The sequence below is a fragment of the Bison bison genome, unplaced genomic scaffold, assembly GCF_000754665.1.
Source record: "Bison bison bison isolate TAMUID 2011002044 unplaced genomic scaffold, Bison_UMD1.0 scf7180017864238, whole genome shotgun sequence".
NCBI lineage: Eukaryota > Metazoa > Chordata > Mammalia > Artiodactyla > Bovidae > Bison > Bison bison.
The window spans coordinates 4,849,083-4,921,171 of NW_011494810.1; positions in this window are offsets into that span (position 1 = coordinate 4,849,083).

Sequence of the window (72,089 nt, forward strand, 5' to 3'; positions counted from 1 at the left end):
TTCCTATTAGAAACATTGCATTGTTTTTACTAGAGGCAATGTTCCTCTCTAGTAGGAGCAGTTATTCCTATTTGGAACATTGCATAAAGAAAGCCTTTCTGTGAATCTGCACTCTTGATCCCATGTGGATTGTTCCTAAAAGTACTTCTGCTTCACCCTGTTACAGAGAAGGTCTTTCCCCTCCCTTTATCTTCTTATTTTAAGCTCGGCTAACCCTCTCTTTCATCATAGTTTGGTACTGTATTGAAACCTGCTATTTTCTCATGGAAGTCTCTGAACTAAGACACTAAACAAATGAAACAAGTTTTACTTTACATTTTTATCCATAGACTGTGATCATCCAATGTCAGGTTCAAATCTAGGAACTGCTTAGCTTTCTGGGTACATTTATACACTTAATATTAAAAATGACCCTGAAGCTAAATCAACCACATTTTACAAGGGGTCAGTATGGCATAAGGGTTACTTTGTGGTCTCTGGAGTTAGAGTCTTTGGCTCACCTCTGACTGTGACACTTTGAGAAAATTACTTAATCAGTTTAAACCTCAATTACCTCATCTATAAAATGGGAATCATAATAGTGACTACCTCAGAGTGTTGTGAGAATTGAATGAGTTGTTAAGCACTTACTGGTGGCCTAGGTCCATGCCATGCATTCAAGAAATGTTAATTACTATTTGTTTGATGGTTTGAGGGATACAGGCATGGTATGGTGTGGTATTGACTGTATTCATGCCCTCAGTACTTGGTTAGTCATTCATTCATTGCTACTAAATCACCAGAACACATTCACACTACACGGCTCTCCTACTGACAGATGAACTAGGGATACTTTTACACACCAGAGAGATGAATAACCAGGAATAAATGATGTTGTGCAATTAAGACAGCAAATTCCATGCAAATAAGTTCCTTCCAAAAAAATTCAAAAGCCTAATCATTTTGATTATTTTTTAATAGCAACGTGAAGTTCAGCATTTATCGCCTGATAGAACTCCTGAAATGCATTGTGCAACTCAAAAGGAGCCTAGGTTTCTCAATAGGACACTATAAACCTGATTTCAACAGATTGAAAACAAGATGTGACAAGCAGTTTGACACTGGCCCTCCAGTAATTTCCGCTGTTTATAAAGAGGCACATCTGAATGGAAATAGCTCTGTAGAATGGCTTGGTATGGTTGGGGCCATGTCAGTCCGCACAGAAAACCACAGTAGAGGGGAAAATAAGCAGCCATTGATTTCCTGTGAAAGCCCCCCTGAGTCTGGGGAAAGCAGCCAATACAGGGCACCAGCTGCTCTCTGCTGGAAATCCTTTGTGGATTTGAGGAGGGGTGTGAGTAGCCCCTGGAGAAAGCTAGAGAAATGGTGGATCTAAAAAGAAAACACACACACACACACACACACACACACACACATCTCCCAGAACTCAGGATAGAAGAGGTGGGGATGACTGCCTGAGCCATACTTCATTCCTCAAACTAAGCAGGCTTTTTTTTTTTTTCCCCTCAGAAAATGGAGGGGGTGGGAGGGAATCTTCAACAAACCCTACCTTTATTTATGCAACACGTTGGGAACAGTTCCAATGGGAATTTCTCATGCTCTTTCACATTCCCTGAATTCTGTTGGTGGTTGAGTCCTTGTTTTCTTTAAACTGCTCTGATCTAATAAGTATTTGCCTCAAAACCGGAACAAATACTCAGTGTAATTGCAAGTCCTCATTTACATAATTGCATTATGACAATAATTTCAGGAGGATAATAAATAAGGAATATTTGATGTTTGCTGGCTACGATGCAAAAAAAAAAAAATTCCCAGATTCCCTTCTGAGCACCTCCATGACAGTGTTGCTGAGTTAATGAGTATAAAAATCTTCTCTTTCAAGATGGGGCAGTGGGCAGTCATCCTTTGTTTACAGTTCAGACACTGCAGGCAGCGTGTTTTATAGCGGAATCAAACGTTCATGAAGGTGTTTCAAGAAAGCACTGAACAATAAGTTTCAGATGTCTGAAGTTTGAAATACTTGGCAGTGTTACTCCTTTACGAATGTTAGTGGTGAGCACTGCTACAGCGCTAAGTTGGCCAGAATCAAAGAGCAGTTTTTTCCAAAGAAGCTTGGTCACCTGCCTAGAAAGTCATTGGGAAAACATGCCAACATTCCAGAAGATGGCATTGTCCTATGATAAATAGCAAGCCACTAGAGAATAATAGATCTTCTAAAATACAAAAAAAGGCATCTTATACAAGAATATCTGAGCCCTGTTAAATTTTGTTGTATTTCTATTTTTAAGAGAATGCAAATAACTTAAGTAACTTGATTACTAAATTTAAGGAGGTTATTGATCTGTAGCTTAAACATAGAGCCTATTAGATAGAGACAAAGCAATTTTTCACTTTTAGTATAAATTCATTTATCTTTATTTAACTGACAGTTAATATTATTTATATTGGGAGAGAGAGGGCCAAAACTTAAAAATGTTACTTAAAACAAAAACAATTTGCTAGTCTACTTGCTAGTATAAACAGATTTCCAGGAAAATATACAATATACAGCGTTTCCAGGACTCAGGATTAATGAACCATCTATATCCACATATCAGTGATGAGTTATTTTCTTCAAGAGAACTGCCACATACCTATAGGACAGCTTTTTAAAAATTGTATATTTATTGAACAGTAATGCCATTTTTGGAGAAGGCAATGGCACCCCACTCCAGTACTCTTGCCTGGAAAATCCCATGGGCGGAGGAGCCTGCTAGGCTGCAGTCCATGGGGTCGCAAAGAGTAGGACACGACTGAGCGACTTCACTTTTACTTTTCACTTTCATGCATTGGAGAAGGAAATGGCAACCCACTCCAGTGTTCTTGCCTGGAGAATCCCAGAGATGGTGGAGCCTGGTAGGCTGCCGTCTATGGGGTCTCACAGAGTCGGACACAACTGAAGTGACTTAGCAGCAGCAGCAGCAGCAGCAATGCCATTTTACTATTTTGTGATTTAAATGTTCTACTACATCATTTTGGTTTTAATTCTTGCAAATAGATGAAATTTGTGCTGAAACCTCATAGTTACTTTCACATGCTTCTCTCTATTTCATGTGGCTTGTATCCTCTTTCTGAAATTCCCCTCTCTAATTCTTATTATCCTTAGTACAGACATGACATGAATGCAGGTGATCGAGAGCCAGGACTGGTCTTTTAATAAACCTGCAGAGATGAGGCAAAGCCAGCTATATCATTGATGCAGAGAAACATAGATAACCTTATGTGTTATGCATAAATACAGCCTACTTGTAGGTCCTGGACCCAGGATATGGATATTGACCAAAAGAAGAAGAAGAAGGAAAAAAAAAAAAAGATTTCAGAGGTCAGGTGGTAACTCTGAATCCTAGAGAACACAAGCATTGGCTTATAACCAGAGACCTTCCTCAAATCAATTATACTTCAGCCTTTAAATAAAATTAAGTCACTGTTTTTTATAGTCTCTGGATCAGGAAAAAGGGTAGGGATAAGAATAGATGCTAATTCTTTTCATTCTCATGTTTCAGATTCTCTTAGTTTGCAATTATTCTGTTAGTTTTCAATTAAGGAAGCTTTTATTCTATGGATTATGCAGGCTATTTGGAAATTCTGATTCCAAGATGGTTAGGGACCTCCTATGCATTGCAGAGAGGTGAACTCTATGAGGTTCCTGCATGCACAACCCCAAATTGAGTAATTCCTATGCTCAATTTCTGTGTGACACAAAAGTCACACAGGCAATGAGGAAAGGTCAAATGGCACCCCACTCCAGCACTCTTGCCTGGAAAATCCCATGGGCGGAGGAGCCTGGAAGGCTGCAGTCCATGGGGTCACTAAGAGTTGGACACGACCGAGTGACTTCACTTTCACTTTTCACTTTCATGCATTGGAGAAGGAAATGGCAACCCTCTCCAGTGTTCTTGCCTGGAGAATCCCATGTACGGGGGAGGCTGGTGGGCTGCCGTCTATGGGGTCACACAGAGTCGGACACGACTGAAGTGACTTAGCAGCAGCAGCAGCAGCAAAAGTGTGACAGTGACTAACCAAGAGCCAGCATCATAAAAAAAAAAAAAAAAAAAAACCAAAAAACTATACACTTACTTAGGAATGATTATTAATCCAAAAGTAGAATTTTTTTAACCAAATAACTCATATTACTCATTGCAAAATCCATTTTTACCACTTTTTATTTATTTCTTTAATGCATCTCTAACATTCCATGTGTGATTATTTACATTCTACTTGATTAATATCTCAAATTTCCTTAAATGCATGACTGCTAGTCATGAATTGTTTCAGACAATCTGGTCTGAAAATAATTATTGCAGCTTCATTGTCAAAGGGTATTTTTTTTGGGTAAAGTAAAATTTAGCTTAGCAGTTATCTTTAAATTGCTATAACAAAATATCATTCCATTGTCTCTGCTTTTTTTTTTTTTTGAGAAATAGGCTATTTGTTGCCCCATTAAAAATGTTTAAAAAATACCTTTCTACTGTGGGTATTTTAAGGATTTTATATAGTGTGCTTGGATGTTTGGAGTTCATAGGGCCTCTTAAATGGATGGAGTAATATCTAATCTCCAGTTTTGCAAAGTTTCATTAAGTTCTCAGCCATTATCTCCTAAAGGAGAACTTTTACCCCCTTATTGCCTCTTTTTTTTTTTTCCAAGAGTTAAGTTATAAAGTTTAAATGCTCCCACTGTATTCTTTATGTGTATCACTTTCTCATGAAGTTTCTATCATCTTAGCTTTTCATCTTCATTCTAGATACTTTTTTTTTGGTCAGTTTTCCAGTAGACCAGTTCTCTCTTAGCTGAGTTGAATCCACTGTTAAACTCATCTACTGAATTCTTAGTTTGGGTTACTGCACTTTTTGTTTCTATGCATGTGTTAGTTGCTTAGCTGTGTCTGACTCTTTGCGACCCCATGGACTAGCCCATCAGAAACCCTGTGTCCATGGGATTCTCCAGGCAAGAATGCTGGAAGGGGTTGCCATTTCCTTCTCCATTTGGTTTCGAGTATATCTGTTAAAGAAGTTTTTGTTGTAAATAATTTTTAATAATGTCTTTTCTCTTTATGCATATTAAATTCTATCATGTAGTTGCTGTATCTGTCTTCTCCAGTGGGACTGCTTATATTGCCTCTCATGCTGAATTTTATTTTTTCCTTTCACGGTGTATCATATCATTTGGGGTGTGATATTTTATTTTCAAAATTGATTGTGGAATCAATCTAAAGCTCAGGACAATGTTATCTTCCACCACATTTTTTTTTTTTTGCTAATGCCATTTAACTGGGAATTCTAACATGCTGGGAGTTATATGAATAAAATTTAGAAATTGAAATTGAGCTGAACTACAGTGCTTGCAAGTGTCTGTCTTCATCTGGTTTATTCTTACTCTGGGGAATAGCAGTTTTGGTTCCCCACTTAGAGAGAAAAAGGTTAAATAGCTCCTTATCCCTCTCTGACCCTGGATTCAAATGCCTTTCCTCTTAGCAGTCTGTAGCTGTGACTCACAAGTGACATTCAGCCTCTCAGTATCTCAGAAGCAAAAGTCACTTAAAGTGTGGATCAAGTTCTTCAGCACAAATCCTTTCCCAGAGCAGGGCCAGTGTGTGTTTTTTTTTTTTTTAATTTAGTATATTTCTGAAGTCTTAAAAAAATCTATTTTAGATGGTGCCCAACTTTTAGAGTTGTCCTTAGTACACAGGTCATCCCTGTTTCCCGGTTTAATGTTAATAGAAGATGTGGTTCCAAGATAAACTGTTCTCTATTTTATGAATCAAAATCAGAGCATAAATATGGAAAGCATGGGTTTCCTCCCTGGGTTAAGAAGATCCCCTGGAGAAGGGAAAGGCTACCCACTCCAGTATTCTGTCCTAGAGAATTCCAGGTACCGTGTAGTCCTTGGGGTTGCAAAGAGTCGGACACAACTGAGAGACTTTCATTTCCTCACTTCTTCACATATTCAATCATTATTACTGTTCAGCTTTGTAAGAAAATGGTGTCTCCAGTTATTGAATTTCCTTTGAAATTTTGAACACAATATTGTATCTTTCAATTGATAGATATTGATATCTATCAATATCAATATGATCTCTTTTTAATATTTCTTCTGATTTCTGGCTTCTCAATTATAATCACTGTTTTTACTATCTTCAGTTCAGTTCAGTTGCTCAGTTGTGTCTGACCCTTTGCAACCCCATGAATTGCAGCACACCAGGCCTCCCTGTGCATCACCCGGAGTTCACTCAAACTCACGTCCTTCAAGTTGGTGATGCCATCCAGCCATCTCATCCTCTGTCATCCCCTTCTTCTCCTGCCCCCAACCCCTCCCAGCATCAGAGTCTTTTCCAATGAGTCAACTCTTTGCATGAGGTGGCCAAAGTATTGGAGTTTCAGCTTTAGCATCATTCCTTCCAATGAACACCCAGGGCTGATCTCCTTCAGAATGGACTGGTTGGATTTCCTTGCAGTCCAAGGGACTCTCAAGAGTCTTATCCAACACCACAGTTCAAAAGCATCAATTCTTCGGTGCTCAGTTTTCTTCACAGTCCAACTCTCACATCCATACATGACCACTGGAAAAAATATAGCCTTGACTAGACCGACCTTGGTTGGCAAAGTAAAGTCTCTGCTTTTGAATATGCTATCTAGGTTGGTCATAACTTTCCTTCCAAGGAGTAAGCGTCTTTTAATTTCATGGCTGCAGTCACCATCTGCAGTGATTTTGGAACCCCCAAAAATAAAGTCTGACACTGTTTCCACTGTTTCCCCATCTATTTCCCATGAAGTGATGGGACCAGATGCCATGATCTTCGTTTTCTGAAGGTTGAGCTTTAAGCCAACTTTTTCACTTTCCTCTTTCACTTTCATCAAGAGGCTTTTTAGTTCCTCTTCACTTTCTGCCATAAGGGTGCTGCTATCTGCATATCTGAGGTTATTGATATTTCTCCAAGCAATCTTGATTTCAACTTGTGCTTCTTGCAGCCCAGCCTTTTTCATGATGTACTCTGCATGAAAGTTAAATAAGCAGGGTGACAATATATAGCCTTGACGTACTCCTTTTCCTATTTGGAAGCAGTCTGTTGTTCCATGTCCAGTTCTAACTGTTGCTTCCTCACCTGCATATAGGTTTCTCAAGAGGCAGGTCAGGTGGTCTGGTATTCCCATGTCTTTCAGAATTCTCCACAGTTTATTGTGATCCACACAGTCAAAGGCTTTGGCATAGTCAATAAAGCAGAAATAGATGTTTTTCTGGAACTCTCTTGCTTTTTCCATGATCCAGCGGATGTTGGGAATTTGATCTCTGGTTCCTCGGCCTTTTCTCAAACCAGCTTGAACATCTGGAAGTTCACGGTTCACGTATTGCTGAAGCCTGGCTTGGAGAATTTTGAGCATTACTTTACTAGCGTGTGAGATGAGTGCAATTGTGTGGTAGTTTGAGCATTCTTTGGCATTGCCTTTCTTTGGGATTGGAGTGAAACTGACCTTTTCCAGTCCTGTGGCCACTGCTGAGTTTTCTAAATTTGCTGGCATATTGAGTGCAGCACTTTCACAGCATCATCTTTCAGGATTTGAAATAGCTCAACTGGAATTCCATCACCTCCACTAGCTTTGTTCGTAGTGATGCTTTCTCAGGCCCACTTATACTATCTAGTATTCCTTAAATCTGCCTTCAGTTTATTACGTGAGCTGTACTGTTCATTATAAGGAGAATGTTGTCAGAACCACCAAGTCATAATGTCAGTTGAGGCATGAGCACTTTATCATCAAACAATAAAAATAAAGGAGGAGCTTAATGAAAGAGACATCAGAAATGCAGGAGATAGAATCAATATGGCAAAAGTTTTTTTTTTTTTTTTTTAAGCTCATTAAACAGACAGAGCCCTGGAATGATGAATCAAAGAAAAAGAGGTGTAATATATAAAAAATAGTAAGAATGACAAATAAGCAGGTTGGAAACCTGTATAAAATGGATACATTGTTTAAAACTTCCCATAAAGAAATGAAGAATCCAGTGATCTTACAGATAAATTATTGATATTCTCAAGAAAGAACCTTTTCAATCATATAGCAACCTGAAGTATAAACAGAGGGAATGCCCCATATGCATTCTATGAAGGCAGTATGAGTGAGTGAGTGAAGTCGCTCAGTCATGTCCGACTCTTTGTGACCCCATGGACTGTAGTCTAACCAGGCTCCTCCGTCCATGGGATGTTCCAGGTAAGAATACTGGAGTGGGTTGCCATTTCCTTCTCCAGGAGATCTTCCTGACCCAGGGATTGAACCCAGGTCTCCCGCATTGTAGGCAGACACTTTACCGTCTGAGCCACCAGGGAAGATCCATGAAGGCAGTATACATCCTCTTAATAGCAAAATTTGCATTGACAGGTATTGGTGAAGATGTTGAGAAGTGGGAATTATTATACAGGAAGTATATACCAGTGCATTAATTTTCCTGAAGCTGAACATGTACAGTTACCTTCCTAGCTGTATAGTAGATGTAGAACTTCTTCAACTCTTTTTATGAGCTTTACATTGTAACCATGTACAGAACATACATGGAGATAAAATGTCATAAAACAATCATTATTCCTACAGTGTCTAGTGTTTTAGTATTTTTAATTCTATCATGTAACATTTTCATATGGTTTTTGTTATGTATTACTAATTTGATTTCATCTTCCATTAATGGTTCTCTAATCTCAGTTTGAATAACTGCACTATAGAAATTTTTACTAAGAAACACTGTATATGCAAATGACTTCCAATTGTTAATAATTAGATGTATAAATAAATCAGATATCTATACAATAGAATATTATCAATCAAAATGATGCAAATACTATTATGCACATCAATAAGAATGACTCATAAATATGTAATACTGAGCCAGAAAATAAGAGAATTATAAGAGAATATATACTATATAATGCTATTAAGTGCAAATCCAGATTAAGTTGCATCACAAATTGTATAAGAATCTTTTATGAATTCCCTGGAAAAGCCTTTTTCCTCTTTGTATGTTGAAGATTTAAGAAAATCACAACACAAAGTCTGATACTGCAGGTGTCTGAATCACAATCTAAATTGAATTCCTACCCTTTCAGTATATCTTATTTTAAAATGAGAATAATGTAAGAAAGTGGGATCCAAAAAATTGGGATAGAGATAGCTGAGCAGATTTCATGAAGATGAAATAGTTATTTTAGTTGTAGTAACTTTTATACCTTGATGTTGAGCTAACTAAAGTATTCAGGTATTTCCTATGATAATGTCATCAGTATAAGATAACTTAGAAAATGTGAAGAGAGTATAATACTATGATAATGAGAAAAAGACAACAGAATCTTCTGTGGACTAAAATGAATATGAAATTGCCTTGTCAACGTTATGTCCTCATTAGCTACCCACAGAAAATTTAACTAGTGTTAAACTTGAACAATAAACTCCATCAGAACTAGCTTTACACTAACCTGGCCATTTATTTAACACACAGTTAAATACACACTGTGCTGCTGCTGCTGCTGCTGCTAAGTCGCTTCAGTCGTGTCCGACTCTGTGCGACCCCATAGACGGCAGCCCACCAGGCTCCCCCGTCCCTAGGATTCTCCAGGCAAGAACACTGGAGTGGGTTGCCATTTCCTTCTCCAATGCATGAAAGTGAAAAGTGAAAGTGAAGTCGCTCAGTTGTGTTCGACTCTTAGTGACCCTATGGACTGTAGCCCTCCAGGCTCCTCCAGCCATGAGATTTTCCAGGCAAGAGTATTGGAGTGGGTGCCATTGCCTTCTCCGCCCACTGTGCTAGACACTGTATTATTAACTCAATCACAAACCTATGTTATTCTAAAATAATTAAAAATAACTTTTGCATTATAGAAACTACATCTCTTCATTAAATCTGAAATTACATTTCCATGGTTTCCCTCTGATGCATTTACTCGCTAATGTGTAACTAATTTGTTTACTAATTTTGCAATCATTGGCTATCTCCTGCTCTTCCATATTACTTGTGAATCCTTGCTTTTAGGCTTCCATTAATATTTGCAGACATCTTGTAGCCAAGTTTTTATGATACATCACTTGACATAACTTCTAGAAGCGGGTACAACAGAGTTATAATCAAAATGTTATTATTTAATGGTTGTTATTAACACCAAATTACTTATACCTATTTGGACAATAGACTTGACCTCTCAAAAGTTTTTCCTGAAAACTCTGTTGAATACCTGAATGAGTCATGATTTAAAGAAATAAAAACCAGAACACACACAGACATGCACACAAAACACAAAAACAGTCTTATTAAGACCAAAAAATTTAAGTTCACCTATGTTTTGGAAATTGAAGTTTTTTACAGTGTAGAAGATGATGATTCCATGGTCAGAAGAAAACCCATCCTTCTAATACTTTGGAGGTCAAAAAAAATGAGGACAGTTGTTTGTGCATTGCTTCTTAGACACATTAATACTATTTATGTGTATTTCAGATTTATGTTTCTAAAACTATACTGTTACACATAGCTTAATTGTTTTGTATTTTTATATCTGTGAACATCAAAGTCAAGGTTCAAAGTGGGTTAGGTCAGACTAGTTACAAGATGGGTGGCTTACTGTCATAGAGAGTAGTTAACTGGAAATAACCACATAATCATTGTTTCAAAGAAACAAAATACAAATAAATTGTACATAAACGTTGACAATGTCATCCACATCTCTGTGTTTAACCTTCACAGTGCAAAGAAAAATTGGGTATTCTGGTTTACCACTGTAAAAGAAAGATATAAAATAATTTTCAGGTAGAACAAAAGCCTTAGAGAATCACATAAAAAATTGATTTTTTTTTCTCTCCTTGGTCAGATATCACTTTGAAATATAATCCCTGGTGGAATATTGATAGATAGTTTCTCCAATCATGTGGTCCTTGAAGACAATAAGAGCAGGAGTCATAAGAACTAAAAGAGTAGTTAAAGTTTTGAGCCTTTCTTCTTCTGCTCAGGAATACATAATAGGTTCACTTAATATTTTTATTATGGAGAATGCCTTCCTTTTCTGATCTTACACTGTCACTCTGAGTACTTTATATAACGTGTCCTTAGTCTTCCTACTCATATTTTCTGCTACCAAATATACAAGACTCTAATTATGAACTTTTATTACAGCTATATTCTCAGTGTCCAGTACCATGTTTAGTATAAAACAGTATTCAGTAAATATCTATTTAATATCAGGTTGGGAAACTAATTTTTAAAGGCCATCTTGTGAATGTTTTAGGCTTTATGTGATCTCTGTCACAACCACTCAACTCTGTAGTGAGAAAGCAGCTAGAGAAAATACATAAATGAGTAGGAGTGAATATATCCTGGTAAAAATTCATTTGTAGATACAGGACGTGGGCTGGATTGACCCATGAGCTCTAGTTTGCCAACTGCTGGTCTAATACTGGGTTGGCCAAGAAATTCATTTGGTTTTTCTTCAAGATGGTATGTAAAAAATCAAATGAATGTTTTGGCTAAACCAATAAATGTCTGAATTAATAAATTCTTAGTAACCAAAAAGTAGCTCCTTAACTTTGACAAAGAGGAGGAGATCATACTAATGGCATTAAAAGGATCGTTTATAGCCAATTGAGGTTTAGTTAAGGAAAATATAAAGGTGAGAGGTGGTTATATTAAAAATGTTAGTTTTCTGGAGTGATTGCCTCAAAATTCGGTGAGGTGTATTTCTTACTCAGAGACAATCTGCCTAGATCAATGATAACTGGAAACTGAGCAGACTGACAGCCATTGAGAGTGGACACTAATCCATTTCTTGAGAATAGAGCAACTATATACTCTTCAAGATTGAAAAAAAAAAAAGAAAAACTCCTGCTCTAAAACTGACAGAGAATGAACTAAGTGAACAATGAGAGAACAAGAAGTTATTTTTAATTTAACTTTCATTGTGTTTGTTTGTGGCCTACTCATTTTAGAGTTGGTCATAAAGAAGGTTGCCAAATTATTTCAACTATGCTGAGAAGACTTGTTCCATAACACTCCAGAATACAGGCTTATAGCATCCATGGTGAATACAGTCACTAATTATCCCATATATCACATTCCTGGCAGTAATGACATTTTAACAGGGTTTGAAGGCCACACATTCTCTTCTAAGTTTTTTTATGGGGCATTAACATGCCCAGTTTTAAAATGGCCTTGGCCAAGTAGTCCATATTTTAGCAAAATATCTGCATGCTTTGGGAAAGAACTGTAGATGACTCTTTTGGAAATGAGAAGCTATGCCAACAAAGAAAGTATATCTTCTTGTTCTGTATCTCATTACTAACAACAGATTGTACATAATATAAGACATAACTGAGATGGCAGCATGAGAGTGCTCTGGGGTGTTGGACTTACCACATCAGAAAGGCTTCAACCTTGTTACATGTCATAATCAGGACACGTTTTGTTTTTATTATTTCCCAAGTTGTTGTAAGTAGACTAGAAATTTGGTCACTTGTAGCATGAAGATGGAATTGCACAAAAGCCTGCAATCTTTGATTACATTGTTTATAAAGAGAGGCAGTAGTCCAGATTAAAGGAAGTTAAAGCAGAGTTATAAAATGGAATCCTATTATTGAATGTGTTAAAGGGAAACAAGGGTGTCAGCCCCAAAACAGGAGTCTGGGAAGCTTGTATTATTGTGAATGTGCATGTGTGCATGGATGTGTGTGCCTGTGTGTGCACACGGCCTAGGGGAGTAAGAGTCGCATTTTTCCCACTAAGTACAATTTCCCATTAAGTTGCTATCTCTGAATTCAGCAGCCTGAAAGAGCTGTGTGTCTCAAAAAAAGCCTAGAACCCAGATTCTGGGAGACAGAGGATTTTGGCTGGGGAAACTATTTTATATAATGTAGCTCCTTTAAAGCTTTTAGTAATATAATATTTGGTTTATCATGAGAGTCACAAAATATTTTATAATTAACATGAGATTAAACTTACAACCAGTGTCATAGTTAATATATATGCCAATATTTCCTTCTTTTGTATGAAAAGGATATTTTAAACAATAATTATCCCAATATTATTTATAATATTTCTGGATTCACTTACAGTTTTGCAATTTAAAATTATACAAGAATAATCCACATCAGCATTACAGGTAATATTCAAGTTAAGTAAAATTAACTAAAATGTATCCATCTCAAAGAAAGTCTTACATGTCACATTCCATATTTTATTTCACTATTTTAAATTTTAAAGGCAACTAAAAACTCTAAATGGTTTCAAAGAAAGAATTGACATATTCAGATTTTGTTTCTCTCAATATTTATTGCAAACCAAGTGGGCTCAGGAATACTTAGTATCACAGAGGTGGAGATAAGAACTATGGTCAACTTAGGGTTGAACAATTTTGAGTCATCACAGACCTTCTCTCCAGTACATGTGAGTACCTGTGTCCACACCTATTATCTGTCAGAGCTGACAGCATAAGAGGAATTATCCAAAGTGACTCTTGTGTAGATCACAAGTAATAACAATGTGCCATTTTGAAAATTAATTATTATTAAAACAATAATCATCGAATCAGTTACTTAGAACTTAGACCAATAAAATATTTTTTCAGGTAAAATATCTGATCACTGATACTATTGAAAATGTCTAGTTCACGGTGATGATAGAAAGGAGATTGACTTTTGGTTAGGTTGTAATATGTGTAAATTCTCTAGACACTCTTATTTTGCACACTCAGGTTGATTATTTGGGGAGGGGGTGATTATAAAATCTTATATTTTGCGGAGGTGTCTATTGAACTAGAATTTATTAGCTGTTCACAGAAAAGTGCCAGATTTGATGTCTTTGTTGTCAGTGAACTAGAATTTTATCTCATACTTTACTAGCTAGGTGATCAATACACTGACGATTATTTTAAACCATTTCTAAGCTTTCTTAAGTGGTGAGAATGTGCATATACATATGAGTAATGATTGGCTGAGAACAATAAAACAATTTGTCCAGTGAACACCAAGAGGTAAGATAAAGTCAAGAAGAAGCTAGCTTTGGAAGACATATCAGATGTGCAATGTTTCTAATCCACATAGAGCTGAGAAATGGAAGATCATGCATGTTTGTTCAAAAAATGGATTCAGTTCATAGGCATCTGTTCCTAGCATGCATCTGGCTTACATGCTTTTAATTTTTTCTCCACAAATGTATGTAAAGCTGAGCATTTTTACCATAAGAAAATCTAGTCTGTTTCCCATTTTTCTATTTAACAGCACGTTCATATTTTATGACCTCTAATCAGAAGGGAATTTAAGTTGCTTTGTCTAGCCACATTATTTTGGTGCATTTTACACTCAGGACTGTAAATTGTGGATGCTTGGGGCTGGTGCACTGGGACGACCCAGAGGGATGGTATGGGGAGGGAGGAGGGAGGAGGGTTCAGAATGGGGAACACATGTATACCTGTGGTGGATTCATTTCGATATTTGGCAAAACTAATACAATATTGTAAAGTTTAAAAATAAAATAAAATTAAAAAAAAAGAAAAAAGAAGAGATGTCCTCTTTTGTTTATGAGTGCATTGACAATCATACAAACAGGCAGCTCCGTCCCAAAAGGAGTGTGCTGACCAGGATACATAATTTGTCTCACATGCCCCAGATAGAGTTAAAACATTCATAATTTGAACCTGAATAGATGGAGTTCTCCAACTCTTTTCCCTAACAGACCCTCAGAGAGAAGTTTTGAATATACTACAATCAGATTCCATAACAGCTCAAATGAGGATTCCAAGTCCGTATACTAGAGAATAAAAATCATCATAACCCTAAAAAGTCTTTAAAAGCTAACCTACAAATGTTTTTTTTTTTTTTCCCATGATATACTGTTGCAATAAAAGGACAAAGGTTTTTATTTTTCATTGCCTTTTCCAATTATATCAAACTAACTATAATTTAATTCAAAAATACAGATACAAATTAAATTTGTATATCTCATGCCTCTTTATGATTTAATATTTGTTTATCTTTAAACATTTTTGAACATTTTGCACCCAGTTCTCCCCATGTGTGAAATCACATAAATCCAGCTACAGGGGCAAAGGTGTTAGAAACATACAGATATTTATACTTCAATTTCCCTGCCCTTACTGAAAATTCATTTTAAATTCTCCTAAGTAGAAGTAAGAAAAAAGAAAGGCTAAGTAGAAGTTTAGGTTTGCAAAATGGTTCTTGGTCTGTTAAACTTAAAGCTAAGAAGTCAAACAGAATTAAAAACAAACAGTAAGTTAACCTTCAACCATGATTAAGCTTACTTAGTGACCAATACTCTGTGAGCTGGGCAAAACCAAGACCTCTTCCTTCAGTGAACAGCCCCATGCTAGATTGAATGGAGGTTTCATTACCCATCTCAAGTGAATTATCAAACTGTTTATTCTAAACACAAACCCTTTCTCAGCTCACTTCATCCGTTACTGGTCTCTCAATCTGTTTTGTACCTCAGAGGTAAACACTGCCGGTCTTCATTTTGTTGAACGCTCTAAAATACTTTGCGGTGTGCGTGTTCTGTAGAACTGCAATTTTGAATCATTTTTAGGTAAACAAGCCCTCTGAATATCTAATGAAATTGATGTACATACACATAAAATGTACATACCAATTTGGGGGTGGGGTGTCTGGCAACCCTTAAAGTCTCTACTCTAGAGAATACATTGTAAGTGCCTGGTCACTCTTTGCAAGCATCCAGCATCTCATTGCAATTCTATTTAGATGTGGTGACAGCCCCGAGTTTCATGGAGGCAGTTTACTGTGTCCTTTTAAACTGCAAAAGAATGTATACGAGGAAGAGGTTAAAATAAATAAGTATCATTTGATTTTAAAGATCTATCAGTATAAAAAAGTTAAAGGAGGCCATTTTTTTTCTTTTTTTTGGTCTTGCAAGCTGCTCGTTCTGCAAAAACAAGATGACTTTTATAAACTCAGTGGATTATCAGGACATCACCTCCCTCAGGAGTGCAGTATCACCAGGGGTCACAAAGCAAACACGCAAACAAGCAAGGGAACCAGCACTGTGAAAGCCAAACAGCACTTATCTTGTTGCTGAAATCCAGGTCATTCCTAGAGTGCCTAATATATAGTCATGAATTAGTTATAAGTGAAAAGAACAACCCCGAGTTGAAATATGGGATAATGTTTATTTTTTTTTTAGTTTTTCTAACTCTATTATTGATTTGGGCCTCGTGTACTCTGAATCAGAAGTTAAAATGTGCTTTATGTAGTGGAAGTGGAACCATTATGTAGAAAACACAACACAATTTATTTCTAACATCATTTAAATGTGCATGTCTGTTCCTTTTAAAATAATCATTTTTATCCCAAACCTGCAGCCAACTACAATGAAATTTTTATGCATAATCCCTTGGACTTATTCATGGTATCTGTTTCATTTATTATAAAGCTGATAGAGTAAAAAGCTGGATCCTGTGTATATTTCTAATATAATTTTTTATGACCAGCATTTAACAAATACTGGCTATCTCCCAGATCCTGTGCTGAGCACCTGCAGCAGTTCACTTAATACTCAGAACAAATCTATGAAGAGACTTGTATTGTCCCTGATTTAGATGGGGAAAGACACACAGAGATGCTGGGATGCTGCAGGCGATACACAGAGTCACAGTGGAGCTGGGAGGAAAGGCCAGAGCCCCCTGACCCACAATGTGAGCTCTTAGCTGTCATCTGTCATGTGTGATATGGCAAAAATTATTTGTTTTGCATTTTCTAAACATCTTTCCTCGCCCACGAATTTTCCCACCTTGCTTTGTGGAGGTGTTGGAGTGAATAATAACAAAGACAACTTCTGTTTGAAAGATGAAGAATCCAGACTCCCCATGGTTGTTTACTGTCACAGATCACCAACTGCAGCATTGCAAAAGGAATCTCTTCAAATTCTAAGATCAGTGTAAGGACTGGTGACTGTTATTTTTGATATCATGTGGAGTTCTTGCTCTTTGATTTATAAAGTGACTTAATCCAGAATTTTATGCAGAAGTTCTCTTTTTTCACTTCACTCTTCTCATGTCAGTGAGTGTTGATGTGGAAAGACCCACCAGAGAATGATTAGTTACTGATGCCAAAACTTGAGGGAAGTCAATCTAAAGATGAGTTAAAACTCAAGGGCTTCTGAATTAAAACTCTTACTTATACAACCAGTGAAGCTGCTCAGTCATGTCCGACTCTTTGTGATCCCATGGATTGTAGCCTACAAGGTTCCTCCATTCATGGAATTTTCCAGGCAAGAATACTGAAGTGGGTTGCCATTTCTTCCTCCAGGGGATCTTCCTGACCCAGGGGTCGAACCCCAGTCTCCCGCAGTGCAGGCAGGCGCTTTACTGCCTGAGCCACTGGGGAAGCCCCTTCAGTTCAGTTCAGTTCAGTTGCTCAGTCATGTCCGACTCTTTGCGACCCCATGAACTGCAGCATGCCAGGCCTCCCTGTCCATCACCATCTCCCGGAGATCACTGAAACTCACGTCCATCGAGACAGTGATGCCATCCAGCCATCTCATCCTCTGTTGTCCCCTTTTCCTCCTGCCCCCAATCCCTCCCAGCATCAGAGTCTTTTCCAATGAGTCAACTCTTTGCATGAGGTGGCCAAAACACTGGAGTTTCAGCTTCAGCATCATTCCTTCCAAAGAACACCCAGGGCTTATCTCCTTTAGAATGGACTCGTTGGATCTCCTTGCAGTCCAAGGGACTCTCAAGAGTCTTCTCCAACACCACAGTTCAAAAGCATCAATTCTTCGGCACTCAGCCTTCTTCACAGTCCAACTCTCACATCCATACATGACCACTGGAAAAACCAAAGCCTTGACTAGACGGACCTTTGTTGGCAATGCCATGTCTTTGCTTTTGAATATGCTATCTAGGTTGGTCATAACTTTCCTTCCAAGGAGTAAGCGTCTTTTAATTTCATGGCTGCAGTCACCATCTGCAGTGATTTTGGAGTCCCAAAAATAAAGTCTGACACTGTTTCCACTGTTTCCCCATCTATTTCCCATGAAGTGATGGGACCAGATGCCATGATCTTCATTTCTGAATGTTGAGCTTGAAGCCAACTTTTTCACTCTCCTCTTTCACTTTCATCAAGAGGCTTTTTAGTTTCTCTTCACTTTCTGCCATAAAGGTGGTGTCATCTGCATATCTGAAGTTATTGATATTTCTCCCGCCAATCTTGATGTTTCTCATGATGTACTCTACATATAAGTTAAATAAGCAGGGTGATGATACACAGCCTTGACGTACTCCTTTTCCTATTTGGAAGCAGTCTGTTGTTCTATGTCCAGTTCTAACTGTTGCTTCCTGACCTGCATATAGGTTTTTCAAGAGTGCTGATAAGTTCAAAGAATTATATTTGAAAGAGTTTGTATGTATGTGTCTTTGTGTATACATGTGTGTGTGTATGTGTGTGTGTGTATTTACAATTTGTAATGCAGTTAATGGTGGAAAGCTAATTTTCTTGTGTTTTTTGAGTGACTGATCCTCAGCCTTTACTATTTATTTGCTTTACTGCTAGGATTTTCCCTTTCCTATAGATGCTTAGGAAATACTTTGGCCACCTGATAGATAGCGATAATCCAATATTTTCACCACCTAATGAGAACAGCTGGTTCATTGGAAAGGACCCTGATACTGGGAAAGATTGGAGGCAAAAGGAGAATAGGGCAGCAGAGGATGACATAGTTGGATAGCATCACTGACTCAGTGGACATGAACTTGGGCAACCCTGGGAGATAGTGAGGGACAGGGAGCGCTGGCGTGATACAGTCTATGGAATCACAAAGAGCTGGAAACAACTTAGCGACCGAACGACATACTTCTTGTAGCCTTTTCTTTCCCACTTAAAGGAGACCTTTTAACAGTTCTTTTTGGTTTGATTTAGTATTGACCTACTCAGTTTTTGCTTGTCTGAGAAGTTCTTTATCTCTCCTTCAGTTCTAAACTGTAGTCTTGTTGGATTGAGTATCCTAAATTGCAGAGTTTTCCCTTTCAGCACTTTGAATATATCATGCCACTCCCTTTGGCCTGCAAAGTTTCTGCAGAGAAATCAGCTTATAGCTTAATGGGGGGTTCCCTTGTTTGTGAGTCTGTTTTTCTCATGCTACTTTTACATTCTCTGACTTTTGTTGTTTTGCCTCTTATATATCTTGATACAAGTCTGTCTGGGTTCATCTTGTTTGGAACCCTCTGTGTTTCCTGTCCCTGAATATCTTTTTTCTTATTCAAGTTTGGGAAACTTTCATCCGTAATTTCATCAAATGCATTTTCATTCCCTTTCTCTCTTTTTCTTCTGCTTCCATGAACCCTGTAGTATGAATATTGATCCTTTTGATTATGGGAGAAGTCCCTTAAACTGTTCTCATTTAAAAAAAAATATTTGTTTTCCTTTTGCTGTTCTGATTGGGAAATTTTCATTATTCTGTCTTCCAGATCACTTATGCTTGCTTCAGCGTCATCTAGCAGTCAGCTGTTCATTCCTTCTAGAGTGTTTGTTTCCTCTTTCATTTTAGTTTTTGTATTCTTCAGTTTTGATTGGTTCTTTTTTTTTATCCTTCCTGGGTCTTTGTTAGAATTATCACTGCATTCATCTATTATTTGCTTTCATTCAGTTAGCTTTCTTACTGCTAATGCTTTGAACTTTTATCTGGTGAGTTATTTTGTTTCATTAGTTGTTTTTCCTGATACTTTGTTGTGGTCTTTCATTTGCAACAAATTCCTCTGTGTTCTCATTTCACTGAACTTTCTCTGTCTCTATGAAATTAGTTTAAAAGAAAAAAAGTAGATGTTCTTTGCTTATGGAAACATCACTGCCATCTCTTACTCCATCCTCCATGACACTCTTGCTTGTTTTGTGTCTTTGTTTTCGCTCCTTTAAGGGCACCAGTCATGGATTAGGACCCACAGTAATCCAGCATGACCTCATCTTTTCCCCACTGGTTTGTAACACCATCCTTAGGGATAACCAAAATCCCCTACTTATTAAAATTTATCGTGACCTCTTTCCTGCTCCATTCAATTACTTTTTATTCATAGAGTTCCAGAATGCTTTAATATATTCATATAAGTTGGGTTTAATAATGTTAATATGTCAACAGTTTTAAAATACATAGATATTTTACTGTCTAGTAGGATTATTCCTTTTTCATCTGTCTTCTTTTCTCAGAATTGATTTAGATATTTCCCTATTTTTCTCAAATGGGAGCTTGATAACATTTTGCCTTTCATTGTTTAATTGTAATCAGATTTCATTACATAGTAGTTTGGAGTCCATTAGTACTTTCACAGTCTTCCTAACCAAGGACACATTATATCTTTGCATTTATTTAAATATGATTTTATGTCATTTAGTGTTTCTTCCATATATGTCTTACACATTGCTATGATTACTTCACTGTATTGTATTTTTTTCTTTGTGAGTACCATTGAAAATGCAATATTCTTTTCTATTATAGCACTTATGTTGTTAATTTTTATATATGAATATGAATAATTCTATTGATTTCTGCTTTTTTTCCTTATATTTGTAGTAGACTCTTGAGATTATTAGGTAGACAATTACTCATCTTTCAAGGTTTTGTCCTCCAGTTTAGTATTCCTTACTTGATCATTTTCTGTCATCAGTTGATGTCAGCTAGTTGTATGAATCAGGGTTCTTAGGTGAAGCATTAGCAACTCATACTGGTTTATTTACTCAGACAAACAATTTAGACAATAGATTAAATGAAAGACTAGCAAAATACTGCCAGAAAAAATAAAACAAAGTAAACTTTTTGGTGATGGCCCTGCTGCCATGGTTTAAACTGTCAATACTACCAGAACTTAACGCAGTACTTCTGAACCTGGAATTGCTAGTTTGCTGCCACTGCCTGCTTTATTTCCCACACTTTGCTTGATTTTTCACTCTCCTTGCTTTTTTTTTTTTTGCTTGCAGACTCCTGCCAGAGTCATGTATCTCTTTTTCTGTTGGCCACAAGGACTAGGGAAGCAGAAACTAGTTCTGCTAAGTGATATGAGCTCTGCTTCATCAGGTGTTGGGAAACTGAAGCAAATGGCAAATGCCCATTACATGAGTACTCCCAGGTTAGGGGGAACTAACCGTGGTGATACAGGGGCATTAGATACAGGGGCATTAGAACTCTTTATTATTATTTTTGTTGCTATTGTTCTTGGCTTAAGTAGGAGAATTTTCATTTTTACCATGAACAATCATGTTAACTTTGGTTGAAATAGACATCTGTATCTTGCTAAGGATTTGCCTGGAGAATCCCAGGGACAGGGGAGCCTGGTGGGCTGCCGTCTATGGGGTCGCCCAGAGTCTGACATGACTGAAGCGACTTAGCAGCAGTAGCAGCAACAAGGATTTAGTCCTTTTTTTCTTTTTTTTGCTTTAAATCAGGAATGGATTTCAATTTTGACAGATGTCTGACTGACATTGAGAAGATTGTGTGTTCATTTTCATTTGGCATATTAATGTTGGATATTACATTAGTAGACATTACTTAGTCACTGTTGTATTTCTGTAAGAAACTTCCCATGATTCTGAGTTGTTATTATAGGCCACTGACTTCCATTTTTCCAATATTTAAAAATGTTACCTTTAAAACTATCATTTATTTCTGAGACTAGTCAGTACTGTGTATTTGTCACATATCATTTGTCAGAGTTTATGTGGCTTCAGTAGCAAAGTATAAAGACATACATTTTTCTCTATAGTATTTTAGTGTCAGAATTATTTATTATTGCAATCTTAAACAAATTTTTATGATAAACCACTTATTTTGAATCTTTGTCCACATGCTTCAGTGATCAATTGTAATGTTTCCATAGAAAATAATTTATTTAATTCAGCTTAAAATTTTTAATACAAAATTTTAAAATAGATCCATCATGATTATTTTAATTTCTTCAAGAGCTATCATTAGTGTCCTATTTATTGCCACAAATGTACTAATTTTTTTTCTTTTGTTTTTCCCTTTATTCTTTCTTAGTGCTTTCCATGATCCATTATATCTATTTTAAAATAAGTATTCCTGTATTAATTCTATCTTTCCCATTTCTTTAAATTTTTTGGATATTTTCTTTATAAGCTTCCTTCTACAGGATACATTATTGTTTTATAGGTCATTTTAAGGCTACCTTTTTGATTCAGACCTTTAATTGATTGATTTTAATTTGTTTGGTTCAGTTACACATTAACTTCTGGGGCATAACATTACCCTTATCATATATAATGTGATATGCATTTGCAACTTTGCAGTTTAGATTTTGGTTTCTTCTTTAACCTGGGGAATGTTTGGAGTATATTTTGCCAGATTATTTTTGCTTACCCTTTTATTATTATTAAAGAGAATTTTTACATTGAAGTATAATTACAGCATGTGCACCACCTACACTTTGGGAAGTAGAAGAACATTTCTCTTACATCCAAAAATACGGTCAGTATAAAACTGCTTTATGGATACTAGAAAAGAATTTATATCTTTTACTTGGAAGGCATAGAATTTGATCTGGAACATATACATATACAAAGAAAGTAAATTTAAACATAATCAATGATATGTAACAAATGTCAAATATATAAGCATAAATAAATTCATATCTTTAAAAATACTATATATTTTTATTTTGTTTACTAGATTTTTCAGTCTTATTGATATGAATTAATATCTGCTTGCTGTTGATTTTTTTGCATATTTTTTTTCATTTCACTACTTAGGTATTATGATACTTTATTTGTTGTATAAAGATTTATTAAAGTTACAGTCTCATGTTCTCCTTGTTGCCTTAAAACCTTTTCCTGTATTAAACTTTCTTTGAAATCAATAATATTGTTATAACTTTCTTGCTAGTAGCATTTGTTTCCTCTAAATCTGCCCATCTTTTTGCTTTTAACTTTTCTTAAGCAGCTTGTTTCATTACATGTTTTGTGTGACATATAAAGTGAATTTTATGTTTTTGAACCAGTGAGTCTTTGTATAAGGTTAGGATATTTTATGCCTCTTTATTGTCAGATGTTTAAGTGATTTTTCATCAAATTTTAAAAACTCTTATTTTCCATATAAATTAGTATTCAGATATACGTGTGTGTGTGTGTGTATACACATATACATTACCCCTGCTGTGTTCAACTGAATTCTAATCTTTATTTTCCCACATCTTTTCCATTTATAATTTGTCTGAATCAATTATGTTGTTGTATTGTTTTCAAACAGGGATCATGATTTCCAATATTGTTCATTTTTTAAAATGTTTTCTTTACATTTGAATATCTAACTGTGTAAACCAATTTTTGTTTAGAACTGTATTTTTCCCTCCGAGTACTGTTGAGACCATTGCTATGGACAAGTTCGAGCTAGTTTATTACACCAGCAGCCCCACTCTACCCATCTCCCTCTCTTCTCACTTCAACTTTTTGAAGTTTCTTAGTGTTTTTCTGCTTTAAAAATATATAAAAAAATTTTTCTGTTATTCAAACCAGATATGTCTCATCAATCATTTTGTATACTTGTTTTTCCTGTTACGTTAAATTTTCGTTTTCTCTTTTTCAGTTAGCAATTTTGTTTATTTCTTTATTTCCAGCAAGTTTTGTTCTCATCTCTGTTTGCAAATTTTATTGTAACTTTTTAACTTATTCATTGAGTTGTATTCTCCAGAAACACTGAGGTTGATATTTATTTGACTGCCTTACACATATAAAGAATTGGTCCATTGCTTCCTCTTCTACTCTATTTTTTTGGACAGGGGATAAATGAAGCAAAGGGGAAGGGGGAGCTGGGAAGAGATTTGAGGCCTCAGGCCTAAGGCTTTCAATTTTCAAAGCAGAGTCTGAAGTTAACAATTTAATGATTTTTCAAAAGACACTTTGAGAAAAGCTTTTGGAAAATTTGGATGAAGTCTCTTTACCTCTAACCCATCTCGTTGCTACATCATTTGCCATTTTTATAAAATGCAGTTCCTTTATCTGTCAAAAGAGGAAAAAATTGTCTTTCATAGAATTGATGTGACACTTACATGGGATAATATATATTAGTTTATTATTAGAGGGCATAGTCTATAATTAGTACCATGATATGAAAGTGGTAGGCAGGAAACTGTTATTGAAATACTGGCATGTTGTTTCTCCAAAACTAATGTGTAGTCCGTCCATTGAGACAAAAACAAAAATCTTATTTAATCTTTCATTTAAGTGATGGGTTACTTCTGCATTTCAAGTATCTCACTACTTCTTAGTCTTCTGACTTGCTCCATGCTGCAATTTTCCCTTTAAGTGTATCACCTAGTTCATTCTTCATTAACACATTAATATAATCTCCATCCAACCAAAGTGAAGACCCTATACCAGACAAATTTCATGAGTCAGCATTTTGCCAGTGTAGTTAATCCTCTGACCTGGCAGGCAGATGTTAACTTGTTTCTATCCTCCATGTGTATTTTCATGGCTGCTTTGTCTCCCTGAACACTAATTTAATTTCACTAAGAGTAGAAGCCCCATATTCTGGTTTTGTATTTATTACAGTCCTTGGTACAGCACAATCCCTATTGTCAACACTGGGCAACAAGAACTTCTAGAACATTTAATAACTGCTTTATCTAATTTCTCTTTTCTATGGATTTGCCATTACTACATGATAATAAGGCACTGAGTGGACTGTCAGTTTTATACAGATTTATACAATTAAACATAAAAACTTCAGTATTTAAGTCTAGCAGTTGTACAGAATCTTTCTTCCCTTAACTTTTCCTCCTTGCTACAACAGGAAGAATATCTCCAGATGAGCTATTTTTATACATTTTAGGCTGTATTGAATGCTCATGAAGTGTGATTTTATTTTTTATCCAAAAATTTATTTTCAAAATTGCTTATCACGAGACAATTCTCATCCTGATGACTTTTGATCTCATGCCCCTTTGTAGGGTTCAGAGTAAGAGCACAGAGCCAGACTAACTGAGATCAAGTCTTTTTGTCACTCTGCTGCTGCTAAGTCACTTCAGTCATGTCCAACTCTGTGCGACCCTGTAGACGGCAGCCCATCAGGCTCCCCCGTCCCTGGGATTCTCCAGGCAAGAACACTGGAGTGGGTTGCCATTTCCTTCTCCAATGCATGAAAGTGAAAAGTGAAAGTGAAGTCGCTCAGTCGTGTCTGACTCTTAGCGACCCTATGGACTGCAGCCTTCCAGGCTCCTTCATCCATGGGATTTTCCAGGCAAGAGTACTGGAGTGGGGTGCCATTGCCTTTGTCACTCTACATAGGTCCTAATTTATGCTTTTGTTTACTTCATAGTATTTACCTCTAAATTAAATTTAAACTTCAAATATTAGAGAGCTCGTTATATTTCTTAGATGTCTAAAACTTTAACCCTGCTAGCATATATATATATATATATATATATCTCAATCTCTCTCCAAGAATAGTTTAGAAAATTTGGCATTTAAAGAGAATCACACTAACTTTCAGGGGGTTAATAATTCATATATTTTATCGCATTTGGGGCATTTCAGTAAATCTGTTTATACTTTTATTTTCTGTGCAGTCAGTAAATTCTGTAGCTTTTAAAACCTGTGACATAAAATATAGGTTTGAAAAGCCATAACACTATCAATACATTAATATTTATGTAGCTCTCTTCATGACAAAAATTCTAAAATGCTCTCCAGCAAAATAAAATGAAATAAAGCATGAAGAGAATCTGACTGATTACAAGTCAAAGGGTCATTTTAAAAGACAAATTAAATGAATCTGCTTGGCAAAGTGACTGACCAGTTTACACAAAAGAAAGCAACTCCTCTTAGATGACCTCAAGACTGGAGACCAGAGCATTAGAAGCAGCTTTTCAGCAATCAGGAAAGTCAAATTGAGCAAAGCCTTTCTATTAGTTAGTGTAGTACCATTCCTGTAGTATCCTGTACATTCCTGTGGGCCATTTTCACAATTACTATGGGCCATGTGGGGTACATTTGGGGTACAAATGTATGTTTGTACCATCGGGGTACAACTCATATGGGCCTTTTTCACAACTCTATTAATATGGCTTTATAGCTCTAAATATAAATAAGGGTAAATAAGCTAATAAAATGCAGTTGTAAAGGCATCTTTAATTTACCATGAGGTATTATTTTCTTCACACATCATTGAAACAAATTATTGATATAAATTATGCTAATTTCCTTTTATTATGGGGTCATCCATGAGTGAAAGATAAATCTAGAGGACAAATACCCTTTAATGCATACCTACTGCCTTTCTAATTGTTTGTTGTCTCCACCTAATTTTCTTTAAAAATGAATGGTTCTATCGAAAGATATTCTTCAATTTAAGATGCTTTTAGTTGTTCTAATTTGAATAGAATGCTCATCTCATGATGAAAAAAGCGGGGAAGTGAGAAGAGTAATAATACAGAATGTTACTAAAATACATAGAACAGAGACACAGGAATGGAAGAGTCAAGAAGATCCAATAATCCCGAAATATTTTTGCTAGAACATTTCAAAGAACTAAAATTCCCCCAATGATTATGAAAATATAATTCTTCTTTCCTAGGTTGACCCCATCATTTTCCAAAAAGTTATAATACTTTAAATATTGGTTGCTGATTTTTTTTCCCACTTTATCTGGGAATCCCTGGAAGATAGGTGGACAATGACAGTTCATTCCTGATATATACATTTGTCTCTAGAGGAAAGACTAGAAATGAGAACCAAGGGTGATCATCACACTTCATAATTCTGTCTTATTCCATTAAGAATTAGGTTTTTTTTTTCTGATATAACTGCACATTGTAGCAATAAAATCTATTGGCTTATTTATCTTCCTTTCTTGGGAACCAAAATTCCTAACTGAAAAGAGTATTCATGATACATTGTACTTTCCTAATTGAAATAGGTTCCTAACACATTGTGCTTGCAGTGATTCCCTGTTCTACTGAGAATTTCAATGTCTGATAGTAACATTTCAAAGGCTAATTATATAGGATAAAAATGCATGACCTGGTTCCTTTATGACTTTCCAGCCTCGTGTCTCATCACTTGACTGCTCTTCCGTTACTCTCCAATGATGTAATATCAGTGTAAGTCCATGAATTTTCCATGCTGTTCCCGCCTCTGTTCATCTGTTCCTGGCTGGAATATCTTGTGTTGTCTCCTCCAACCCCAACTATCTAATGCCTATTCTCCCTTTAAGACTTAATTGCAATATCACCTCTTCTAGGGTTATTTTATGACATTCCTTTCTTTGAGCCTGACATAGTGCCATTCTTGGGTAGGTAGGTAAACAGTGCCTTAGGCACTCTGTGCCTATATTATGTTGTAATTATAACTGAGTTACAGAATGTGAGCTTTTGAAAGTGGACACTTGAGTTGACTTACCTTTTTTGGGGGGGTGTTATTTTTTTTTTAATTGGAGTTGAGTTTTATTTATTTATTTATTACCTTTTTATTTTGTATTGGGGTATAGCCACTTATGGAGAAGGAAATGACAACCTACTCCAGTATTCTTGCCTGGAAAATCCCTTGGATGGAGGAGCCTGGCAGGCTACAGTCCATGGAGCTCCAAAGAGTTGAACATGACTTAGTAACTAAACCATAGCCAATCAAAGATGTTGTGATAGTTTCAAATAAAGAGTGAAGGGATTCACCAATACATATACAGGCATCCATTCTCCCCCAAACTCCTATCCCATCCGGGCTGCCACATAACATTGAGCAGAATTCCATGTGCTATACAGTAGGTCCTTGTTGGTTATCATTTTAAATATAATAGTGAGTTGATTGTCTTTTTGATTTGAATCACCAACCAGTTTTTGATATTTAATTGAAGCTCAATGGGCTTCCCAGGTGGCTTAGTGGTAAAGCGTTCTTCTGCCAAACAGGAGACACGGGTTTGATCCCTGGTTCAGAAAGGTCCCCTGGAGAAAGAAATGGCAACCTGCTCTAGTATTTTTGCCAGGGAAATCTTATGAACAGGGGAGCCTGGTGAGCTACAGTCAATGGGGACACAAAAGTGTTGGCCATGAGTGAGTGACTAAAACAGAAACTCAACACTTACTTGATGTCACCAAGCATAGAATTTAATATCACTTAATTGTTTCACAGGAAAACTCATTGCCTCAGAGTTTTTTCCAGAGACATTCATATTCTTCTAGTAAGTGCCCACCCATAACTAGCATTGCCAGTATTTTTGTATCTGGCCCCTAAAATTAAAGGAGTTTCAGTTACTTCCCTAACAGTGTTTACATTAGAACCACTAGATAACCCCAGAGAATATTTGAATATTAAATTAAAATGCAAGCCAAAACAAAATAAAGTCTTGGGAACGATAAATCTGTGTAAGGCCTTTGGATTTAGCTGAAAGTTCTCCTAATGCTCGGAAATTTGTGGATCCTTTTTGCTGGGTTATCGTAATACTTGCTTATAAATTCAGAATGTGATTAAGCCTCTTTTTTAGATAGGTATACCCTTTATTTATCCCAAATTATAGACTTACTAGTTTAACGTCTATTCTTTCTAAAATGCTTTGCTTGATAAATTATAACCCTGGGTTTTTTTCAGGCAAATTTTTCCAAAGGAAACATAGATTTTTGACACTGGTACAGCATTATTGACCTCTATTTTATATTGTACTAACTTGAGAAGTAATTATTAATATTAACATGATTGTTTAAAGCTCTTATTGACCCCTGTAGTTCTTGATCATGAATAGAAATGAATGTGGGCTAAAAACCTGGGTTGATGGTGTTCATGGAAAACTTACATGAACATCTCTTGCAGTGTTTTTCAAATTTTAATTCCTGAATCTCTTGAATCCGTATTACCTGGGATTACTGTTAAAAGGCAGACATTAGAACCCCACCAGAAACTAAATAGATTGTAATTTCTAAGTGGAAGCCAAGGAATATATGCGTGTTTATCAAGGGATTTTTAAAGCTGTACCATTAAGCTAGAAAGGTGAGATCTGTTCTGTTATGTAATAATAACTCTTTTCAGTGGAGTAAATTATGAATGTCTTATTTGGACATGCATTTATCATTCAATAAGTATTTGCCAACCGTTTTCTAAGTGCCTACCTCTTTTAGTGGTAGGGAATGTAGAGGTGAAAGAGGAAATTAAGAACCTTAGAATGTGGAGAGTTGCCAGACAACAAATGAATAAACAACTGAATACGTATTAAAAATATTCTGCCATCCACACCCACCACCCACAACCCATACATTTCCCCCAAAATAAGAGAAGCTAAGCATTTTCTTGCAGGCAGATGGCAAGGTTTTAATACCAGACTAGAAACAGCCTTCTTAGTAGAAAGGATCACGTATCAACCCTTCTAAAACTAAGATGTCAGGTTTGTTTCAAAAGGACTTTACTTCCAAGCTGGTGTATAAATATTAATACTACCTATGATGAGGTCATCTCTGTCCAGTTGATGCCTAGGAATCCAACTTGCAACAGTTTCATCTTTCTAGGGCGTATCAGGAGGTTATATTGCGCAAAGGTCTAGACTTAAAATGGATGCTTTCTAGAGATTTTTGTTAGTGAGCAAGATGAAATATTTGGTCTTAGTTGCTTTAAAATGTTCGCAGACTTAAATTGCAGTTCTGTTTTGTGTCATAGAATTCAGGGCTCTTATCTTCCCTGTCCTCTGTCGCAGTAACCACTCTTCCCAGGGAGACCTTTCACCTTGCCCATGGGGTCTCCAATAAGTACACTTAGAGCATGCATGGCTTGGTTTTCCTTGCAGGCAGTTATCCCAGGTTAATCTCCTCAGTTTTGATAAAACAAAGGCGGTTCTATTACTGGCTTGGCAAGTTGATAAAATTTTTGGCTGCTCACTTAACAATCACCCTGCAGGTCAGGTGCATATGTGACCATATCATCTAAAGTACAGTGTCACTTAACAGCTATTGAAAAAAACCTGGCTGAAAGACAAAATATTCTCAGTAATGTAAAACCTACCTTTGGTAACAGATTATCACATTCTATTAACATCTGTGTGTTGTCAATTTCATTATGTTGCCCCTCAGACTTGCCATTAGCTTGTATTGAAGGATGTCATCAGAAACAACACGCTGGGCTCTGTAACATTTGTGTTTCCTGTAGGAATTAACTTGCTGGTTCACCACATGACAGAGGATCTTTTTCATCAGGATCTAGGGGAGAGATTGCTCTGTGCCTCTCCACAGAAATTGGTATCAAGATAAAGCTAAATATATCTTTATCTCACAAAAGTTGTAAGTTACATCACTAGCCATATTTTCATCTACCTGCTGACTAATAGAAAGAAAGTGAGAAGTTTGAAATCTCTCTACTATCTGCATAAGATTTTATGGCATAAATGTTGACTAATCTCCTGGTACCTTCACATTTATTAACCCTAGTTTTTCATTGTCTCAACTTTCTTCCTGACTAAAAACACATTTTATTTTTCTACTCTGTGTGTTTTGTTGACTAAAAAATATGTACAACTTGAGAGTTGTGTTAAGTTTTATTTGGGGCAAAATGAGGACTGCAGCCTGGGAGGCAGCACCTCATACAGCTCTGAGAGACTGCTCCAAAGACTGCAGTGGGAGAAGTTCAATATATAGGTTTTGGTGAAGGGGGAGTTCAGTTCCATTAAGGACTCATTTTACAAAAGGTTTCCTGCTAATCAGGAGGATCTGATGTCATCATGAAAAGATCTGATGCTTTTCTATATTTGAGGAGATGCAAGGGTTGGAATCATGAAGTCAGTTCCTGAAAATATAGTTATCTAAAGACCTGTCCCTGAGAAGAGAAGCAAAAGGCAAAGGAGAAAAGGAACGCTATAACCATTTGAATGCAGAGTTCCAAAGAACAGCAAGGAGAGATAAGAAAGCCTTGCTCAATGATCAGTGCTAAGAAATAGAGGAAAACAATAGAACGGCAAAAACCAGAGATCTCTTCAAGAAAACTAGGATGCCAAGGGAACATTTCATGCAAAGATGGACACAATAAATGACAGAAATGGTATGGACCTAACAGAAGCAGAAGATATAAAGAACAGATGGCAAGAATACACAGAAGAACTATACAAAAAAGATCTTCATAATCCAGGTAAGCATGATGGTGTGATCACTCACCTAGAGTCAGACATCCCAGAATGTGAAGTCAGGTGGGCCTTAGGAAGCATCACTATGAACAAAGCTAGTGGAGGTGATGGGATTCCAGTTGAGCTTTTAAATCCTAAAAGATGATGCTGTGAAAGTGCTGCACTCAATATGCCAGCAAATTTGGAAACCTCAGCAGTGGCCACAGGACTGGAAAAGGACAGTTTTCATTCCAATCCCAAAGAAAGGCAATGCCAAATAATGCTCAAACTACTGCACAATCACACTCATCTCATACACTAGCAAGGTAATGCTCAAAATCCTCCAACCCAGGCTTCAACAGTACATGAACTATAAACTTCCAGATATTCAAGCTGGACTTAGAAAATGTTAGCAAAGGCCAGAAAAGGCCAGAGGAACCAGAGATCAAGTTGCTAACATCTGTTGGATCATCAAAAAAGCACAAGAGTTCCAGGAAAACACCTACTTCTGCTTTATTGACTACACCAAAGCCTTTGACTCTGTGGATCACAACAAACTGTGGAAAATTTTGAAAGAGATGGGAATACCAGACCACCTTACCTGCCTCCTGAGAAATCTGCATGCAGGTCAAGAAGCAACAGTTAGAACTGAACACAGAACAGCAGACTGGTTGCAGATCAGGGTAGGAGTACATCAAGGCTGTATATTGTCACCCTGCCTATTTCAATTATGTGCAGAGTACATCATGCAAAATACCCGGCTGGATGAAGACAAGCTGGAATCAAGATTGCCAGGAGAAATATCAATAACTCAGATACACACACAACACCACCCTTGTGGCAGAAAGAACTAAAGAGCCTCTTGATGAAAGTGAAAGAGGAGAGTGAAAAAGTTGGCTTAAAACTCAACATTTAGAAAACTAAGATCATGGCATCTGGTCCCATCACTTTATGGCAAATAGATGGGAAAACAATGGAAATAGTGAAAGACCTTTTTGGCGGGGGCTCTGAAATCATAGCAAGGCTTCCCTTATGGCTCAGCTGGTAAAGAATCCATCTACAATGCGGGAGACCTGGGTTCAATCCCTGTGCTGGGAAGATCCCCTGGAGAAGGGAAAGGCTACCCACTCCAGTACTCTGACCTGGAGAATTCCATGGACTGTATAGTCCATGGGATCACAAAGAGTTGGACACGACAGTGATTTTCACTTCACTTCCAAAATTGCTGCAGTTGGTGACAGCAACCATGAAATTAGAAGACACTTGCTCCTTAGAAGAAGAGCTATGACCAACCTAGACAGCATATAAAAAGCAGAGACATTATTTTACCAACAAAGGTCTGTCTAATCAAAGCTATGATTTTTCCAGTAGTCATGTATGGATGTGAGATATGGACTATAAAGAGATCTGAGCACCGAAGAATTGATGCTTTTGAACTGTGGTGTTGGAGAAGACTCTTGAAAGTCCCTTGGACTGCAAGGAAATCCAACCAGTCAATCCTAAAGGAGATAAGTCCTAAATATTCATTGGAGAGACTGATGCTAAAGCTGAAACTCCAATACCTTGGCCACCTGATGTGAAGAACCGACCCACAGGAAAAGACCCTGATGCTGGGAAAGATTGAAGGTGGGAGGGGAAGTAGACAACAGAGCATGAGCTGTTTGGATGGCCTCACTGATATGATGGACCTGAGTCTGAGTAGGTTCTGGGAGTTGGTGATGGACAGGGAGGCCTGGCATGCTGCAGTCCATGCAGTCACAAAGAGTCATTCATGTCGGAGCATCTGAACTGACCAGAAGGAAAAAAGAATTGTAAGAATTGGAGGTAGTTTTAGGCAACAGGGCTTCCCTGGTAGTTCAGCAGGTAAAGAATCTGCCTGCAGTGCAGGAGACTCCAGTTCAACTCCTGGGTTGGGAAGATCCACTGTAGAAAGGATAGGCTATTCACTCTAGTATTGTGGGCTAGAGAAATCCCCTGAGAAGGGAATGGCTACCCACTCCAGTAGTCTTGCCTAGAGAATTCCATGGACTCTATAGTCCATGGGATCTCAAAGAGTCCGACACGACTGAGAAACTTTCACTTTCATTTGCACTATAGGAAGCAAGCCAAGGCTGTATATTCCTGCATGTATCAGAGATTACTTTGCACTGAAAAATGGGACGAGGTACCTAACCACATCTGATTTTTGTAGTATTAGTTGTTCCGTTTTCCTCACAAATATTTGTTCCTGCAGTTGAATATATCAGCCTCAGGCATATATGAATTTAACAGCCAACTGTAGCGAGTTTTATAGTTTAGCATGTTTTAGTTATGGGCATCCCAGGTGGGGCAGCAGTAAAGAATTCGCCTGCCAGTATAGGAGACACACAAGATGCAGGTTCCTCCCCTGAGTTTGGAAGGTCTCCTGGAGTAGGAAGTGGCAATCCATTCCAGTATTCTGGCCTGGTAAACTCTATGCACAGAGTAGCCTGGTAGGCTAGAGTCCATGGGGGTCAGAAAAGGAGTAAGACACAACTGAGCATGTGTGATGCTTTAGTTATGGTGGCTGCTATTTCTAATATTAATTTTATTAATATTAAAATTAATATTATTAATAATATTAATAAATATTAATATTAACGCTATTTCTAATACTTGCTAATATTACATTTAACTAGTTAAACCCTGTTAAACCTAAATTATAACAGATCATATTCATGGGAAAGTAATTTTGTCCTGCTATTTGAATCACCATTGACTATTACAGCTTGAAAATAACTTAAAAAACATCCAGTCTAATCTCTTTAATAATAATTGCTGAAACTGGGGCTCAGACAAGTTATTTGCCCAAGGTCACAATCAATTAGTGGAAGAATGGAACTAGAACAGAAATTATTTGGTTTATGGATGAGCAGTAACTGAAAATGTCTCAGTTATTAGAAGTCCTCATTGAGGACTTCGTTCTATTTTCTTTACAGAGACCAAATTCTATATCTGTTAGATGCTAAAAGCCGAGAAAGAAAGTACTGGTATTACTGATTACTTGGAAATGCCACTTACTGTCCTTGCTGTTTCCTATGCCTGGAGATGAACTGAGATAAAAGTGGGATGTGAAGAGGGGATGTATTGGTGGTTTAATGATGGAACTGAGCCAGAATGGCCCTAGTGATTTGAGGTAGATAATAGAGATAAATACAGGGAGATCTGTGCTTGCTTAAGTGCACATTGAAGTAATTATCTTGATAATCTAGGTAAAGGGACCATATTTTTTCCTAACATTAAGATGAATGGGGTTTTAGGATTTTATTATCTAAATAATTATCTTGTTTCGAAAAGTTTAGCTTTGCTAGTGGAGACAAAGCGATGGTTACTAAATTTCTGCAAGTTATAGAGATGAAGACCTTTTGTGCTTACAAAGCAAATTGTGATTGAGAAGTTAGAAGTTAGGGAATTGGTTTATTTTAAGCAATCTGGAGAGTTCCATCGAGAACAGTTTTGTTCCTTCAGTGCAGCAAATTTTTAATTTCTGGAATTTCTAATAATTAGGTAATTATCTCAACTGTGTTTATTTCAATAAGCAGACTCTGTGTACACAAAACTGAGCATAAGAACCTATAAGATTCTTCCTGGTGTTTGACTTCAAATCTAAGCCGAGATGATGTGATGTTACAGTAAAAAACAGTACTACTCCCCTTGTTCATATCTTCTGGTAATAATAATGACCTCTCACATTTTGTGAATATGTGATCTTTTGAGTCTCACAACTTACTGAGACAAGCTAGGCAGGTTCACTCATCTCATTCTGTATGCAAGAAAACTGAGACCAGATAAGTGATTTCACACGTCTGAGGTCAGAAAGTGAGTCAGTGGCAGAATATGGAGTAGACCAGAACCCAGGTACCCTGACTCCCCACCCAGCACCTTGATCAACCCCATTGTCACAGCCTTGGTCCCCATCTGTGTGACCTTCTCAGCTGAATCAATTACAAAAGCATGCCAGCATGCATTCTATTTCCAGTCTTCTTCTCCCAGCTCCATTTCTAGTTCATGCCCATATTTTCATGGAGTAAGGGCTCTAACATTGAACTTAGTAGTGAAGATAGCTGCCCTGGGGCTTTACTGTCAGTGCTACAGTGACAGCCCGTTGGGTGTCCGCACTCCCATACTTTTAACTTGAAAATATGTGGAAGTTAATGTCAGAGGGAGAGGAGTTTGGAACAGTGGCATTTGGAAGCCTTTATGAAAAATTTCCCACTCTCCCTCCTTTCTCCATCCATTCTCAGCTGATTCTGAAATAAAGTTGGGTCTGTGGGGAAATATTCCCAATTTTGGAGCAATTGGTTGCATGTAGTGGCACCAGTTACAAAATATATCCTCATGTTGGCTCTTCCGCCTTGCCTGCTTCACTCTTAATTCCTTACTCCTATTTCCTAGCCTAGGTAGCCTGTTTCCTAAGCGCTGCTTTGTGGGGAGGCCAGACCAAGACGTAAGACGTAAGAAATGTGGGTTAGATCCCTGGGTAGAGAAGATCTGCTGGAGAAGGAAACGGCAACCCAAGTTTATCTATGTCTCACTCTTCAGCACACAGACTTCTCCTCTGCTCTCCCAGTTGGGTTACTGCAATATGCCTGTCTGTTGATCCAAATCTTATTCTTCATTGCTCTTTCTTCCAAGGTTGTTTTCCATGGTGTCTCTGACCTTAGGTAATTTCTTTCTCTCAGAAACCTCCATCTTTACATTGAACAAGGAGAACCACAGTATGCCTGTATCTCCTGTGGCAAATATTTATAGATAACTTTGTCTAGGCTGACCTTCTTGGTAATTCATATATACCTTTAAGTCCCTCGGTTATGTATCTTATATCCACAGCACCTGCATGATGTGTTTATTTTCCAACTGCACATAATACAAGGGAAGAGTGAATTGCTCTTTCTGATCTGCTGCATCTCCCATCTGACTCAAGGTTGCTTTGGTTATAACATGTCTGAAGGAGTGTGACAGTACGGTTGTGCTGTAGTTGGGTTATTTGTTCTGTGTTAATGTGAGACTAGTTAAAACTCATAAGCCACTTCCTTCTTTATGTCATATTTTCTTTATATGCCAAGTTTTTGGCTAAACCAAAGCATTTGGAAATCAAAGACAAGGAGAATTTTTCAAGGTTGTAAGCATTTTATTCTGCAACTCATATTAAATGTAAGTCATCTAAACATTTGTTTTATCAGTAGAAAATTAGGCACAAAAATATTAGCATAGCTTAAAGGAGACTCCATGATCTCTGCACATAAGAAGGTAATGCATAGCGGATATTCTAGGGACAAGATAAGCTCTATTTAAACAAAGCAAGTTTTGCTATAATATAGAAAGGGTGGGATGCTTGGAAAGGTTTATTTAAACATTAATACATATGCAATGGGCTGAGTAATGTAACACTGTGTGTGTGAGTGTGTGTGTGCACATGTGTGTGTTGCTTTTTCAGAGTATAATAATGATATCAACTGTCTGAAAATTTTGAACTTCTACACTATTTTTTTTATTCACATGTAGATAAGGCTAATATCAAAGGATCCATGCTAATGGAAACATGGCTTAATGTTAGAAATTAATGAGCTTATCTTTTCAGATATTTAGGTCACTTCTTCATATTAAATTAGGATCTTATCAAGGCAAATTCATTGTTTCAGACTATTGAGCTTCAGTTTAGCACACTTTTTTCAGTTGCCTTTTAGGTGGGGAAAGGCATTTGCATTGAGGGGTAGGGTTCTTTTTTCCCCTTGGCTTCCTGCTGTTTTCTGGAATGGGCTCCACTCTTTGAGCTACTGACTGACTTCTCAGAAGAAGTGATTTATCTGACTGAGGACTTAAGGATAAATTGATCTCACTGTGTGCAGTCTCTTTCTGTTCTTTCTTTGGGAGCCAACCCATGCCAGGATGTACATATTCTTCTCTGAGCCTCCATGCTGTAAGTTCTAAATGTGAAGACCCAGCTCTTGCATGTGGGTCTGTGGTCAGTCCAAACAGCTAGGGCCTGGGATGGGTGAGTCTTTGTAATTCAAAGGTGAATCCCACCTGCCTTGGAAACCTACAAAACAGGAACCAGTATTAGTCTAATTAAGAATAAAGGCGATTTGAAAACTTACGTCTCTCTGACTCTTATGACTCTCTATATTGGTGCTGAATGTAAGCAAGTAAGAGAATAGGCAGCTATTTGGACTGTGTCAACCCCCAAAAGAGCTGTCTTTACTTTCTCCTTGTGGCAATAAAGGCGTATCAACGCCCAAGAAACTAGAAATGCTCGTTGGGTAAAAGCAAGCTCCACTGACTGCAGCATGCCACAGATGATGAAGGGGCAGTGTGCTCGCAACGAGGCATTGTAAATAGTAAATAATTGTATGTGTACACAAGCCAGTTCATTAATTCTAAAATTAGTGCTTTGTGTAGGCAGCAGTGATAGATGTTAAAAATGTGAATGTTTTTCTTTCGTGTTTATACATATTGAGCATAGTTTAAAAACAAAAAAAACAACATAGGTTGTATTGGAAAGCACACTATCTAATGCTGTTAGTTAACTCTGCAACTTTATTCTGCAGAGTGATTTTAATTCATTTTTCAGACTAAACACTTGGTGTTGCCCTCCAGCTAACAGCTCTGGAGATGAAAGCTATCATTTATAAACTGGTCTCTCTTTGCCTTTGAAGGCTCAAATTCCCTCATCCATCCCTCCCCCCAACTCTCCCTGTCACTGACTTGAAGTGAAAAGATTATTCACCTAAAAACAGGATCTTCTAAACATGAGAAATATTTTTTTGGAATGATGCGTTTTACTTGTCCTTTATGATACTGAGTTTTTTGGTGGGATTTTGGGAAGTGTTTCTACTTTAGATATTTGTGTTTTGGAAAACACTACAAGTCCAAGGTTTTTGATAAATGCTTTGCTTCAGTTCCTGGAAAAGTCTTTAAGAGATATTCCAGAACTCTATGTACAATTTTACCAAAAGGAGGCAATGTTGCAATAGATACTAGGTGCTTCAGTAAAGCAAGAATTGGATATTTGACAAACGTAACCTTGGCCTTACGTGCATGAATGCTCAGTCTTGTCCTCTCTTTGTGACCCCGTGGACTGTAGCCCAGCAGGCTCTACTGTCCGTGGGATTTTCCAGGCAAGAGCACCGGAGCTGGGTTGCCACTTCCTTCCCCAGCAGATCTTCTCTACCCAGGGATCTAACCCGCATCTCTTACGTCTCCTGCATTGGCAGGCAGATTCTTTACCACTGTGCCACCTTGGTCTTAGTGCTTTGCAGATTGGTCAAGAGTACTTGCAGAGAAATTACTTTTATGTATCTTTTCCACCCACTCCCCTAAACATGCTTATACACCAGTGATTAAAAGCTCTTAAAAAGACATCATTTAAATAGCCATTAAACAGACAGGATAAACGAGTGCTGAACTTTTTGAGTGTTTTACCACAAGTGAATATTATGTGCTTGCTTGCTCCATAACAAAAACATAATTTGAAAACATATTAATTACCGATCCTTCTCCCATTAGTTAATTTACATTAAAAATTAAACAAACTTGTTGTGACTTGTATCATTTGGGAGTTTGCTTTGCTTCTTACTCCCTTCCTCCTTAAACCCTAGACTTCAACTAATGCTACAGGTAAAACCACTTTCCTGAACTGACTCAGATGGAGCAGTTAAGACTGTTAAATTAACAGCAGTTCTTCCCGTGTCAACCATAAAACATTCCATTAAAAAAAAAAAAAAATCAAGGAAAGAATGAACATTTGACCTATGCCTCAGACTTAGTGGAGAAGGAAATAAAACACTCTAAGCATCTAGCTATGTCATTTCTGTGATTTTGTAAAAGATCTTGTTTCCTGAGCTGTCTTGATCTGTGGGACTTTTTGATCACGGGGTTAGAAACTGCACTCACATTTTGAGAATCTACTGTTCATGGGCTACACCCACTGCTTTTGGGTGAGAGAAGAAAAAGAAAAAAATTAGCTGAGCTTATAAGTTGAACACATAAAAATGAACGGATAGGAGTAAGCTTTGGTTGAGCTAATCACTCTCACATATAAGGCTTTGGGTCATGAAGAAAGCCCCCTCTTTCCCTCTAGAAGATTTTCAAGCAACTGTATGGCTGTGACCCTGTCCTTTCAGTCATGCGTCTGGTGAATGTGAAGTTATTTTGGCATGTCTGTCTGAAAAGCCTTCAGTGACTATGTTGGGATTATCGAATGGAGGTCAGAAACAAGGCACTTGTGTGTGTCACCTTTTGAAAAGAACAAGATTTGAAGAGAGCATCATTTCTGAGTGGGATGATTCAACAGGATTGGGAATGAAGAGGGTCTTAGTATTGAAGCAGAGGTACTGCTTACGAGAATGGGAGAGAGCAGTTGGGGAGAAGGGACTATGGGCTGCTGCAGGCCACTGTCCTCCTCACTCACACTTTCCTCACTTTGAAATGCATTCCCAGGCCTTTCACTGTGCACAAGTGAGTTTAGTCAAAGTGCATTAAAAGTATAATGGAGTAAATTGAAGCAATGCCAGTTTTCTCCTTGTATCTCTACTTGAGTGAGAGTTTGTTATTTTTAAAGTTAGTATATAAAATTCTCTTAGAAAGAGTCCCCTGCATTTCAAGTAGCATCTTTCTTAAGGAATGTTTTTTGAAGTTGAGTTTAACTATAATGAAAACACAACAGGAAAACACAGCACAAATGAGAGTGATTATCTCTCTGCATCTCTTTGTGTGTTCCTATAGCAACCCTTCCAATTTTACCTGCCCCTATTGACCAGATATATTTTTAGTGACTGCTTTCAGTGGAATAAAAAATGAAGAGAAAAAAAATGGGAGAGGATATAGGAATTGAAAGCCTTTGTTCTTTTTCGATAACGAATTAACTGGCTGCAAGTGCCCCCTGCCCCCATGCTTCAAAATAAGTGTTATGGAATTTTTTTTCTTTTCTTTATTGCATCAGTGCACCCACTAAGGTTCTGGATCCAGAAATTCCACAGAAATGATCAGGTGCATATTTTTAACCCAAAGTATTTGAATTCTTAGCCAATATTTGAATTTTTAGACAAATGCAGCCCTATGACTATGTATGTTTGTCAAATGCAGGCTATATTTACCCAACCTCTGCTTGTAGCAACTGTGCTGTCAAGAGAAATGTAAATATTAATGAAGGATGTTTCTCAGGCAAGGATTTTCAGTGAGCCCTCTTTATCTGTCAAAACTGACTCAATCAGTACACACTTTCTGGACAGATCGAATGTTTATAGAGTCATAAATTGACATTTATCCGGCAATTTTTGTATTCCTACCAAATGGTTTCCTTTATTATGCTTAGGCATTTCAATATAGCATTGATGACTCTAAGAAGAAATTAAACATTATTTTTCAAATGAAGATAAGGGAGAAATGAGATTTATAGCTCCTGGGCCTTTCAAGAGTTTTGGGGAAATGAAATGTAAACACCAGCTTAAATTAAATCTTAGTATAGAATTTCACCCTGGGCTGCAAAGATATAAAACAATCCTATTATAAATGGACTTGTTATTAATTATGGTATCAGTCTGTTAGTCAGTTCAGTCACTCAGTCGTGTCCAACTCTTTGAGACCCCATGAATTGCAGCACGCCAGGCCTCCCTGTCCATCACCAACTCCCGGAGTTCACTCAAACTCATGTCCATTGAGTTGGTGATGCCATCCACCCATCTCATTGTCTGTTGTCCCCTTCTCCTCCTGCCCCCAATCCCTCCCAGCATCAGGTATAGCATGATACATAAGCAGGAAGATGTGTTATATTCTTCAAAATACTAGCAGACAATGGAAGTTTCTGTGACTTTTTTTCTCCTCAAAAAATTTTAAAAATAAACATACCAGAAATACTTTGTTTTCCAAAAAATAAAATAGTTATTTTAGAAGAATAAAACTTCTGTAATATATGAACACTCAAACCCATTCATACACACACACACACACATTCCAAGTTAAATAAGTCTCAAGAACAAAAGGAAACTATCTTTTGTGGATGTCCGCTATGTGCCTGCGGATTACCAAATTAGGCATATTATGTGTAGCTTCTATTTAACAAGATTTGTCATTGCCTCCCAACATCAGGCTTATTAAGCAATTTCAGTATACATTTACAATATATAAGATAGTTAAAATTCTAAAATAAGTCATAGAATTTTGAAAAGAATTTAAATACCAGTTGGAAAAGCTGAATTTGGTAGCTGAAGACCCAAATAACCGAAAGCAGCAGAGAATAAAGAGGCTTTGAGACAACAAGGGAGATTCCTCTGCCTCTTTTCCAGAAACATTCAGAGGGCCAGGGTTAGCACAACCAATAAAACACTTCCTGCCATGAGAGGCTACAGTCAAGTTAACAGAAACCATATGCCATGAACTCTCATGCTTACTCAGTCCCTGTCGTGTCCAACCCTATGTGACCCTGTGGATAGTAACCCACCAGACTCTTCTGTCCATGGAATTTTCCAGGCAAGAATACTGGAGTGGGTTGCCATTTCCTACTCCCAACTCAGGGATTGCACCTGTTTCTCTTGGGTCTCCTGCATTGGCAGGCATATTCTTTACCACTGAGCCACCTGGGAATCCCCAGTGTTTAGGGTTGTTCACAAATTTCTGGTAACAGAAATTAGGACCAATCTTAGGAGCAGACAGCCTACTAGCAAGAATCTAGAAGATCCCCAATAACAGTCTCTTTGCCTTTCCTTTCTATTCCTATAAATACTTGTTTCTTGTCAAATTCAGTCTTACCAGGTAATTAATGCCCATCATGTATCTGTTCATAGGATCATCCATTTTAGGTTTGATTCTTCTCAAAATTACATTAAACCAGAAAACCTTATAACTTAAGTTGGCATTTATGGCACATATCTGAAAGCCAGTTTAATGAAGAGAATTAGAGAAAACCTAGTTGTCCTGGCTAACCTTTCTGTATCCTCTACACACATTGCTATCAGACTTAACTACACTGTATTTTAATTTTGTACCTGTTTTTTAGTCCATCAGTGGAGGTGGCAACTACTCAGTGTTCAGAAATGTTTTGTGTTTTACTTTTTTGTTTGTTTTTAAGGATTAAGTGTGTCAGAGACTGCAGAAGGTGTGGATCTTGCAGTAAGAGATTGTCTGATCCCCCCAAAACAAATTAGAGGAATATAGTAAATAACGTTTACCTTCTTGCTCCATTGAGAATCTTGCCCATTTAGAGATTTTCCATTCACTACTTGATGGAGCTGACAATCACATCGCTTCACTTTAAGTACTAAAGTGCTTGACAGTTATGCTAGACTGTCCATAGTACCCTATCCTTCTGGACTATTTGATTGATTCAAGACAAGTCAGTCAATTCCTTTGGAAAGATTGACATGAACATTGAAATTTAAAGTTCTTTCTCTAGAGATAAAGACTATTGATGATTGTTGAGGATTATCATTGGGGCTACTCTGCAGAACAATTGGAAAGTGAAGTCTATGAGGGATAAAGAGAGTCAAGGGGGAAGAGATTATTTAGATTTACTAAAGACATCATTTGGAGAGGGAAATGGCAACCTACTCCAGCATTCTTGCCTGGAAATTTCCATGGACAGAGGAGCCTGACAGGTTACAGTCCATGGGGTTGCAAAGAGTCAGACATGACTGATTGTGCACACACACACAAGAACATCGTTAAATTCCTGGATCTAGCTGTAACCTGATAATTAACATTCATAGCTATTCCAAACTTAGGTGTGAATGTTTTATTTTTTTTTTCATTTAAGTTTCAATAGAATCTGTTGCCTAGAACCTCAAAAATCTTTGACTCTTACTTGGGACATCATGAAAGTTAAAAAAAAAAAAAATCCAAGACTGGGAAGCAAGATACAGTTGGATGATATAGAATATCTGAAGCCAAGTCTACCTTCTTGATTCCCTGTTGAGTAGGTGGCCTCTTGCCTCTGATGGTTGCTGATAATTGCTTCCATTTACTTCTGCTCTGTGAACCTGCTCTGTATGTATACATATGACTTCTCTGCTTCTGCCTAACAGTGGCTTATCCCTACCCTGTAACCTAGGATGAGAAACAGGATTACTACCATTCCTCAAAGTGCTATGTAGCTTGTTGTCTTAGATTTCTGACTTTGAGTTTGAGTAGCCACTGTTAGTTTCTTCAGTAATCTTCTGGGTATCCACCATCGCTTTCAAAAATCACTATTCTAGTTTAAAATTTCCAGAAAAAAAAACCTGGTTAGATCCTCTTGGTAATGCTTGCTCTTATCTCTTTTGTCCTTTAGCCATTACTTGTTTGGAATTATATGGTATACTAGCTTCTCTGGGTCCTCCAGGAGTAAGGACTGTGATATGTAAACGTTGTAGCATGGTTGGAAAGCAACGATTAGCATCTAAGATATGGATGACGATAGCAATGATGATTATAATGTCCTTATCTAGAAACCAGATGGATCTTATGCACTTTCTCAGATTCTCAATGCCTCATTTTTATTCCCCTCCCACAAACAATTTTTCTGCTTTAACTCTTGCCTCAAATCTCCTGGTAACTCCTTGTTTGTTCTTTCTAAATATGGGTGAAACCCACATCCTGAAATCTGGGTTCCTAGGCAGCCACTGGTGTGGCTAATGATGTGAACTGAAAGCCTGAAGAATTAATGCTTTGGGGGACCAAATTGGGCCAGTGGAAAACACGAGAGGGGCATTCAGAAAAGGCATCCTCTCCATCTTCTCTGTAGGATGGTTTAAGGGATAGCTTTTCCATATAGCCTATGAGGAGATTTTTGTGCCTGGGGTCACCTGCCAAAAATTGGCTCTCTTCTTCACAGCTTATTCTGAAATGGCTAGGGAAATTCGGGTTTCCCTGGTGACTCAGATAGCAAAGAATCTGCCTGTAATACAGGAGACCCAGGTTAGCTCCCTAGGTTGGGAAGATCCCCTGGAGAATAGAGTGGCTACCCACTCCATGGAGAATTCCATGGACAGAAGAGCCTAGCGGGCTACAGTCCATGGGGTGGCAAAGAGTCAGACATTACTACTACTACTACTAGGGAGGTAATGCATCATCTTTTAATCTCTTCCCATCCATTCTGGACCCAGTTTCCTTCCCTTACTTTTACTGATGGATATTGGTCTCCCCTCAATAAAGCATTCACACTTCAGTCTTGCCTCAAGCTCTATTCTCTAGAGAAAACAGCACATTAATTGACAATTTTATACCACCAGCACTTGGCTATGTAACCATCATAACAAAGTTATGAGATGATTATTGATGTTATTCACATCTTAAATGAAATGAAGCAGTCAAGATTCTATCATCAGCAAACAGTAGTCCTCTCCCACTGGGATCATTCAGAGGGTTTATTTACAAAGGGGCAATTTATAATTATGGAGGTGGGGTAGGGAACCCACACTTAGTGCAAAAATTGGGATCTGATGACGATAGAGAAACTGTTACCACCCCTAGATTTGAAGGTAGGAGGGCAGTAAGCAGCAGAACTTGGAAGGAGAGTGCCCTGTCGAGAATGACATGTGAGCTGGGGCAGCCACTGATGATAAATGGACACAGGCAGCAAGATTGGGATCCTAACCCCTGCTCTGCTACCCAAGCTTCCCTTTTGCCACATCCAACCAGAGTCTGAAAGCAGTGGCTCCTGCTGACATAGCCCACGGGAGTCAGCATCCTTGGGCAGGTTGAGGCGCTGAAGGTATGATCCAAAGTGAACCTGGAAAGCAAGCCAGTATTTATCTGATAGACTGAAGCAGTGGAAATTCTGGAAGAATGTAGAATGTACCCATGGTCTTAGAACTTATGGAAATGTTTTGGTTCTTCTGGTTTGAAATACTGCCTTTCGCAAGTCCTGTTGAGAAGGTTCTAATTGACATCTGGGAAGCAGTCTGTATTGTTGGCCTAACGCACTCTTTCAGTTGAGAAAGAAGGATGTTAGCAGGTATTCTCTGGTTAGTTCAAATCTAGAACTGCAGTCTCCATACATCCTCGAGTGAAGCCTTATGATTATATTCTTGGGTCAAAGGGATGGCAATTCTAATGACTGAATTATTACTCCACTCACAGAATTTTGTTTCCTCTTTAAAACTTCAGTTCAGTGACTCTTAGAGATTATTAGAATAAAAATTAAAACACTGAAGAGTAAATTTAACTATTAAATTTATAATTACCGCCCAAAACATATTTCAAAGAAGATGGTGGCTTTTATGCCTAAATGTAGTTTTCCATAATATATTTTTAATACGTGGACTTGCTGGAAATATATTTCACCCCTTTCCTCTTGGAAAGAGTTCATTAAAATGTACTTGGCCTACTCTTTTACCTTTCAAGAGAATTAATTCTTTCCCATAGGCCATAACGTCCATTCCATCTTCCCTTATCCCTTCACACAGATTTTACCCACAGTTAAATTAATTCCACCTAAGGTATTTTTCCCCCCACTTCTTCAGTCCTCTTCCACTTCAAGTAATCTTTTTTCTACATTTTAGTTAAATCTCTTATTTCTTTAAAATAATCCCTGAAAGGGTTTTAATGCCTGGAGCACAGATTAGCACAACATTGCCCTCCAGCCCTTCAGAATCCTGCTTTGAAATTTCTGTGCTCTGTGTGCCATTGCAATTAAATGACAAGCTGATGGTTGCTCCTGAGGGACGTCTGAGATGATTTTACATTATAGAAGTTTTATCCTTTTCTGTAATTATGCTGAGCTGTATTTGCATTATTAACAAGCTATTTCAGTTCCTAGAAACTGAGGGTTGCAAAGGTAGATCATCTTTAATCCATTCACTCTCCAGTTTCAGAAACCAGGACCCAATGAAGTAAGGTGACGGTTTTGAAAAGTGACCATTGAAAAGTCACCTAGCTACTGATTGCTGTGTCATTTCTTTCTTTTTTTTTTTAAAGAGTTTCTGAAAATCAAAGAAGGTGTGTGATATGTAACAATAGCACAACTTCCTAATATTCCAGAAGCCTAAGTCACTGTGCTCAGTTACCAAGGTCTGGGTGTCACTGCAGAACTTGCAAGAATTTCCAAAGCCAACATTATCAGGGAGCACTGTGCCCAAACTCAATTTTGTCTCCCACACATTCTTCTTCAAAGGTCCATCTAAAGGAATTGTTTTGAAGTTTGAGTTTAAGTAGATCTCTTCTTGTAATTGACTTCTGTAACAGTAAATAATAAATGACTAATAACATGGCATTTGCTAATTTGGTGTTTCTTCTGAATCCATGTGTCAAAGGCAGTAAAGTCAAGGATGATTGGCAGGTTCTTCCCTGTTCTTCAATAGCAGCAGCAAGGTAAGGCTTTGCATGAGGAAGATCCTTATTGCAGGACAGGTCCAGAGACCCTCATGGTCTTTCTCCTGCAGTGTAATCTGGGGTTCTCCCAAATCCCATTTCTCTTATAATATAGCAGCAGAGGTTGGGTGATCTTAAATGTCTGACCAACTCCAAGATTTTTGTTATTTTTCTTCTCTTCTTAGCATGTGGTGAGGACTGGTCCCTGTTTGGAAATATTCACAACAAATCAAAATAGAATGCATATATGAAAGGGTAAAATAAAACTTACTTTAATCTGACCACTGTTATCCCTTTGATTTCCTTTGTCAAGATTCATTTTCATATGTGGCAAAACTAATACAATTATGTAAAGTTTAAAAATAAAATAAAATTAATTAAAAAAAAGATTTCATGTATATATATATATTTTTTTTCCTCCTTTACATTGATGGCCCTCCCTCATACACATAATGCAACCCTTTCAAGGTTTCAAGGCTCACAGTTATATTAAAATCACCCCCAGACTGCATCTTTCTCATGTTTTGCTTTAAAATGTCTTCTCTTACTGTTTGGATAGTCCAGATGGGTGGTGCACTTTCTTAAGATCCCTTGATTTTGCTAATTCTCATCCTTTCTTTGCTCTGAACTAGGATGAGACTCTGTATTAGGCAAAGCACTTTTTAAAATACTGCTTGAATGGATTTGATTAAGTATGATGAATTCCCTGGCCATTTGTATTGAGTACACTTATAGTTATGATCCTTAAGCCATTTACGGTCTATGAGGAGATTTTTCTTTATCTCTTCTACGTAATTATAAAAGCTCAATTTATGTCAGTGATTTTTATACATTTTGTCAATGATTTGTGTGGATCAGATACGAAACAGAATTGTTGAGTTCTATCATATCATATAATTAGCTCTTTTAAGTTAACACACATCTTTCAGTATCTCATAAAGAGTGAAGAAAAACTGGGACATGGTATACTTGTGTCATTCCTTTTGTGAGGGAAATTTTTTAAGCTGATCATTTGGGGTAAAATTTATATTTCTTTTTAATTTCAGTTTTTATATATATTGGATCTTAGTTCTTACTGTCTTGATTCCAATCTTTGGTTTAATATCCTCTGTTGTGACAGAGTAAAAGAGTATAGTCTGAAAATAAAGAGCTCTGGAGTCCATCTCTGTCTTTTTCTGGTGGGGTCTAAATCAATATATCTTTGATTCAGAGAAACCTATTTTTGTCTGCTACTATTCAGAATGATATATAAAAATGTACTTAAATTCTTTCAGTCTCAATTTCTTCATCTGATATGGGGATAATATTAATATTCAAATATTAAAAATTAAGTGATATGATCTATTTACAATAATAATTTATACTTGTTTACAATAAGCTAAAATTTGTTATATGCTATAAGCAAAGTCTGTAACCATTTAGAGAACTGGCAAAGTTTTGTAACGGGAAAGATAGTAAGTATTCTCAGTTTTGATGGCTGTATCATCTCTGTTAGAACTGCTCAACTCTGCTGTTGTAGCACAAAAGTAGCCAAATACAATATGTAAACAAATAAGACTGTATTCTAATAAAACTTTATTTAAAAAACCACAAGTGGTTGTCTGGGTTTGGCCTTTGGGCTGCAGTATGAAGACCTCTGATTTTGATTATTGTATCTACATTTTGCTTTTGTCTCCTTATGTATGGCATTCCTATTTAATATCCCTAAGTAAATTCAGTAGCTGATTCATAAAGATTTTGTCATTTTTTAAAATTCATTTTAATTGAAGTATAGTTTATTTACAACATTAGCTTTAGGAATACAACATAGTGATTCAATATTTTTATAGATTATACTTTATTAAAGTTATAAAATATTGGCTACATTCCCTTTGTGTACAAAATATCCTTGTAGCTTATTTATTTTATACATACTAGCTGATACGTTTTACTTCCCTACCATTATCTTACCTTCCCCCCTACCCCTCCCCACTGGAAACCACAGTTTGTTCTCTGTATCTGTGAGTCTGTTTCTCTTCTGTTATAGTCATTCATTTTTAAAATTCCACATACAACGGATAACACAGAGTATTTGTCTTTCTCTACCTGACATTCACTATTCATAATAATTTATTAAATAATTAGTCTCCTCTGTCCATGATTTTCAGTATTTATTTATATAATATACTTACCTATATGAATTTTCTGTTTCATGGGTCAATTTCCCTGTGTCTGTGACAATGCCATGTTTCTTAATTGCTTTAGTTTGATAACAGCCTGATGTCTGTAGCACAAATATTTTGTATCTTGCCTATTCTTGGTTGTTGGCTTTTTCATATAAATTTTTTTGACAGGTTTCTTGAAAAAAAAATCCTTGGCTCTCTGCTTTTCTGTATACATTTTTCAGGTTTCTTGGGGAAAAAAATATCCATTGGGAATTTTGATTGGAGCTCCATTTAATTTTAGGTTAATTTGGGGCATACTGATAACTTTATGCTATTGAATCATTTTATCTGTGAACATGCATATGTTTCCAGTGTTTAAAGTTGCTTAAATAACACAGTGATTTTTGTTAATATTATTCATGTCACTAATGTTTAGTCTAGTATGTTATACTTATATTGCTATAAAAATGACTTATCTAATAAGATTTTTTATTTCACTTAATAAGATGTTACTACTCTATGTGGTCACTGTATAGGAATGCAGGTGATTGCTGTCTGTTATTTTTATATGCCACAATCTTGCCAGTTACATTACTTATAATGATTTCTGTGTAGAGTATGCTGAATCTTTTTTTATTTAGGCAATTTTATAAATTCCAAATAATGACAGTTTTGTGTCTTTCTCTCCAATCCTTAACATCTTACACTATAGGGTTGGTATACTAGACCTGTATCTTCCTTTGGTCTTTTAAGATGAGGGAGAAATAATTCTTGGACTTACTTTAATCATTGTCATTATAGCAGATGAACATCATTTCTAAAATTACTAACAGATACACCAAGATTGTTTCTGAGATGGGGATGATCCAGGCAGTGCTTTGATTTATCAGTGTTTAATTGCCAGACCATTTGGAGAAAGAAAATTCTGTATTTTTGCTTGGATAGTTAATGTCATAGATTATAAATTTAGAGACTTAGTAGCCTCTCATTGTCACTGGCTTAAGCTTGCCTGTAGAAGAAGCTAACACAGGAATGTAGACCACAGCAGTCAGTGAGAAATAGATTCATAATAACCTCATGAGCATGGCCTTGGCTACACTTTTCAGTTATGCAAATCAGTAGATTACATGTCTTGATTAAGTACATTCAGATTGTGTTATTGTCACTTAGGCCAGAAGAATCTGCCCACTACCTTTCTCAGGCCTACTCTTCTTCCTCAGCAATGCTCTGGCTATTTCTAAGTGTCTGTCCCTTTTCTCCGAGACTTCTGACACTATGTCCCTCTCGCCTACCCATTGGGATGCCTCCACTGTCTAGGTTCCTCAATCAGTCTAATCCAGCTGCCAAAGTAAACTGCCCTGCTCTGTTTTGGGAGGCCGACTCTTAGCGACCACAGCCCCAGGATACCCTGAGTAGTCAGCATTAAAATATTATAACTATCAATGCCATTTATACATCTGTCTTCCAAATGAACAAAAAGTCTTATTCAAAACTGTCCATCATAAAATATAAATTTTCATTTGTATGATCTTTATGAATTTCAGTTTGTTAATCTGTTTATCTTTTACTAAACCAATAAATCCTTGAGGTGATCATATTATTATCTTTGTAGTCTAAGGACCTAGTCAGTGTTGGGGACCCTGGAGAACAGGCAGTGGTGATTAAGTTGAAATTACAGACTGTTGAACATGACCATATAAGAATCGTAAAAAAAAATTTTTCTGCACTTAATAACTAACGTTCAGCAAATTTTACTATGTCGACAGAAGAAAGAATGAATTTCAAAGATCCTCTTCGTACTGGCAAAAGCTGGACCCTTCCCAAAGGTTTGAATAGACCTAGTTGAAAATATATCAATAATTTAATTTAGTTTCCAGGGGAACATTTTGTCATAGCATAATTGGGTACAGAAGTCTCCTGTACCTTTATGTATGTTTCTTTTCTTAGTGCATGAAATACTTGAGATTTAAATTCTGACTAGAAATTGGAATCGTTTTTTTTTTTTGTGAACATGTTATAAACACAAAAGCAAGAATGGAACAAGACTAAAAAGAAACCAGATTTCCTCTCAGGTTTTACTTGGAAGTGTTATTTATATTTTTATTCTTTTTACATCTTGCAGCTTTTTGAGAAATGAAAAAATGCCTACCACCCAGTTTCTTTCCTTTACTTTTATGTTCGTGAGAGCTTGGGTGATCAAGGAAGAGTGAAAAGCAATGCTGAAGCCTATATCCATTACTGCTGTTGTTCAGTGGCTCAGTCGTATCCAACTCTTTGTGACTCATGGACTGCAGCACGTCAGGTTCTCTGTCCTTCACTATCTCCCTGAGCTTACTCAAGCTCATATCCATTGAGTTTGTGATGCCGTGCAACCATCTATTCCTCTGTCGTCCCCCAGATTTTCCCCAGCATCAGGTTCTTTTATAATGAATCAGCTCTTAACACAGGTGGCCAAAGCATAGGAGTTTCAGCTTCAGCATCAGTCCTTCCAATGAATATTCAGGATTAATTTTCTTTAGGATTGACTGGTTTAGTCTCCTTGCAGTCCAAAGGACTCAAGAGTCTTCACCACAGTTCAAAAGCATCAATTCCCCGGCCCTCAGCGTTTTTTATTGTCCAACTCTCACATCCATACACGTCTACTGGAAAAACCATAGCTTTGACTATACAGGCCTCTGTCGGCAAAATAATGTCTCTGCTTTTTAATATGTTGTCTAGGTTTCTCATAGCTTTTCTTCTAAGGAGCAAATGTTGTTTAATTTCATGGCTTCAGTCACCATCCCCAGTGATTTTGGAGCCCAAGAAAATAAAGTCTGTCACTGCTTCCATTGTTTTCCCATCTATTTGCCATGAAGTGATGTGACCGGATGCCATGATCTTAGTTTTTTGAATGTTGAGATTTAAGCCAGCTTTTTCACTCTCCTCTTTCACCTTCATCAGAGGCTCTTTATTTCCTCTTCACTTTCTGCCATTAAGCTGGTGTCATCTGTATATCTGAGGTTATTGATATTTCTCCTGGCAGTCTTGATTACGGCTTGTGCATCATCCAGCCCAGCATTTCACATGATATACTCTGCATGTAAGTTAAATAAGCAGGGTGACAGTATGCAGCCTTGATGTACTCCTTTCCCAATTTTGAACCAGTCTGTTGTTTCATATCCAGTTCTAACTGTTGCTTCTTGACCTGCATACAGGTTTTGATGAGGCAGGTAAGGTGGTCTAGTATTCCCATCTCTAAGAATTTTCCACAGTTTGTTGTGGCCCACACTCTCAAAGGCTTTAGACTAGTCAGTGAAGCAGAAGTAGATTTTTTTTTCTGGAATTCTCTTGCTTTTTTCTATGATCCAATGGATATTGACAGTTTAATCTCTGGTTCCCCTACCATTTCTAAATCAAGCTTGAACATCTGATAGTTCTTAGTTTATGTACTGTTGAAGCCTAGCTTGGAAAATTTTGAGCATTACTTTGCTAGCATGTGAGATGAGTGCAATTGTGTAGTAGTGTGAACATTCTTCAGCATTGCCCTTCTTTGGTATTGAAATAAAAGCTGACCTTTTCCAGTCCTGTGTCCACTGCTGAGTTTTCCAAATTTGCTGGCATTTTGAGTGTAGCACTTTCATAGCATCATCTTTTAGGATTTGAAATAGCTCAGCTGGAATTTCATCATCTTCACTAGCTTTGTTCATAGTGATGCTTCCTAAGGCCCACTTGACTTCACATCCCAGGATGTCTGGCTCTAGCTGAGTGATCACACCATCGTGGTTATCTAGGTCATAAAGATCTTTTTTGTATAGTTCTTCTGTATTCTTGCTACCTCTTCTAGATATCTTCTGCTTGTTTAGCTCCATACTGTTTCTGTCCTTTATTGTGCCCATTTTGCATAAAATATTCCCTTAGCACCTCTAATTTTCTTGAGATCTCTAGTCTTTCCCATTCTATTGTTTTCCTCTATTTCTTTGCATTGATCACTTTGGAAGACTTTTTTATTTCTCCTTGCTATTATTTGGAACTCTGCGTTCAGATGGATATGTCTTTCTTTTTCTCCTTTGTCTTTCATTTCTCTTCTTTTCTCACCTATTTGTAAGACCTCCTTAGACAACTGTTTTGCTTTTTTGCATTTCTTCTTCTTGAGAATGTGTTTGATCACTGCCTCCTGTACAGTGTCACGAACCTCCATCCATACTTCTTCAGGCACTCTATCTTTCAGATCCAATTCCTTGAATCTATTTGTCACTTCCACAGTATAATCCTAAGGGATTTGATTTAGTTCATACCTGAATGGCCTAGTGTTTTCCCTACTTTCTTTAAGTCTGAATTTTGCAATAAGGTGTTTATGAACTGAGCCACAGTCAGCTCCTGGCCTTGTTTTTGCTGACTGCATAGAACTTCTCCATCTTCGGCTGTAAAGAATATAATCAATCTGATTTCAGTGTTGATCATCTGGTGATGTCCATGTGCAGAGTCATCTCTTGTGTTGTTGGAAGATGATGTTTGCTATGACCAGTGTGTTCTCTTGGCGAAACTGTTAGCCTTTGCTCTGCTTCATTTTGTATTTCAAGGCCAAACTTGCCTGTTCATCCAGGTATCTCTTGACTTCCTACTTTTGAATTCCAGTACTGTAATTGCCTTTTAACACTTGAAGCTTTCTACAAGCCAAAATAGGTTCAGTTAGCAAGTCACAAATTTAATCAAAACAGAATCCTAAAAAAAAAAAAAGACAAAAAACACAACCGTAGTGTGTTTTTACCTCTTCATCCTTTCTTATACATTTATTTTGTAGCTAATTACAAATACATGTGGACTGCGTCATGTAGTATTTCTACTATTAGCAAATCTTTCTACAGATTTCTCATCACTGTACTCCGGTATGCAACATTCAAAAGATAATGGAGTAAGAAAAGAAGCAAACAGTGACATCTGTAATTACAGATGGGCCTGCATACATCTGGACTTTCTCAATGTCTTTAGTTGTAACACTAAGTAAGCTTTCTCTTGGATCATAGGTTAGTTGGTTGTTTCCTAATTTTTCTCTTTTGAGAGTGTGACAACTCTGTTCTTACTGTGCATTTTTTAGGGGCTATTGAATATATCTGGAGGCCATGAATCTTTTAAATACAGTATAGGCAAATCAGTGATGCATAAGGATAAATTTATATTGAATCAAATATAATTTGTATATGAATAAAATATGAAAAGCTTAAGTGAAAATAGAACTGAACAACTCACCATGTTGTAGTTTGCCATTTACAGCATTATACTTGGTGGGTAGAATAAAACAGAGTAAGTGAAGAAAAGCAAAGTGAATCCTCTGATTGAGGATAGCATTGATTGATCTTAATGATTCTGGAAATTTTTTTTCAATCAAGCATCATTTTGGTTTCCTTAAATGGATATACTCTAGAACCTCACTGCTTCCTGTATAGTTGAGTAAATCTGATTAGGAAATGACTGAAATGCCAATAAGATGAGATTGCAACTGGGTTTTGAGTGTTTTCCATGGTAAGTTAGATATATTAGGTGTTGAAAGAAAGGAAAAGCAATTGGGCTATTATTTTTTCTAAGAATTCCCCTGATTTTCCAAAAAGGTTCATAAAAATAAGTGAGTATTGTATTATTCAGTGTTACTGCAAGATGCTAGAGTAACTGAACAATTGTACACGTGTATGTATTCATGATAGGAAAAATTTTCCCCTATCATTATATTAATCCAATTTTATGATAATTACTTAATATCTGCCTTCTCTATTATGCTGTAAAATCTAAATGGACAGGAATTAGCTTTTTTTTTTTTTGGCTGCATCATGTAGCCTGGCACAAGTTGAGTACACAGTAAATAATTTTGAATTAAAGAATAAATTGATGAATTTATCATTGAGTTGGGCTGCCCAATAATATTTTGATAATTCATAGGAATATTTATAATTGAGTGTGCTTGTACATAGATAGTCTGTACCATTTATTCTTTTGTTATTTTACTATATAAACTTTTCAGGATCCCCTACAATAATAATGGAGTCTTTATGATAGAAATAATCCACTGCTGCTGCTGCTGCTGCTAAGTTGCTTCAGTTGTGTCCGACTCTGTGTGACCCCATAGAGGGCAGCCCACCAGGCTCCCCCATCCCTGGGATTCTCCAGGCAAGAGCACTGGAGTGGGTTGCCATTTCCTTCTCCAATGCAGCAAAGTGAAAAGTGAAAGTGAAGTTGCTCAGTTGTGTCTGACTCTTAGCAATCCTATGGACTGCAGCCTACCAGGCTCCTCCATCCATGGGATTTTCCAGGCAAAAATACTGGAGTGGGGTGCTATTGCCTTCTCCAAGAATCCATTATATAGTAGAATATAAAGTATTCTATATACCTTAGATAAAAATATAGAGAGTATAGTATAAAATACATAGTTTAGTATATTCTATACTCTATAGAAATATAAAATATTTTCAGGTAACTGTTTCTCTAGAAGAGGAGCCTGAGATTCAGACATGGTATTCAACATCCTTGAATTCCTTGCTGGACCAGATTTTAAACTGTACCCCCAAAGACTTTGCCTTTTTCAGAAACCCTGTACTAATTTGGACAAGTTTTAGATTAGAAGGTTACATGTTGAAAATGATATGGGGAAAGGAGCTCTCATCTCATACTTTACTCTCAGCTTTTACCTCAGAACATTCTAGAACCTGGGGAAACATAGTCATTTCACTAGGGCGTAATAATATTTGCAAAGGCTAGATTTTATACTCATAGCTTTTTGGTTTGTTATTACTGTTAGGGAAAAAATCCTCCTTCTGGGCAAGCAGCTTTTTGCACATTACTTAAAAATACAATTAGCCTTGATATAAGTTTGACAGTACTGTCTTTTTTCCATTTGCCATTCTTAGCAATAGAAAACCAATTTTACTTCAGAATACACTTCCATTTCTTCCAAGGCAGAAAAACAGGAAAGACATATAAGATGAAGTAGTAAATTCCAACTCAGGGATTATTTTTACAATGGTTGCATAAAATTCTAGAGATAGTTATTTATGATGGAAAACCTGACATATTTTCACTTCACAGAATCACAGAAAGTAGTAATAGTATAATCCTATTCATTCATTTTCCACAAAACTAATTATTAGGATCAAACTCCAAGGGGATATTACTTAAAGCAAGGAGAAAAGAAAGAGTCCACTGATTTCTACATGCCTATAGATGAACAGTGCATACCAATGAATATAGAAGGGCCATTTGTGCACCTCAAGGATGAACCTGCTCAAGTTGACCAGATTCCAAGACAAAACTGAAAGCACTTTATAAAACAAGGACTAGCTATTCAAAACGTTGTTGCTTTATGCATCTCTTGTTCTGTAAAGGTGTGTACTTGGGATGGATGATAATGGCTCTTGCTAAATAAGTATAACGTAGAACAAATAGTGCATATTTCATTTTGTTCAGCGCAGATCCCCTGTGAAGAAAATGATGGCTGTTGGAGGTGGGAATGACTGCTAATGTATCAGTTAGATGCCTTATCTTCTATTCTCTTTGTACTAAATAGTATTGTACAATGAACTTGCATCAAACCATATCTGAAAGAAATCTGAATAATAAATGGCATTTATAGGAGTCAACATTATTACTGAAAATGTGTGTTTTTTTTTCATTCCTAGTACAACTTTTGTAGTGCAGATGTTTTTAGTGAAATAGTTAATGTATGTATAACTAAACAGAAACAAATGTCTTCCAGAGGAATATTTTTCTTCATGTAGCAATTGGTTTTTTAGAACTGCTGAGAGGCAGTGTCTTTTTTTTTCCTTTTAGTTTTTTTTTAAACACTTTTATTTATTTATTTTTGGCTGCACTAGGTCTTCATTGCTTTGCACAGGCTTCTCTAGTTGTGGCGAGTGGGGCTACTCTGCATTGTGGCACTCAGTCTTCTCATTGCCTTGGCTTCTCTTACTGTGCAGCACGGGCTCTAGGTGCGCAGGCTTCAGTAGCGTATGGGCTCAGTGGTTGTGGTGCACGGGCTTCTTTGCTCTGCAGCATGTGGAATCTCCCCGGACCAGGCATCGAACCCACGTTCCCTACATTGGCAGCTTCTTATCCATTGTGCCACCAGAGAAGTCTGGAAGTGTCTTTATTAATATTTGAAACTTTGCTAGAAATATAAAACTTATTTCTTTATCTCTGAGACAGGACTTTCTAATATGAGTTTGAATTTAGGATTGAACAAAATTCTTGGTATAGTGGATACAAATTTAAAAATCTTAATAATTTTATGAATATATTACTTTTGAATATAGGCTGTTTTCTTGAAGTACTTATGATACTGCCATATTAAGCACAATTATATTTAAAATTTAAAATGATTTAATTCAGGTGATCATTGTAGTCATTTTTATTATCAACAATTATGGAGAGCTATTATATATATATATATGACATTTGATAAAATAAACTAAGTTGATTCAGTGAGGGTCCTTCTTCACAAAATGCTTTTAATCCTGCATGATAGAGAAAAACATAATCAGGTTTATGTCAATTAAAAAATCACTGTAATTTAGAAAAAGGTATTATTTAAATTTGGGGCTTGGGTAAAGAAGATGGAATTAGAAAATGATAATTATACTTTTTGTAAAACTATTTCAAAAATGGTTTTACTAGGCTTTTTCTACTATATGTATATCGTTATCAGGAAACCTATTAGTGTTTCTTTCTACCAATGTTCACCATGAAATCATCACAAAACCAGAATTTTGCATTTTCTTAGAATTTCAAACTTGATGTAGCCTTCAGTAAGATGCTAATAATGTTTTCTTATGTTTTCATGAATAACCATCCTTTCATTTGTTTAACTTGGCTTGGGGTTTCTTGTTTGGTTTTCTTCACCAGTGTACAAAGTACTCCTGATTAAAGGAATCCAGCATAACCATAACCAGTATTGACAAATGGTAGCTTTTGTGTTACTGAAATAGCAATAGATTCATTTCATCTTTTCTGGAAATCTTTTATGAACTCTGATGACTTTGAAACACTTCCTTTCTCCACCTTCCTCCTTCCTTCACTTCCATTCTCTTCCTTTTTTTTTTTTTTTTTGTACAATTTTTTTGCAGTTTAAATACTGGAAAGCACAACATCACATTTCATTAAGAATGTCAAATGCTTCTTCCTTTCAAATTGATTTTGAATTCAGAGATATTGCCAAATGCAATCTGTAGCTAAATGCAAAGTACTTCCAAGTATGAATATCTAATCATTTTGAGGGGAAGGTTTGATCAGATATAGTGTTTGTAGTAAGTGGATAATTTCTTTGTCCACAAATAGTTCACAAAAGCAGATATTCACCACCTGGGCATCTCTATTGGCAGAGTTATATTATGACAGCTAATTACTCAGGATGTTCTGTAGATTTGGCTCATTATGGGACAAGTATTTAATAAGCAAAACAAAGTACATGCAGAATATGTGTCTTAAGCAAACTACCAAAGGGCTATGCCACCTTATTCTGATTCAAGATTCCATTTAGACTCAAGTTGGCCAATAGGAAAAAAGATTTGGACATGATGATTTACATTACCTTTACATGGTCTATCGTACCAATTCTTACAAAAACAACGTGAATGCTTAAGTTAATCCACATATTATGCTTATATGTATACAATTTTATTCTGTAAAAAAAAATTCAGGAAGTTTTATTTTTACCAAGTAACTCGATATTAAGAGGTCTACGGTAGGCTTCAGTTGTCTTCATTAATCCTAAATATTCCATTATGTACTGAAAAACAACCTCAACTACAGTTATCTGCCTGTTTTTGTTTCTTTTCATGCACTGGAGGAAGTTTTATTTTGAGAAAATTCACTGGTTAAATTGTCTGTGACTTTGAAATATCTCTTTCCATGTACATTTTTTTTCCCAGGGTACCAGTTTGCTTTCTCTCCCCTGAGTTATATCCCACTTTTAAGAGCTATTTGAATAAAAAACTTATCTTGCTTCAAACCTATGTTAATAGTCTCATGCCTATTCTTTGTTCTAGGATCCTTTCATACATAGGGATGGCAATCTATATTTATGATTTAATTTGTGTTTTTCATTGAGATTTGCATACCAAGGCTATGTCTTCTAGTTTTACTTCTAGTTTTCCCAGGGTATATTTTTTCACAGAAATGTGGAGATTGTGGGTTATCATAAGTGTTACCTGATGGATTTACATAATGAAGAGTTCACCATCACCCCCTTGTTTTTAAGAATTCCCATATGTATGGCATTTTCCTGGACCACTTCTAGCCATACAGCCATAGAAGCTGTTTAGTTTGTGATGATTATCTTTGGAGAGACTTCTCAATAATTCATTTTGTAATCATGGTCTCTTACATATGTACTTCCCTATCTCCTGGGTAGCAAGGGTCAGAGGGCTCAGATTCTTACAGAGTGAGAGCGCTGTCTTAGTAACATTCCCATCACTTACTGGAATCATAAATGAAGCTCATTTTCAGGATATATAATGTTTAATTAATATGAAGTAGAGTCTGAATATGTTGTTTTAGTTTAGTTACCTCTGATATGTTTTCCTGGGTCTCAAACTGATTGTAAGAGAGAGAGACAGAAAGAAAGAAAGAGAAAGAAAGAAAACAATTGTATTTTTCATCCAGATGGCTACTGTTAGTGTCTGATGATTACCTACTACTCCTTGCCCATATTTCAGTAGAGAATAGTTGCTCCCAGAAGGCCAAGGGTTCCTTTCAGACACTGAAATTCAATTGACTCTCCAGCTAAGGCCCCAGTGGGAGCTGCCCAGGAGGATCTGAGGGCAGGGTTTGGACACTTGTGAGTTACAGCCTGTTGGTTTCAGGCTTCACATTTGTTGCTGTTAGTTCCCAAGGGGCACGTATTGCCTCTGTCCTGCTGACCACACTGTCTTACAGACGTGAGACAAATGGTTCCAGGTTCTCTGTTAGCCAAGCAAAGGCATTTTTAAAGTTCAGTTCTTCCCAGTTCATTTGGAGTATCACAGAACTATTTGACAAAATCTATACAATATACTTGCTCTCTACAGGGCTTCAGTAGCAACTTAAAAAAAAAAAAAAGTCCTGTTTGTTGCCAGTTGATTTTTTTCCAGCATCCCATCCCCTTCTTTCCTGGACATATGCCATCCCTAACTGCAGTAGTATTTCATCGTACCTCTATTGAAACATTATTTTAGGTGCAATGCAATTTTTATTGTCATTCAAAATGTATAACGATAAATTTATATAACACTATGATTTTCTCTTAAGTTCCAAGCAGTAAATAACGATCTCATGTAAAAGCTCCTAAACTAAATATTGTCCTAAGTCCTGAATATAATGATGTTCAAAGTTACTGTAAAGATTGAGGCTCTTGAATTAGGACCAACTACTCAGGGAAATTATACTTTGAAGTTATCAGGATATCTCAGAGACTTTACAATTAAATGTGAGGAAAGTAATCAAAGTCTTCCTTATGGGAGGTTTGTTCTCCTTACTGAAGACGCTTGAGGATGCCACTTAGGGGTTTGATAAGAATCTTGCTGCCTTCAACTCCTGCAGACATAAAACTTACTGATGGTTGTGGCACAACACATGAGTTATTAGAGAGGCCAAGGGGTGAGGCTTTGAGATGGGACGCTCCAATAATTATGGGTTCAAGAGCTGCTTGTGTGTGCTCAGTCACTCAGTCATGTCCAACTCTTTGTGGCCCCATGAACTGCCTGCCAGTCTCCTCAGTCCATGGAATTTTCCAGGCAAGAATACTGGAGCAGATTGCCATTTCCTTTTCCAGGGGATCTTCCTGACCCGGGGTTGAACCTGCATCTCCTGCATTGGCAGGCATTCCTTACCACTGAGCCACCTGGACCCAATGAATAGCTTTATTTTCAGACTCTTAAATAGAAAAAAAAATTATATACTAGACTTCCCTGTTCAGAAAAGTCACAGTGCAACTTTTCTCAGCATAAAGTCTGTATCTAGCTATTGTACAGAACACACAGTTGTTACTGGTTTCTATGACATCTCATCCTTACCCATGGTGGTTGCCAGGACAGGAGTCTGTGTTAGTCTTCTAGGGCTACCATAACAAAGTACCACTGACTGGGTGACTTAAGCAACAAAATATCATTTCTCACCTTTTCAGAGGCTAGAAGTCTGAGATCAGGTGTTAGCGTGGTTGATTTTTTCTGAGGCCTCTATCCCTGGTTTGTAGTTGACTGTCTTCTCATTTCCTATGTCTTTACTGATCTTCTGTGTGTGTCTATATCCTAATCTCTTCTTCTTATAAAAAGGCAGCAATTAAATTAGGGCCCACTCTGATGACCTCCTTTTAATTTAAATGTTTAAAGACCTCATCTCCAAATATACTCACATTATGAGGTATTAAGCATTAGGATTTCAATATATGAATTTTGGGAGAACACTTTTAAAAAAAAAAACAATTTACATTACTTGTGATCCTGTTAACCACTGTCAAAATATGCAGTTGTATGACTTATAAAAGTAAAAACTCTATATGGATTTTTTTTCTTAATTGCTATTTAAACTTATCATTAAGTATAAACTTCATTTTTAATTTTTTAAAATCTGATTTAGTTGTTTTTCAAGAAACAGAAAAAGTCAAGTGAAATTTTTAAAAATATTGAGTCAGTGGAAAAAAGTAATTAATTGCCTAGAGTCAACATACAAATTAAAATGATAAGAAATTAATGAAAAAAAGACATTTTATAAGCTGAGTAAGTCCAGCTCTGTGACCAAAGAGTAGGAAAACACACACACTCACACCCCTTAAAGTGGCCTAGATAATTAACAAAACTGTGGGAGAGTGGGAGAAGCATCAAATCTTCCCAGTGAAAAATAGCTTCCATTAATTAATTAAAAGCCAGAAATAGTGTGGCATATTATAGATTTATTTATTACTCCCTCAGGGGAAAAAAAAAACAAAACAGCTTTTATGTATTTTCTCAGCCATTACATTTGTCTGATGAGCTCAAATATCTGTATCTTCTTTTCTAATATTTGTCTCTTACCACTTTTAAGACAATTTATGGATCTTTAAAAGTCATAAGAAAGTGGAAAAAATTCACTAATCGGTCAATAGATTACTTCCTCCAACATTTAATGCTTTTCAGTACTGAAGAAAAATAAAGAAGAGTTACTTATTCTTACATTTAAAAAGATATTTTATTATTTGTTCTAAATTACTTGCTATTCTTCATGGCTGTTTAGCCCACTGATATTGCAAACTACTCTTGTGATGGTTCAGTTCTTGCTAAGTTGTCCTTCTTGCTGCATTTTTGCCTAACATGCAAAAAATTATCATCTCTGTACTATTTCCTCTGGTGTGTGTGTACATATATATTTTCCCCCAATATAATGGGTTGGAGAGAGGGGATTGGCTATTGGGAAAGGTATTGTCGATGTTTTCCTTTTGAAAATACTCAATGCTTTCTGAGACACTCACTTTAATTCATTGAAGAACCATGATTCAAAAGTATTGTATTAATCAGTGTCACAGCTAGTTAGACCTTAAAACTGTCTTTCCTTGTCCCTGGGTGTTTTTGAATAGTATTGAGAAGAACAATAAATTGTAGGCAGAATATCACAAGTATTATAGCACTCATTCTGTGTGTTTTTGCCTGTGATTTTGGGTAAGATGTGGAAAAAGAGAGTTGAAGAGAATTCATCAGATAGTTTTAAAAGAGGTTTGAACTTTCAGGTGATAGAATAGTTCCTACCTAATTTTTAGCAAATCTTCTTTTGTTATCTTTGTCTCTTTTATTTTCTTTGTACAGAGATTGGTCTGTACTTGTGATTGGTCTGTTCATATTTTCTGTTTCTTCCTCCCTCCTCTTCCCTTCCCCTATTTATTCTTTCAAAATATATTTGTACTGTGTTTACAATGTGCCAGACTTCCGTGGTTGCTCAGCTGGTAAAGAATGCACCTGCAATGTAGGAGACCTAGATTTGATCCCAGGTTGGGAAGATCCCCTGGAGAAGGGAATGGCTACCTGCTCCAGTATTCTGGCCTGGAAAATTCTATGGATCGCAAAGAGTCGGCACAAATGAATGACTTTCACTTTCACTGTGTTTACTATGTGCCAGACTAAAACTCTCAGCAATGTCCTTGGGCCTTGATTAAATGGACCAAGATCATTATTTTGTGTGTGTTTGCTGACAAAATTCCAGCTCAACCCAAGTTTTAGTTAGGGCTAACACTGCAACAAGGAACTATTGAAACTACTGACCTATTAAAGTTTTTACACATGTTAATAAGATTTAAGACTGCAGTAAAACTGAGGCACTTGTAAAGTGAAGAGATGCCAAATGAGAGAGAAGGGTGCATTTCTGAAAGACCAGATGATAATATGTTTATTGTCAGGATCATGGCTAAGGTGAGGAGACTGAAGCAACATGGACTTTGTTTTATTCTGTTCAGATTCCATATCCCAAGGATTGACACCTGAGTGGTCTTCTAACTTAAACTTTGGTAATATAAAAAGGAAAAAAGCTCTGATGAATTTTCTTAGGGGAATAAACTATGTTGAATTAAAGTGGTGAGAGTGGACATCCTTATTTCTGATGTTAGAAGAAAGACTTTCAGCTTTTTACCATTGAGTGTGATGTTAGCTGTGGATTTGTCATATATAGCCTTTATAATGTTGAGGTGAAGTGAAGTTGCTCAGTCATGTCCAACTCTTTGCTGCACCAGGCTCCTGCATCCATAGGATTTTCTAGGCAAGAGTACTGAAGTGGGTTGCCATTTCCTTCTCCAGGGAATCTTCCCGACCCAGGGATCGAACCCAGGTCTCCCACATTGTAGACAGACACTTTAATGTCTGAGCCTCTGGAGACTATTTTTTTAAAATCATAAATGGTGTTGAATTCTGTGAAAAGCTTTTTCTGCATTTGTTGAGATGACTGTATAGTTTTGTCTTCAATTTGTTTATGTGGTGTATCATAGTGATTTACAGATATTTAAAAATCCTTGCATCCTTGGGATAAATCCCACTTGGATCATGGTGTATGATCCTTGTATTATTGGATTTACTTTGCCAATATTTTGTTGAGGATTCTTGTGTCTATGTTCATTAGTGATATTGGTCTTTAGTTTTTTGTCTGGTTTTGTTTTTTTGTGTGGTATCTTTCTGGTTTTGGTATCAGAGTGATGGTGGCCTCATAGAATGTGTTTGAGAGTGTTCCTTCCTCTGCAATTACTTGGGATAGTTTCTGAAGTATAAGTGTTAACTCTTCTCTAAGTGTTTGATAGAATTAGTCTGTGAAGCCATCTGATTCTGGGCTTTTTGTTTTCTGAGAGTTTTTTAATCACCGTTTTAATGTCAATACTTGTGATTGGTCTGTTCATAGTCTCTATTTCTTCCTGTTTCAGTGTTGGGAGATTGTACCTTTCTAAGAATTTGTCAACTTCTTCTAGATCATCCATTTTTGGTGCTTACAGTTGCTTGTAGTAGTATCTTATGATCCTTTGTATTTCTCTGGTGTGAATTATAACTTCTTTTTCATTTCTAATTTTACTGAATCAACATTTCCCCTTTTTTTCTTTATGAATCTGAATGATAGCTTTATTTTATAGATGAAGAAAATTAAACTTTCTGAACCTCTGAAAAATATCAGGTCACAGTATAGAATCAGAATTGTAACCTAAGCAGTCTGACTACAGAACCCAACATTTAAACATATACTCTAAGAGAAATGAAAAACAGTCTCTTAAGCAGGTGGGCTATACTTTGATGCAAGAACAGAGTGGACTCCCTTTTCAGGTATGACTTATACACATGATCATCACCATCTTTCACTTATGCTGGTTAAGGATGTAGAACATATGACGAGTACACCCTAGGAGGTGTAAATATATTTTGATAGAAAAACAGAAGTGGACAGCTTTACTGAGAAAACGAGTGAGTTGGTGAAGTAAATAAATGATAGTGATTCCAGTGTCTTAGGTTTACATCGTGGCTTTTCTGTACATCAAAACCCAGCTGACAGCTATGACAGTGCAATCTGCATATCTCCAACTATAGGGACCATAACTGACCAAGGGCCTCGAGGAGGCTGGCTATATTTTTTGCAAGACCTGTTTTAAAATAAAAATGTGAAGCCCACTGTTCAAAAGGCAAAGTGTCATGAAAATATAAATCTGTTTTCTTTCTTCTTCTTCTTTAATCTTCCTCTTGACTCTTCAGTTTTTTTTTAATTTGATACTTCATGTTGTTCTAAGTAAAGAAATACTAAAATTTTAAATTACTACCTTGAGTTTCATCATTTATCTTTATGTTGAGTAATGCCAATTTTAAATGTAAATATAAGGATGTTGAAGTTCATGCAGGATTTCTGAGTTGTTCACTTGGTGTTTTGTAGCTTGTGCATGCATATGTATTTTGTCTCACCAGAAAAATGGAAGCTGCACAAAAGTAGCTGGAGTGTTTTCATTTTACTTTTTGACACACACACATCCTACCAACATTCTCTACCTTCAGCTTACTTATTCAAGAAAATAAGTAATTCAGCTTATTCAGGGAAAGACTGAAAGGAACGGGAACTATGAGTTGCTCTATTTTTTCCCTTTTCTTTCTATGCCATAATTTTCAGTATCAGTCGTTGTTGAATACAGAATAGTCATGTAAGCAATGCTGTGTTTCTTCTGTCTGATTTGAAGTGAGTTCTGGTGGCCTGTTGGCCCATGTCAGTAACTATGCTGACTGTCATAGATATAACAAACTTACCTTGGACTGACTTTGAGTCTGGCTTAAACACATCAGGAGTTACTAGAAACATGTGCTTTGGGATACTGTGAGCCCTATATGTAAATGGGGAGCAGAGAATGGCAGACAAACCTATCGCCTATGTTTCCTCTTTTAGTGCACATGCAATGTGGCCCCTTACAAAACACAAATTCAAAGATGAAATTATTCAGAATGTCAAGACAACAGCTGAGCACTTTAACAAGGACAGATTTTTTTCCAAGTTCAGGGCCCTGGATGACTGCCAAGGTACATGCCCATGACATTGACCCTGAACCCAGGTGCTCTAGTCTGAAATTCATCTCTGTGTTCTAGTCAAGGGCATGTTTCCAAAAGAATGTTCCCAGAAAAGGATTGAGTGTGGCTGGGCAAAGGCAGGCCCATTCATGACATACAAGGGAGTTTATTGACTGCTGACTTTGGTTTGTGTTAGTTGCTCAGTCATGTCCAACTTTTTGTGACCCCTGGACTGAAGACCACCAAGCTCCTCTGCCCATGGAATTTTCTAGGCAAGAATACTGGAGTAGGTTGCCATTCCCTTCTCCAGGGAATCTTTCTGACCCAAGGATAGAACCCAAATCTTCTGTATTGCAAGCAGCTTCATTACCATCTGAGCCATGAAGGAAGCCTTTGACTTGGGCTTAAGGCTTCCTAAATGGTTTTATCAAACATTCTTCAAGCTGCTCAGCAGTCTAGGTCCCTTTTGCCCAGACTTTCCTCTCCTTTCCTTCACTTAGAGTCATACATCTTTGTCTAACGGCTCTCACCAGCTGCTTGGCCATTTTGTTTCATATCAATGAACATATGTGGTACCAAGTGGTCAGAGAAAACAAGTAGTATGTTGGGGATGTGGGGCTGTCTTACTTACTAACTGGCAGGTGAAAAAGATGCCACTCTACTCATTGGATGGGACACAGATAGATGATTTAACTCAGTAAATAAGGACTTCCTAGTAATGGGCCAGGAAAATGTCACATTGGAAGGAACTGCTGTGGCAGCTATGATGATTCATTTGAAAAATTGAAACTTTGAAAACTTGAAAACTGCAGAAGTCTCTTCCAAATAAGACAGAATGTATCTCCCTCAAGAGTTGCCTCCACTTTTTTATCCTGGTTCTGAATGTGATAATTAGGGTTAAATCCTAACATAACCTGGCTAAGGATCTGTTGAGCTTTCTAAGGAAGAAAAGAGTCTTTCAACCTAAGGAAATTACAATAACTAGTTTGCATATGCCAGCAGGAGCCAGGATATTAATACTGGGGTCAGATTTTGAGGATGTTTGATCAAGGGGCAAGAATGTAAGTCTGGATGAACAAGAACTATTGTTTTTAAGTACATTCTCTTGGGGCTTAGTGTTTAATGTTCTCACAAGAATCCCAAGGAAGGGGGCAAGCTTACCACAGGGTTAGCTCTCAGATGCCTAGAATAAACAGTGGCTCACTCCAAGTGAAGTAGAAATGCCTGAGTTGCCCTGGAAAATAGTAGAGGGAGGAATAAAGAGGCAGAAAAGGTGGATATGTTGGGATGGATACATTATGTAAGTCTAGAGGATCCATTACAAAATGATGTTCCATAGGGGGTTCAAAGAACATGTGATTCTTCAAGGCTACTACTAATGTGTGGTGGGAAGGGTACTAACATCACTAAGAAGTTTGATGGCATGCCAAGACAGATGATAGATGTGGTATTGAATTGGACTCGTTATTATTCATGGGTTGATGTGGCCTTAAAGTAAGAATGGACAGGTAGCAGGGCTTCACTTCTGTAAGCCAGGCGATCACAGTAAACATAGCAGCTGGTAAGATAGGAGGAATAACTAAGGGCCTTTAATATCCAGGAGTTGTGAAATGTTTAATAGATAATAGTGTCTCAACAGGCCATAGTATCTGAGGTGCTGCTGAACAAATAAAAATTTTAAAAAGGCATAAAAGAAAAAAAAAAAGTGAAATCACTCAGTTATGTCCAACTCTGCAACTTCATGGACTGTAGCCCCTCAGCCTCCTCCATCCATGAGATTTTCCAGGCAAGAATGCTGGAGTGGGTTGCCATTTCCTTCTCCAGGGGATCTGCATGAATATAGGAGCAAAACATGGAAAGTGCTAAAAAGTTATGCTCAAGTTTTCCAATCCAAAACAGTTTTTGTACTAAGAACCCTTTGGGGAGGAAGGGCTTTACAAGATTATGTCAGGTGTATGTTCTAATGATTTCCTCAACTTTTTTCAAAGATCTCCAGCCATTTACTCACATGAATACACCATAAGAGAAAGGAGCTGAATGCAGACATCATTAGACTACTGAGCACAGATTTAGTTGGCACTGATATCTGCAGACACAGCCGTCATCCTAGTTGCCTTGTTGGAACAGAGGCATTTGCGGGTCAGAGAATCAGGGGAGTTCTGGCTTGCATTGAGTGCACTGTGTCTACACACCCATCCTGTGGTCATTTATCCAATCCCCAAGGACATAGTAAACATTGATATATTTGGCAATTGGATTAATTTCCAGGCCAGAATACAGGAGTGGGTAGCCTATCCCTTCTCCAGTGGATCTTCCCAACCCAGGAATTGAACCAGGGTCTCCTGCTTTGCAGGCAGATTCTTTACCAGCTGAGCTATCAGGGAAACCCTCATGGTGAGAAGTGAACTCTAAATAGAGTATAACCTTCTGTCCTTACATTTTAACCACCTGATTGAACTGCTTCTTCTACTCTTAGGCAGAGTTGCAGAAGGCCTGTACAGGAAAGGCATACAGGGCGTACAGTAAATTCCTAATTTAAAGGGGCCAACAGTATCACAAGTAAACCTTTTTTTTTTTTTTTTCCTTTCATAATAACTCTTTGGTTACAGATTATGTAGATTCTACAAAGAAGCAGCTGCTCAGATAATAACCTTTGGCCACAACCAGTTAATTACTGTGCCATCCATAAAAGGCTCCCCAGAGCCATGTTGTCTTTTGCATATTAGCTATCTCAAAATTATGGTAATATTCTAGTAAGCCAACCTCAAACACAAGTTTACAAATCACCACAGTCTTCCACCTTCCCCCCAAAGGCCAATTATCTATAAAGCATTTGATCAATATCCAGATGAAAGAGGCTGTGGAATTGCCAGACATACTTGTGATTGTATGACTGTTTCAGAGAGCAATCTGGTGGTTCACACCAACAAAAGGTGAAAATATATGCATATCAGCACATCCGTATATGCCTAATCTTCATGAAGCCCTTTGGGAACTAGTCTGATTATGACCACCATGTATTAACATAAAAAGACAAAATAGCCAGTACCACATGCTTGAACTGAGTTCTAAGAAGAGGATTTTTTTACTCTACAGTTCATACTGAGAACCCAAATTCACACTTAGTTCTGTCATTGTGATTTTACTGTTTTATAGGATGTTTTGATAAGATGAAGTAATCTGGAATTGCCTGTAGTAGACACAATGGGGAAGACCTTCTCAAATTTTAATGTAAACAGAAATCTCATTCCTAAGCACAGAATTTATTCAGTGGATCTGGGGTAGGGCTTGGAGTTCTGCATTTCTAACCAAGCTCCCAGGTACATAGATACCGTGAGTAATAAGATTGTAGGCCTATTACATATCCTATTAACACCCACTGAACTCTCTTCACCTTATTGCCAGAAATCTTTCATTTGTGCCCATGTCTTCCTCGTTTGAATCAAGGCTGATTTCTACTTGCTGAAATGCAGTCATTCTTGCCAGTGATGTATTAGTGGCCATCCGGCCAATGACATGTGAGAGGAGATCTGCTAGATACAGAAAAAATATTTTTCATGTGTAAGAATGTGATTCCACAAGAGAAGATTTCTTCTCTGCTTCTGCATGCTCTTATTTCTGCATATGATGATTGACATTAGCTCAATATCTTGCAAACAACATGTGGATGAAGATAGCACTGGGAAAAGGTCAGAGTCAAGATAATGAGAGAAACCCAAGCACCATACCTATAGTTATGCTGTTTTCTGAACTTCTTATTTGAGATGCCTGCTTTAGTATTTAAGGCAGTTTCAATCAGGGCTTGAAAATAACTTCCTTCTTGACTATACAAGGAAATATAGAAATCAAATTTGGTTCAATTAGACATTATATATGTTAGATCTGTGTCGTTGGACATGATACAGTTTCCTCATTTATAAAACAGATGATTATAATAGTGACCAACCTATAGTAATGTTGTGATTTTCAGATAGGATTTTGCTCATTAACTATTTATCAAAATGCCTGAGAAATAATTGTCCACATTCTACCTGTGTGCTGCTAGTGCTGGAGAGATCACTCAAGTGACTTGGACACTCTCCGCTGTTCAAAAATGATCTCTTTTGTTGAACTAAAGACCTACTTCCCCTTTTTTTTTTCAACACTAAATCCTAGCTCTGACCTCTCATGGCACAAAAACGCATATAATTCTCTTGCTCATGACAGTCCTCAAAAGATTTACAAATACTTGCTGCTGCTGCTGCTAAGTCACTTCAGTCGTGTCCGACTCTGTGTGACCCCATAGATGGGAGCCCACCATGCTCCCCCATCCCTGGGATTCTCCAGGCAAAGACACTGGAGTGGGTTGCCATTTCCTTCGCCAATGAATGAAAGTGAAAAGTGAAAGGGAAGTCGCTCAGTCGTGTCCAACTCTTCGTGACCCCATGGACTGCAGCCTACCAGGCTCCTCCGTCAAAAATACATGACCCGCTGCTAAATATTCTCTTTCCTGGTTAAATCTCCACAGGCTTTTCAAACGTCTCTCTTGTGTCATGTTTCCTAGATACTTTTCTGTCTGACTTTCTTTTCCTGAGCCTTTGTTTTAGTTAAAGACTATGTGCTTAATGGTGCTTTTTTTTTTTTCTTTCCCCAAACTACCACTGTGGCTCATAGTTCTCATAGCTTCTAAGAACAGAATACATATGTTGCCTATATACAATTTTATGTTTAATGGATTTAAATTATCCAGTATTCTATCTGCATGTCCACTGTGTTTTGTAGTTTGTAAGTTATCTTCTTTAAATTGGATATGCACTGAAGGTAAAAGTCATCTAATGATTAAATTGTATATTCCTGGTTTCCTCATGAGAATTATATTTTATTCCTGCTATCTTCAATGTAATAATTAAGCCCTCATTTTACTTTAAAAAATGTCTCTTTAGATAATAAATTATATGATTACCCTAGTTATAAGCTATATTTAGAATTTTATTTTATTTTAAAAGATTTTTGTTTTGGAGTAAGTTGATTTACAATGTTATGTTAGTTTCAAGTGTACAGCAAAGTGATTCAGTTATACATATATGCATATATGTATTTTTTCAGACTCTTTGCCCATATAAGTTATCATGGAGTATTCAGTAGAGTTCCTTGTGCTATTCCATAGGTCCTTGTTGATTATTTTATGTATTGTTGTTCAGTTGCTCAGTCATGTCCAACTCTTTGTGAACCTGTGAACTACAACTCACCAGGGTTCCCTATCAATCACCATCTCCTGGAGGTTGCTCAACCATTTCCAACCATGCTAACATGTGAAATGAGTGCAATTGCGTGGTAGTTTGAACATTCTTTGGCATTGTCCTTCTTTGGGATAGGAATGAAAACTGACCTTTTCCAGTCCTGTGGCCACTGCTGAGTTTTCCAGATTTGCTGGCATATTGAGTGCACCACTTTCATAGCATCATCTTTTAGGATTTGAAATAGCTCAACTGGGATTCCATTGCCTCCAGTAGCTTTGTTTGTAATGATGCATCCTAAGGCCTACTGGACTTCTCACTTCAGGATGTCTGGCTCTAGGTGAGTGATCACACCATCAGCTGGGTCTTAAAGGTCTTTTTTGTACAGTTCTTCTGTGTATTCTTGCCACCTCTTCTTAATATCTTCTGCTTCTGTTAGGTCCATACCATTTCTGTCCTTTATTGTGCCCATCTTTGCATGAAATGTTCCCTTGGTATCTTTTATTTTCTTGAAGAGATCTCTAGTCTTTCCCATTCTGTTGTTTTCCTCTATTTCTTTGCATTAATCACTTAGGAAGGCTTTCTTATGTATCCTTGCCATTCTTTGGAATTTTATGTATAGTAGTGTGTATATTTAACCCCAAACTCCCAATTTATTCCATCTTGCCAGTTTTTCCCTTTAGTAACCAGGAGTTTTTTTCTCTAAGTCTGTGAGTCTGTTTCTGTTTTGAAAATAAGCTCATTTTTACCATTTTTTTTAGAGTCCATGTGTAAGTGACGTTTTCCTGGCTGACTTTACTTTGTATGATAATGTCTTGGTCCATCCATGTTAATGCGAATAGCATGATTTCTTTCTTTTTATGGCAGAGTAATAGTCCACTGTGGCATATATGTGTACACACACACACACACACACACACACACACACATATACACACATACATACTACATCTTCTTTATTCAGTCATCTATCAATTAAAATTTGGGTTGCTTCCATTTATTGACTATAGTAAGTAGTGCTGTGGTGAACATTCTTTTTGAATTGTGATTTTTCCCCTTATGTATGCCCAGGAGTGGGATGATTGGATCATATAGTAACTCTATTTTTAGTTTTTTTAAGGAGACTCCATGCTGTTATCCATATTGGCTCTACCAGTTTATATTCCCATCAAGAGTGTTGGAGTATTCCCTTTTCTCCACAACCTCTCCAGCATTTTGTAGAATTTTTATTGATGATCATTCTGACTGGTTTGAGGTGATGTGATACCTCTTTCTAGTTTTGATTTGCCTTTCTCTAAAATTAGTTATGCTGAACATCTTTTATGTGCTTTTTGACCATCTCTATGTCTTCCTTGGAGAAATG